This window comes from Myotis brandtii, unplaced genomic scaffold (assembly GCF_000412655.1).
Source record: "Myotis brandtii unplaced genomic scaffold, ASM41265v1 scaffold704, whole genome shotgun sequence".
NCBI classification, from domain to species: Eukaryota; Metazoa; Chordata; class Mammalia; order Chiroptera; family Vespertilionidae; genus Myotis; species Myotis brandtii.
This window is the reverse complement of record NW_005370762.1, coordinates 1,180,110-1,236,284: the sequence shown is the minus strand read 5'-3', so window position 1 is coordinate 1,236,284 and position 56,175 is coordinate 1,180,110. Positions and strand designations below refer to the sequence as shown.

The 56,175-nt window shown below is 50.2% G+C and overlaps 2 protein-coding genes across 4 annotated transcripts in view; one reads left to right on the top strand and one right to left on the bottom strand.

The window, feature by feature from the left end:
• Positions 1–7,711, top strand: part of USP35 (ubiquitin specific peptidase 35) — an 18,873-nt gene extending 11,162 nt beyond the window's left edge. For both annotated transcript variants that reach the window (XM_014529995.1, XM_014529996.1), the window contains 4 exons: positions 2,952–3,045; positions 3,884–3,990; positions 4,443–5,682; positions 6,598–7,711. In XM_014529995.1, coding sequence (XP_014385481.1) covers positions 2,952–3,045; positions 3,884–3,990; positions 4,443–5,682; positions 6,598–6,765 — 1,609 coding nt within the window. In that variant the 3' untranslated portion in view covers positions 6,766–7,711. The remainder of the gene's footprint in view (positions 1–2,951; positions 3,046–3,883; positions 3,991–4,442; positions 5,683–6,597) is intronic.
• A 1,038-nt stretch (positions 7,712–8,749) lies between these two features.
• GAB2 (GRB2-associated binding protein 2) lies at positions 8,750–53,685 on the bottom strand. 2 transcript variants are annotated; one of them, XM_014529997.1, is made up of 9 exons: positions 53,388–53,685; positions 31,513–31,777; positions 20,420–21,009; positions 17,952–18,046; positions 16,465–16,729; positions 14,891–14,981; positions 14,480–14,582; positions 13,134–13,259; positions 8,750–12,448 (listed from the first exon to the last, which is right to left on the bottom strand). In XM_014529997.1, exons 1-9 carry the CDS (start codon positions 53,647–53,649, stop codon positions 12,305–12,307), a joined length of 1,941 nt encoding a protein of 646 aa, XP_014385483.1. In that variant the 5' UTR covers positions 53,650–53,685; the 3' UTR covers positions 8,750–12,304. The 2 variants fall into 2 exon arrangements, with proteins under 2 accessions (XP_014385483.1, XP_005882379.1); XM_005882317.2 differs by having other exon boundaries at positions 31,513–31,756.
• Positions 53,686–56,175: the final 2,490 nt, after the last annotated feature.

Genomic DNA, 56,175 nt, shown 5'->3' with positions numbered 1-56,175 from the left:
TGCCTTCTGCACACCCCCCACCGAGGATGTGCCCACAACCAAGGTACATGCCCCTGACCGGAATTGAACCCCGGACCCCACAGTCCACAGGCCGACACTCCATCCACTAAGCCAAACCAGCCAGGGCTCTGCTGGCACTTCTGACCCCAGTGAGCTGCCCTGCCCCTGGCCTCTCCAGCCCTTGCCCTGAAGCTAGTCAGTTCAGCTCCTCCCATATGTGCCTGGTGCTTTTCTAGCTGTTGCCTGTCGAGTGTGTTTCCCTCCACGTCCCGCGTGGTTCAGGGTTCGGGGTCTGGAAGAGGAGCCGCACACAAATGAGAGAAGAGACAAGAGACAATTTGGAAATATTGGGGAGCCAGGCGGGCAAGTCCAACTCAAGGAGAGGGACTTCCACTGGTGCTCAGGCCTCACCAAGTTCGGGATCCACCCATATTATAGCCCTTAGGCAGGGAGGTCCCAGTGACACACAGACTTATTCTTATCAATAAGGATTTACATGATTAAAGGTGGGGAGGTTGCTTCAGCTACCATTATCTGGATTAACAGAGGTGGTGCACAGCTCTGACCTTTGCTAGGGCTTCAAGGGTACTCAGCTTTTGGGGGCCTCTGTCTATGCTCAGCTAGTGAAGACAATAAGCGGTTTCCCACAGTTGCCCCAGCACTGGAGCTCAGAGCGAGTGAATCTGTGAGTAAGTTTGTGAGCAAGCCCTTTAAAAAGTTGCCTGGGACTCCAGCCACCCTATCCCTGCTGGTTTTCACAGCCAGAAGTTCCGGGGACTTCTCTTCCTGGCACTGGAACCCGGGGCTGGAATCCTGGTGTGGTTCTAGAACCCCTTGCTCCTCAGGGGGCCCTCCACAGCTGAGAGAGCTCTCCTGTTTCTTAACCCCCACATGTGGGTGTGGGACCAGCCCGTTCTGCATCTCCACCCCTTCCATCAGTCTCGACGTGGCTGCTGCTTTCTGTCCTTAGTTGTAGGGGTTCCGTTTGGTTAGTCTTTGGGTGGTCCTCAATAGAATGTTTAATTTTTGAGAAACTGCTGAACTGACTTTCAAAGGGGCTGCACCATCTTGCATTCCCAGGAGCAGTAAATGGGTTCCTGTTGCCCCGCCTCCTTCCCAGCGTTTGTTGTCAGTGTTCTGGGTTTTGGGTGCTCTAATGCGTGTGTCCTGTTGTTTTCATTTGCATTTCCCTGATGACATATGATGGTGGAGTAACATGTACTTACTTGCCATCTGTATATCTACTTTGGTCAGATGTCTGTGAAGATGTTTAGCCCATTTTTTTAATCAGTTTTTTTTTTCTTACTGTTGAGTGTTAGGAGTTCTTTGTATATTTTGGATAACAGTCCTTTATCAGATGTGTCTTTTGCAAGTGTGTTCTCCCAGTCTCTGGCCTGACTTCTGATTCTCTTGATACTGCCTTTGACAGAGCAGAAGTTTTTAATTTGAAAGACATCCAGCTTAGCCATTATTTCTGTTATGTATCATGTCTATTGTATCTAAAAAGTCATTAGCATACCCAAGGTCATCTAGGTTTTCACCTAGGATTTTGGTAGTTTTGTTTTATATTTAGCTCTAACATCCACTTAGAGTTTATTTTTGTGATGGGTGTGAGGTTTCTGTGTCTAGATTCGTTCTTTTGCATGTGGATGTCCAGTTGTTCCAGTACCATTTGTTGACGAGACTGACTTTGCTCCATTCTATTGCCTTTGCTCCTTTGTCAGTGATCAGTGAGTCTATTTCTGGGCTCTCCATTATGTTCTGTTGATTTATTCAAATATTCTTTTGCCAACACCACACTTAGACATCGTTAATAAACTCACAGTGTAAGTCAGCTTTGCTTCAGGCTCTATGATATGACCTCACTTCGGTTTGTTCTGAATGTTGGGTCCAGTAGGAGGAGGTTGGATCTCTAGGACTTGCGATAAACTCACAGTGTAAGTCAGCTTTGCTTCAGGCTCTATGATATGACCTCACTTCGGTTTGTTCCGAATGTTGGGTCCAGCCAGGAGGAGGAGGTTGGATCTCTAGGACTTGCGAACGGGCTGCTGCTGTGCTCTCGAACTGCCTGCCGAACTGGTTTTAGTATTATTTTTTAAATTCCCAGCCTCTGCAGACCATTACTTTTGCAAAATATAATAAAATGACTTATCAGAAAAATGGTCCTTATGGTCACAGCAAAGTAAATCACATGTTTGAGTGCTCAGCTTCCGAACTGACCTTGTGGCAGGTGCTAAGTGGAGCCCACTTTGGTTGCTCTGCTCTGCACAGTGGGCTCAGATGGGAGAGATGCTGGTCTGTCTACCCAGAGCTGCTTGTGAGAACAGGAGCAAGGCTGGGCCAGGCCTCCCACTGGTCCAGGGAGTAGGGTTGTCAGGAGCGGCTCCTTCCCGTCCCCATAGGATCAGACCCCTGTCACCCGGAGCCAGTGTGCCCTTGCAGAGGCCTCTTCTCTCAGCACACTCCTCATGCTGACCCCGCCTCCCTCACTTAACGGCAGGAGTGGTCTGAGAGGCAGTGGCAGGGGCCCTGGGAAGGGGCTTTAAGAGCGGACTTGGAGGGCTGAGGCTGGAACAAGGTATGCTCCTCTCAGTGGGTGTGAACACCATTTCCCAGGCAGGCAGGACAAGGGTGTGAGTGGTGGTGAGGTTACTGGCATGGACCCTGGAGCAAGCCGCAGAGCCTGGGGACCACAGGATGGAGGACATTCAAATCTCTGAATCTTGGCATCATGGGCTTTCAGAAGTGGAAGGGACATCAGGGGTCACTTCATTGTCCAACCCAAGTTGTTCACCTGCTCCTCCTCCCCTGCCCCTGGCCCAGACTTGGGCTGCAAGTGTCTCTTCTGCCTTTAAGCCTGGGGTGGGGGGCTCTGGGTCACCTGCGGGATCGGCGAGGACAAGCCGCTCGGGTGCCCTCGGCTTACCCGGTGCTCCTGCTTTGTTTGGAAGCTTCAGACACTGTGTGCTCCGTTTGACTGAGAACAACTCACAGCCCTTGATGACCAAGCTGCAGTGGCTCTTCGCCTTCCTGGAGCACAGCCAGGTGAGGGCAGGGGAGCGGGGACGTGGCGGAGCGGAGGCTCTCTCTGACACTCCTCCCTTCCCCAAGACCTGCCTGCATCTTGGCTATGAGCCCCCACTTCCTGGTGTAAGAGGCCCAGTCGGGCTGGCCTGTGTTCAGGGCCAAAGCCCCTGGAGCTGTTCAGCACCCTCACCTGACAGGAGAGAGGTGCCTCCTTCAGGCCTGCTCTGTGCTGGGGGCCCAGCAGCGCATCCTCCCGTCCGCGGTTCCGTCAATGCTCAGGGTTGTCTGTCATCTGCTGCCCTGTTTGAGCACTCACATTGCCAGGGACCCTGAGGACCGTATTTATTTTGTCCGCTGTCTCTTGCCCTCACGGACCAGGCGTCATGCAAGGCTCCATGCAAGGCCCGTGTTGGGGCGGGGAGATGAGTGAGCAACAGTCCCTCCCTCAGGGAGCTCCTGGTGGGGGTGGGGGCGGGCGGGGGACAGGAACCTGCAGACAGCAGTGGCAGTACTCGGACAGAGGGCTCATGGAGCAGGTGCATCTGAGACTGGGACTCCAGCTAAGCTTTCCACAGGTGTGCTGGGCAGGGGAAATGGCAGTGGAAAGGGGCCTGGAGCGGAAGTCTGAGGAGTCCCAGGGAAGAGCAGATGCCTAGAGGATTGCTCATATCTGTGAAGCTCTCGCCCTGCTCCAGGCTGTGTGGACTTGGTGGGAGGGAACGGGTCGGAGATGGACGAGGAGGGGAGGCCTTCAGTGAGGAGGCCGGGAAGTGGGGGGAACAGAGTCCCCAGCTTCGGAGCAGGTTGGTGTGCAGCCTGCTGCTCCTGACCCTGCCTTTCCCTACCTCGGTCCCAGCGGCCTGCCATTTCCCCAGAGAACTTCCTCTCTGCGTCCTGGACACCCTGGTTCAGTCCCGGCGCCCAGCAGGACTGCTCGGAGTACCTGAAGTACCTGCTGGATCGGTAAGGGGGCTAGGCCTGAGGGAGCCCGCCCCTCCACGCTGCATTGCACTTTGGAAGGGTCTGAGAAGTGTGCTTGAGTGGGGACTGGGGCTGTGTGACGGGAGCTTGGGAGACGCTGACCTGAACCGTGACCTGGGAGTGGTGTGCGTGTATACCCCTGCACTGCGCTCGCCTGAGTGTGCACGTGTGTGTTCGTCACAGGTCTTGGGGGTGTGTGCACATACATACATAGGTAGCAGGTTTGTGCGCCTGTATGCAGTAAATGCACAGCGTGCGTGCCTGGCTTGTGAGTGCATGGATGCCATTTGGCACATGTAGGTATATTCCCTGTGCAGACTCCTGCATGTGCATATGTCTGACTGTGTGGCCAGCTGAGTAGGGTAGAGGCCTGAATCGGGCCAGTGCACTGGGAATGGACCGTGTGTGTATGGAGGCTCTGCTCCCTGCTCCAGGCTGCATGAAGAAGAGAAGACGGGGACCAGGATCTGCCAGAAGCTCAAGCAGTCCAGCTCGCCGTCCCCACCGGAGGAGCCCCCTGGGCCAAGCTCCACCTCGGTGGAGAAGATGTTCGGGGGCAAGATCGTGACTCGGATATGCTGTCTCCGCTGCCTCAACGTCTCCTCCAGGGAGGAGGCCTTCACGGACCTCTCTCTGGCCTTTCCCCCATCGGAGCGCTGTCGCCACCGCCGCCTGGGCTCGGTGGTGCTGCCTGCGGAGGACGTGGGAGCCCCCGAGTCTCCCCCACCGTCCCCAGCTCAGGTCCAAGGCAGGGCGGGTCCTCAGAGGCAGAGGAAACACTGCATCACAGGGGCTGTCCCCCCAACCATCCTGGACATGGGAGGCCTGGGCTCCCAGGGACCTGGGGAGCGGAGCCAGGAGAAGGTGGAGGAAGAGGAGGAGGAGAAAGGAATGGAGGAGGAGGTGCGAAAGGAGAAGGAGGAAGGAAGGACAAAAGAGGAGGAGGAAGAGGAGGGGGAGAAAGTGGTAGGAGAGGAGAAGAAGATGGAGAAGCGGGAGAATGACAGCGCCAGCCCGGGCCCAGGGACCCCCAGGGCCGCCCCCTCCGGGGAGGGCTCCCGCTCCGTCCTGGACCTGGTCAACTACTTCCTGTCCCCCGAGAGGCTGGAGGAGGAGAACCGCTACTACTGCGAGTCGTGCGCCTCCCTGCAGGAGGCTGAGAAGGTGGTGGAGCTGAGCCAGGGCCCGCGCTACCTCATCCTGACGCTGCTGCGCTTCTCCTTCGACCTGCGCACCATGCGGCGCCGCAAGATCCTGGAAGACGTGGCCGTGCCCCTGCTGCTCCGCCTGCCGCTGGCCGGGGGCCGGGCCCAGGCCTACGACCTGTGCAGCGTGGTGGTGCACTCCGGAGTGTCCTCCGAGAGCGGTCACTACTACTGCTACGCCCGCGAGGGCGCCGCCCGGCCGGCCCCTTCCCTGGGAGCCGCGGACAGGCCCGAGCCCGAGCACCAGTGGTACCTGTTCAACGACACTCGGGTGTCCTTCTCCTCCTTCGAGTCTGTCAGCAACGTCACCTCCTTCTTCCCTAAGGACACGGCCTATGTGCTCTTTTACCGGCAGCGGCCTGGGGAGGGCCCCGAGGCTGAACCAGGCTCCCCCAGAGTCCGGACAGAGCCCGCCCTGCACAAGGACCTGATGGAAGCCATTTCCAGGGACAACATCCTGTTCCTGCAGGTGAGCAGGGCCCCATCCGAGCTCGGAGCTCCTGGTGGAGGGCTTCCCAGCACCACCCGGCCCAGAGTTACTGCTCCTCTGAGTCTCTCCCTTCCTCCTTTTGTCCTTCATCCACCGCTTAGTGCTGGACAGATAGGGGACCAGACAGATACAGCCCTCACTTCAGGGGGACAGACACTGAGTATCACCAGGCATTTATTCAGGGTTGTAAGTGCCGATGGAGCAGTGTGGGCTCTGTTGGCAGACAGAGTGCCTCTGGGCACCCAGGGGCCTCCCTACCCAGTGAGCCGCCTCTGTCTACCCTTTGATGTCAAGGTTGGTGTCAAAATACTTGGCAACTGGAACACCAGGGCTCTGACAATGAGAGGGCTCTGACTAACAACTGCAGTGGCCACCTGGGACCTCCGGACAGCAGCGCCTGGAGTCCGAGTGTGTGGGTGAAGGTGGCACCCGGGGTGGGACACGGGGCCGCTTGTCCATTCCCACCAGCTGCCCAGCGAGGCCGGCCTCTGTTCAGCAGGAGGCAGAGCTCAGACACAGGAGAGTCCGTGCCCAGTGCCTGAGGCAGTGAGCTGGACAATGGTGCCAGGAAGCCCTCGGAGGGTCCCTGTGTGTGTGACGTGACCCCTGAAGTCCCTGGGCCTCCTGCCTCCTGGTGTCGCATCAGGCCCTTAGCGACTGTCAGTCTAGTTAGTCTGAATGAGTTCCTTTGCTCCAAGGGCTGGGTTTTGTTGGGAGCAGGAAGAATGAGTTAGAAGCCTCGGTGTAGATGGAAGGATGGGTCCCTCCTCCTGTCTGCCCACGGGGCTGACCGCCTCTACCTCTGGGCCTGGGGGGACATGGGCAGGGAGTGAAGGAGGACTTGCTTCTGAGCCTGAGTTTTCAGCTTCCTTCCCCCTTTCCCCTGTGTTCCAGGAGCAGGAGAAGGAGGCACGGAGCAGGGCGGCCTACATCTCCGCACTCCCCGGGTCCCCGTGCTGGGGGAGGGGCTTCGACGAAGACAAGGATGAGGATGAAGGCTCTCCTGGGGGCTGCAGCCCTGCTGGTGGCAGTGGTGGTGACTTCCACAGACTGGTCTTCTAATGGGAGCCTCCCCTGTTCCTGCCTGTGGGGGCGCCAGCCTCAGGGGAGGCCTTGACCCCTTTCTTCTGGGAGGCCCAGGGCAGAGGGGCTCTGGCAGGGGGGCCTGAGAGGGGCCGTGGAGGCAGGTCCAGTCCTAAAGGCAGGCCCTTCCGAGGGCTAGAAAGGTGGAGAGGGAGCTGCTGGGACACAGGGATTGAAGTGGAGAAGAGACGCAAGCCCCTTAAACTTGGGCTCGGGCCCCGACACTGGGCTCGACCCCATTAGGATTTTACCGAGTGTCCTGGCCAACTTAAGCACCTTAGATGGACACTCTGGCCTTGTCCCCTGCAGACCCCTGACAGGGCTGAACCTCACAGCACCAGTGTTTGCCATCAAGTAGCCTTGCCCTTCTAGCTCCTTGTAGATGGTCGTTTTGTTGGACAGTATAGAGAGCAGAGCAGGAGCCAGGCCCTGGCATGGAGCGGGGCTGCGTCCCACCTCAGACTGTCCGGCTCTCTGAGGGGTTCACGGGTAACATGTGGGTGCCTTTTCGGTCTGCGCTTTCCTGAGCGAGGGGAGGTGGGAAGCAGCCTGGCTCAGGATCAGAGACTGTCTGCCCTGACCATGCAGCCCTGTTGTGTGAGGACAGCGCCCCCAGTGGGAAGCCCTCCCCCTCCCTAGCCTGCCTCAGTGCCTGAGATGCCACTGTGGGCATCCCCTCTGGGTGAGACGGAGAATCCTTATTTACTGCCAACGTGTCTGTTTCTCAAGGAGCCACTGTCTGTCCGGGAAAGCCGGCTGGCTCAGCTCCTGCTCAGTGGTAGAGAGAGCCCGGCCTGGGGGCTGGCGGGAGGGCCTGGCGGGGAGGAGATACTGACCTCAGGTTCCCTGACACGGCTGTACCCCTTCTCCATGGAGAGCAGAGCCCCAGGGTCTCAAACAGGAATAAAATAGGTTCTCTGAAGCCTTTGAAGATGTCATCCTTCCCACCCAGTGGCTGTGATGTCTGCGTGTCTAGGCCCTAAGGAGGGTCCCCCTGCTCTCTGACTTGTCAGGCATCCCACGTGGGGTGGCAGCACCTGCAGGGAAGTGCTCTGTGAACAGGTGAGGATGGGAGGCAGAGGTGGGTGCTGCAGAGGGAAGGAAGAATGCCCGGTATCCTGAGGAGCGGGAGCCCTTTGCCTTTGGAGGGGTGGTGGGTGCACAGGCCAGGGTCTGCCTGATGCGGTGTTGACAGGGGCCTATCGGGTGGGGCTGTAGCCCAGTATCTGGGGATTTTCAGACCCCAGGAACTCTGGCCTGTCCATCAGAAGCTCGTGCTGATACCACATTCCTTCTTCCTTCCATCTGAGAACTGAGGGGCGGTGGCCTCCCCTGGCTGGATGTGGGCCCAGGCCAGGAAGAAAGCCGGGAGGCAGGCCTTCCCCAGGTGCCATCCCACCTGTGGGGCTGGGGAGGCACACAGAGCCCTGATGTGGAGGCCCCTTTCCCAGAACCCTGCCTGTCCCCTTTGGGAGAACAAACCAAGTGGGAAGGTGGCAGCCAGTGGTGTGGCCAGGGCTTGGTTTCAAGGCCTCCTGCTTGTGCTATAGGTGGAGGAGTTGTGTTTGGGCCCAAGTGTCCTAGACCCTCAAATGTCCGCTGCAGGGCCCAGCAAAAGTGGGCCGAGAGTCTGTTGGCGCCAAGTCACACATTCGTTTTTCAGTCCCGGGGCAGGGTGCCTTCTAAGAAAGATGAATTGGCGGAGGTTACTGCAGTTCGCATTTTACACACCAGGAGGACGGATTCTGAGGTAAGGAGGGTTCATTCTCGTTTCTCGCCAAGAAAAGTGCCCGTTTCTCGCCAAGGAGCAGTTACTTTCTGCTAAAATGAAAGCTGGCCCAGAGCCTTTCCAGGACCCCGAGAAAGCATGTTCTCATCGAGCATGTGTTCATGCTGACACACGGCACACAGGCTGGCCTGGTCCGCCCCAGCCCCTCCCACAGGCAGACATGGCAGCCCACGCTGGTTGCTTCCATTGGACTTTATTGTTGTCCTGCTCCAACACCACAGTAAAAAGCGACCTGCACACGTCAGGCCTGTACCACGTGTCACCACAGCAAAAATGACCCACATAAACCCGTGCCCGCCCCACCCCAGACCTACTCACAGGATAAATATGTTACAATTTTTTGTTTTTAAAAAAGAAAACAGAATAAATTAATAACTTAAGTGATTAGGCACCAACAGTGATTTGAAAAATTAAATGTCAATTTTAAATGGTAACAGGGCAAGAACCCAAGCCTGGGCTTCTCCTAGCCTATCTCTGTTCCTGACAAACAGCAACAATTCTGTGTGAAGGATTCTAAACTTCAAGACATGTAACCAACACACACACACACACACACACACACACCCCACCAAATAGCACATGACGGCCTGACTCTCCAGTGGGACCCCCCTCAAGGTGGCCGACCTGGCCCCAAAGAGCTTGGGGTCCCAGAATGACGGCCTGTAGGCGGGGCTTTAAGCTCCTGTGGTCAGCTCATCCCCCACACTCTGCAGAGGGAGGCCCAGAGAGAGGAAGGACACACTGCGCTCTGCTTCCAGAGCTCGTCAAAGGGTGCGGGAGGGTGGGGGTGAGGGGCCTGGCCTCGTGGGGGCTGAGGCCTTAACCCCATGGCAGGTAAGGGGGCAAAGGGCAGACTGAGGTTGAGCCTGTGCTCCAATCACTGCAGAATGGCTGTGCTTCTGTCCTACGAATGGGGCATGTTTGAGTGGTTTCAGATGGAGAGGTTATCAAACTCAATCAGGGGAAGAGACTGTGTTAACTGGCTAATGTTTGGGTGTTGCCCATCCCTAGTGATCCAGACCCTTGAGAGAGGTCACAGGAAAGGGAGTTCTCCCTTAAAACAGCTGAGCATCCGCCCTATCAGGGGCCTCAGAGACCTAATCTAACCACCCATTTCATAGACGGGCAAACCAAGGTCTGAGGGAGCGACATCTCCCTGTAGCAACCTCTCCCTCTTTTCTGTTCCTGTTCTGCCGTGTGTAACCTGGCAGAGGTGGAGTTGGAGGTGGGGGAGGGCGCCCAGGCAGGAATCCTGTGTTAAAGGTGCTGAGACAGCAACCCCAGTCCTGCCAGGCCATCAGGAGAGGGGAGCTTTGACCCAAGAGGCCAAAGGACCAGTTTCTTAAACTGAGCCGACAGGTATGTGCTAAACACCCGGTAGTGTGGGGCTTGTGAGCCAGTGTCCTCTTCTCTTGTACTTCCTTCCATCTCTACCCTAAGAGTTTGGGAGTTACAGGAACCAAGAACTGAAGGGAGGGCTCCTTGCAGATTAGATCTGAACACAGTCTCTGAAGACACCAGCCAGTCCACATCATGGCACATCCAGAAAATACTGACATTAGGGCACCCACACCTGGGCCTACCTGTAGCCTGCTGGGCACAGGGGTGGTGCCATTAAAAGCTCCCCTCCTAGGGACACAGTCAGGGCTGGATAGAGGGAACGGCACACCTGCTCATGGTAGGCCGTGGCCACCACTGCCCTTTCCCCTGCGGGAACACGGAGCCAGGGACCCGTACTCCCAAACGTCTTCTGTTCCCAAAGCACAAGGCTCGCCAAGCCTTTTCCTCCACTTAAAATCTGACCCATCTTCTGAGCCCCATCTTGGGCACCTCCTTTCCCTAGAAGCCACCTCGTCTGATCTCAGCCCCTTCCCACACCTGCCCTGGCACCCACCTCCCGGAGCAGCCTCACTTCCTCGCTCATGCTCCAGCCACTTCGGGATGGCTGTGCTTCGTCCTAGGAAGGGGGCAGCAGCATTTTCAGTCTCTCATGGCCATTACCAATACCTTGTGTCCTCAGTGCCTGTCCCAGAGCATGGTCCCAGCAGCCATTAATACATGTGCTGGGTGATAATACTGGGAGGAGGGGGCTACTGTGGAGAAAGTAATTTCTCCAGGATGTGACTTCTTAGGGAGTGGTCAGGTCCTGGGCTGGTGAGGGGTGTATACACACACTCACAGAAACGGAAAGGAGAGCGGTAGCCACCTCCATTCAGTATAGTGGGAAGTCATCTTTGTTGGGATGGTCTACTTCCCAGGGTAAGATCAAACATCTCATCTTCCCAGTTCCCTCTGAAACTAGAAAATTTGGCCAAGAACTTTTAACATAAGATTCAGGTCCCCCTGGCCCCGGCTCAGGAGAAAGTGGCTGAGGTGAAGCCCCCCTCCTGTCCCTGCAGCCAGGTTTGAGTCCCACGTGGCACCTGGGCTGTGAGGGTTCAACATAGTGTGAGAGGAGCTGAGAAACACTCAGCTGACACCAGGCCCTGGCCCGAATCCCGCGTCATCTTCCAGGCTCTGCCCTGCTCTCTCCTTTGCACTGCTTTCCCCATCATCCATCACTGCTGGGAACTGACACTACGCACACCACTCCCCTCACACGACATCTCTCCTTCACTTTCTGCTCCATCCCGATCCCCACAGCACTGCCTCGGCCATTCCACCGGGCCCTTTGGGTATATTTGCTATGCTGTCCCCACAAGGCCTTCACTCCTGCCTCTCATCCATCAGTCACCTGCACCCCCTGCACTGCTCATCTTGCAGAAACTTGCTGCCCGTCCCCCCTGTGTCCATGCACTGCCTTCTGCCCAGCCCACTGCTGTCCCAGGGTCGCCCCTCAGCCCCTGCATCACCTCCAGTGCCCCCCAGGCTCCCTCTCTCCCATACCCCATACCATCCAGCCCCGCCCAAGCCCTCTCTCACGTGGTACCCTCAGGTGGCAGGAACGTGAGGAGGTCCTGGGGAAGCTCCCAGGGCCAGCCCCTGAGGATCAACCTGTGTCCTTGTCTCTCCATCTCCTGGGCTATGGCCCTTTCCTTGTTCTTGTTGCCCTTCATCCTCAGTTTTTCCTTCCTTTTGTCCTCATTCTTTTGCCCCCCGACCTGCAACAGGTGCACTGCCACTTGGCTGAAAGTGGGGGGGGGGGCAGTGCAGCTGGGGATCTAAGTCCTTTGTGCCCAGAGACCACCTCTAATCTTCCCTCTCAACTCCTCCACCTTTTGGTGGCCTTGCCTCTCCCCTGCTGAGACAGAAAGGGATAAAGTCCATGTCCACTTTGGTCTGCTGGTCCTCGTCGTCCTGGTCAGTGAGACGATGGGCTTTTCCGGGACTGAAGGAGGCGGGCCAGAGGCGGCGGCAAGGGGGCTGGGAGTGAGCGTGAGGTGTGGAGTCCAGCTCTGAGCCCCGGCACTTCCCTCCACACATCTGGAAGGTACTCAGGTCTCAAGGGCAGGAAGAGGCTGAAGGATGCTTTTGGCAAGCGCCCTAACTAAGGTGAATGGAGGCATGGCCATCACTGGTAAAAACCAGAGGTGGGCCTGGGGGGCGGAGGCGGTGCCTCCGTCAGGCCCTACCTCCCAGGAAAGGCTCAGGGTCCCTGGCCTCGGTGCTTTGAAGCCAAGGGTGGCCAAGTAGAGGGGGAGGTTGGAAGGGGCAACAGGAGAGGAGAGAGGGGAGATGGGGAGGAGCCAGCTTCAGTGCCTGGGCCCCTCTCCAGGCTTGGCAGCCCCATCACAGCTTGGCACCCTTGGAAGGCTCCGAGGACTGCCGCACGTCTGTCCACTCCTGCATGGTGCTCTGCAGGGCCTGGGTCTTCTCCTTGTCCACTTGGACGTAGTCCACCTTCTCGTCGGAAGTGACAGACGATGTGGACGGCTGAGGGCAGAGCGGGGAGTAGAAGTGCTGTGAGTCCCCATGAGGGGGGCTGGCGGGGAGCCCCAGGACGCTGTCCCGGGAGAGGAGGTAGGCCTCGCTGGCCGCTCACACTAGCCATAGGAATCTTGTCCTTTTCTGAAAGTGGCCTTTAGAGCCTCCACTCCACACGGCATCATCCCTCCAGCCCCAAGGGGGATCCAGGCCCACAGCTCTGTCCCCACCCACCTCGTGACCACTCCTCCAGGGGAGGGTATGTGCTGGGTGTATCCCTGCGGGGGACCTGAGCTGAGACCAGTGCCCGCCCTGCCTCTAGACTGCGCAGATCTGTACGTCCTGTGGAGGTGGCCTAGGCCCAGAGTCCCCTCAGGCCACTGCGTCAAGAGCAGGGCTCTGGGACCCATCAGGCAGTGAGCTCTCCTCAGAGAGCTTGGGACCAGGACATAGGAGTCACGGGTCTGTCGCTCATTCACTCTGTGCTTTTGTTTGCCCCTCTGCACAGGGAATGGCCTGGCTGACCAGGTGCCTGGGCCCAGGTACCTGTGAGCTGAGTGGGGGACGGTGGGGGTGTGTGAGCCCTGTAAGACCCGGATGAAAGCACAGTTAAGCAGCAAGAGGGGAGTGCTGCTGTTTGGGGAGTAGGCACCCCACCAAAGCCCTGGCCCCTACCCCAGCCCACCCCAGGCACCTTGCGGTGGGGGCTTGGAGAGCTTGGCTGGAAGTCCAGGGCCAGGTAATCGACGCTGCCGGTGCTCTTCTTAGGGGCTGGACTGTTGGTGCCGCTGGGAATGGGCGAGGCAGACACTGGGTATTGCTGTCACAGGGAGGAAAGTCCTGTTAGTAAGTTTGGGAACTGGCCTAACCCCCCACCAGAAAGCTCGCCTCTGGGAGCTGGAGCTGCTGGCACCCCTGGAGGCGCACACCGGGCCAGGGCCTTGCGTGTGCTCACTTAAACCCTGATGGCAATCCTGATTTTTTTTTTCAAAGACAAAACTGGTTCAGAGCCGTGGCGGGGCCTGTGGTTGTACAGCTGCTGAGCAGGGGCAGGAACCAGGTCTGTGCTGGCTCCCAAACCTGTACTCCTCCCACTGAGCTGTCCTTCCCTCCAGGCCAGCTCCCCCCTGCAGGCTCCCCTACAGCCCAGCCCTTGCCTGCTGACCCCGTGATGTGAGCCCGGTCCCTTTGTGCACAGGACGCTGGGAAGTCTTTTGCAGCAAATCTGCTTCTCTGAAACCCCACCCATGGCCTACAGCAGTGTGCTCCCCCAGCTCCTCAGAGATCTCCACAAGTGGCCCCGCCCCCTCAGCAGCCCCTCAGGGACTGCTGGAGGGTCCTGTCTCTGTCCAGGCCCCAGGTGAACTGCCCAGGATTTTCTGAAGCCCCATGCTAGCGAGAAGGGCGATCGTCCTCTGCTCTGTCTGCCCTCTGGTTGGCTGGTTCATGTGCAGCAACCACCCTATTCTGTGCAGTCGTCCTCTCTTCCCGGCCATCTCGGAGGCCCTGTGCCACGCTGCCTGTGTCTATGCCTCCAGAGTCCTTCCATGTGCGCCTCCCCTCTGCACATATGCTCATGGCCCTGAGCACAACAACGTAAGGGAGTGAAGGGCAGATCTTTTACTTTGAAAGGTTTTTAACAAGATAGAAGAAGGAGTTAACTTTGAAGGTGCTCCTGCCATCAGTGCTTATTCTGAAAACCTGTCTAGTCACTTGGCCTGCTAACCCTTTTGGGGCTCCCTCCTTCCCACAGGAAAAGTCCAGTCCCCCCAGGATGGTATTCGGGGTCCTCCACCTCAGTGCCTTTCCCAGCCTGCCCTGCAGCTGCACTCTCCACACCACCTGTGTCGTCACAACAGAGGCAGGTGTCCTCTGCCCCTATGACTGCGGTCTCTTTGCGGGTAGGGACCCTGTCTTCATCGCCTCATGTGGCTCAAGAAAGATTTGCAGCAGCAAACAAAATATCAAGTAATGTGGGATCCCTGGGCGGAGTGAGTGGAGTGGGGAGTGGGGACTGAGCCTTGGGCCCAGGGGACTCACCATAGAGACGTAGTTCTCCTCACTGTCTCCTGAGTCCGTGCTGGTGATGCTCTGGGTGGAGGTGGGGCGGCAGTACTGGGAGGAGCTGGAGTTGAAGCTGTGGCTGTGGTGGGGGGAAGGCAAAGGGTAAACCGGGGAGTTTCCAGCCTCCACAGGGCCCCCAACCCTCACCCACCCCAACCTCTGCCCTCAGAGCTCCACACATCACTACCAGGTGAGGAGCTGATTCAGGGTGGATACAACTGTTCCCCCTTCACAGGAGGAACCGAGCTCCCAGAGACATAGGGAGTGCTGAGCTACTGACGGCATTATCATCGGGCTGCAGCCTTCCTGACTCCCAGCCTGGCCACCGGTCCCCTCACCAACCCGGACGGCTCTGGGCCACCCTCCCACTTCCAAAAAGACACTCACATGGCCCTCGACCAAGACTTGGTGACAGGGGACTTGAAGGGGAGCTCATCGATGACGGTGTTGCTCCGCAGGTCGAGTGGTGTTGGCTTCACTGGAGCAGGAAGGAAAGTTGTGTTATCGGCCGTGAATAATGATGTCACACTTACATGTGACACACAGGGTGAGTGTGAGTGCCCTCAGATTCATCCTGGTCTCCCAGAGGGACACAGGCTGAGCGGTGATGTGCTCTTTGCCCATGTTGATAGGCCTCGAAGTCTGTCTTCAGATGCCAAAGTACAGATTTTTTGCATTGTGTCTACAGGCATCATATTTTCTGAATCTAAAGTGAGGACAGAGGGTCTGACAACAGGTTGCTCTCCCCAGATCTGTGACCATGTAGGGAAATGAGGGAGGACGTTTATATGGGAGAATGCCGGCATGATCACCTCTGACCCTAAAGTGGAGGGAGATGGAAGGCCACAGCCTTGCAGGCTTCCATTCAAATGCTAAGACCTGAATTCCCAGGTGACCAGACCCACTGGGCTCATCTCCACCAGAGGTGACTCGACTTCTCCCTCTAGTCCCTGCCACGGATCCAAGGCTGGTGCCTGAGGTGGGAGCAGCGGGAACCCCAGCACGTCCTGGTCCAGAGGCCAGGAACACAGAGCCAACTTCACTGAGCACCTGCTGTGGACCAGAGTCAACCTCCGGGATGCTTCCTTTTGAACAACCCCAGAGGCAGGAATTACTGTTCCCATTTCACAGATAAGGAAACTGAGGCTCAGAGAACTTAAAGGATTTGCCCAAAGACACACCTAGGAAGTCTTGGATAAGGATTGCAACCCCCATTTACCTGGTTTGAATGCTCACACCTTTCTATTACGTCAGAGTGGACCTTTTAATAGACTGCTTTGCCCGTTCCACTCTACCCAGATCTAAACTGTTCCAAATTACCCTTGCACAACATTTTATGCACAAGGAGGAACTTTCAGATGTAGCTATGCCCCTCAATTCCTCTGGGAGGTACGTATTATATCAGTGATGGTGAACCTATGACATGCATGTCAGAGGTGACACACGAACTCATTTTTTTGGTTGATTTTTCTTTGTTAAGTGGCATTTAAATATATAAAATAAATATCAAAAATAGAAATCTTTGTTTTACTATGGTTGCAAATATCAAAAAATTTCTATATGTGACACGGCACCAGAGTTAAGTTAGGGTTTTTCAAAATGCTGACATGCCGAGCTCAAAAGGTTCGCCATCACTGTATTATATTCTCCTTTTCATAAATGAAGAAACAAGGCTCAGACACAGAATGATTTGTCTCTACTCACACGTCAGCAGGTGGCGGAGCTGAAACCTGAATGTGGCCTGTCCTGAGCGCCCCCCCGCCCCCCCCCCGGCTCTGGACACCAGGCTTCTCTCTCAACCAGTCCCTAAGGTGCCAGACCACTGGGATGCATTTGCAGGGTTAGAGCATGTGTGTGAGACTTTGGGGTGTTATAAAGTGCAGGACCCACTTGATCGCTAAATGAATGCAAACAGCCCCTGGCCGTTGTCCAGAGACGGAACCAGGAAAGATTGGACTTACCTTTGCGGTTAGGTTTGAGGTTGCGGTTGACGGGGGGTGGCTGGATCTCACTCCCCCGGCTGGAGCCTCGATGCATAGAAAGGGCTGTCGCAGGGTAGCCGAGGGGGTCAAAGAGATGGGGTCCTGGGCTCATGGGGATGTACACGCTCTGGGAGTTGTCACCTGCTCGCTCCAAGGCCAGCAGAGTGGAGGAGCCGGGATTCATGGGCACGTAGTTGTCTTCGGAATTGGTGCTGTCTGATCGGCCTATGAGTGTTTTCCCCGGCTAGGAAGGAGAGTGAAAGAAATATAGCATCACTGGCAAGAAGAAACCACAGGGGTGAGGACCTGTGCACCAGGGAGGAAAAGGCATGACCAGTGAGGTGCGCCGTGAAGCTATAAGGCAGACCCTGGGAAATCAAAGAAAGAGTGGGCAACAGGAAGTCCCCCTGTGGGAACCTTCTAGATCTCAGGCTCCCTTGGGGCGCCCTTGTAATTTTTGATAAATGTTTAGCATGAAATCTCCTTAGTGGCTGGGCCCATGAGGCTTTCCATCTGCCCCAGGCAGAGGGCAGCACAGGCCATGGCTGCATAGGTTAGTTCAGGACCTCCCTCCACGTCAGTGTGGACTCACCATTGGGAAGTCAGTGTGTCAGGCCCTCCGCTGGGCCAGGGGCATATTAGAGGCCTTGGCCCTGGCAGGTGAGGGCTGGGCCAGCTGCGCTACTCAGGCCAGCTCTCAGGGTGACTACGGGGCAGGCAGAGCTGCCAGAGTGTGCAATGCAGCAACCCTGACCACAGCCTTCCTTCAATTCTTGCCCTGTGCATCCAGAAGTAGAATTAAGCTGCTTCTGCATTGGTTACCTAATTTCCATTTTTTTCCAGGCACCTGAAGCCAGGCCCAGTCTGCTCAGCTGGGGCCTGACACCTTGCAGAACTGTGGTCAGCCACTGCAGAGGGCGGCCTGGGATCCTACATTCAAGCCATAATTATGCCTGTAGTCACACAGCCACTCCCCCAGGGGAGACCTGCTGGGTGAGGATGCTACCTGAGATCCGCCATCCCAGAGCCTGGGCCCTCTGCATTTAGACCTTCCTGCTTACCCACAGGGTTGGTGAGCCTGTGGTCTAGTGTACCTAAATACACACACTTCCTCTACAGCAGGATCCTCAATCCAGGGAGCCCTGGCTGGGTGGCTCAGTTGGTTCAAGCATCGTCCTGTATACCAGAAGGTTGTGGGTTCCATCCCTGATCAGGGCGCATACGGGAGGCAATGGATCGATCTTCCTCTCACATGGACGTTTCTCATCCTCTCCCTCTCCCTTCTTTGAAAATCAATAAACATATTTTCAGGTGAAGATAAAAAACCAAACAAAACTCAAAACTCAGCCCTGGGCTCTGAACTGAGACAAGAACTAGACAGGGCCCTAAGAGGGAGATGCTATCTCTCTTCGGGTGACCTTATCCCATCTGAGCCGGCCCGAGGACGCCTGGCTGGGGCCACTCACCAGGAAAGAACTGACTCCGTCACTCATGGACTCTGAAGAGCGGCCTGCACTCTCTCCTCCTCGCTGAGGGTGGTCATAGGACTCGCAGGAAGAAGCTGTGGCAGAGGAAGGAAGACCAGATGCGCACACGGTTTCCTGTGTGTGGACACTCCCCTAGACCCTCCCCCAGACCCTTCCCGTGTTGCTGAGACTCCAGAAGCCACTCCTCCCTGCCCTGGGATCAGGCATTACCCTGTCACATCTCCCTGCAGCTCAGAAGTTCCTCCCAGGCTCCCAGCTCCAGGGCTGGCATCTACGTGGAGCCCCAACCACTTCACCCTCATTTATGCACCTCTCCTCTAACCACAGCCCTTACCGCCCGGGCCGTTCACTGGCCACCACTGACACCAGACTGATGTACACACATGATTTTACTTCCCCACCTGTGTGTGAGCTCTCTGAAGGGCAGGGTCATGTTCTCTGTGTCCCTGCCATCTCTGTCCCAAAGGGCGGGGTGACTGATCAAACAGGTGATGCACTGCAAGACTGCAGAGTGCTGAGCCAGGAGTCAGGGCCAGGTCCAAGGCCCATCTCTGTCCCTGAACAAGTGTCTCAACTACCTCAGGCCTCACGTGGAATGGAGACGAGGCTCTGTCCCATCAAATTCTCAGGGTATTACTGGCTTCAACAACAGAGCAGATATAAAACAGGCTTTGCAAGTTACAAAGCAAATGCAAATGAAAGGCATGAATATGCTAGACTTTTTCACTGAACAGAGGAGATTATGTGCAGGGCTGGAGTACTCTATGTGGAAAATGAGTGACAGTCGAAGTTAGAAGTTCAGACTTTACACAGAGATTCAAGGGGGACTTAGGAAATGTTCTGAAGATCTAATTTTATTTTAATACTAGAGGCCCGGCACACAAAAATTTGTGCACTCGGGGGTGTCCCTCAGCCCGGCTTGTGCCCTCTCGCAGTCTGGGACCCCTCGGGGGATGTCCACCTGCTGGCTTAGGCCCACTCCCAGGGGGATCGGGCCTAAGCTGGTAGTCAGACATCCCTCTGGCAGCCCAGGAGCCCTTGGGGGATGTCCACTTGCCAGCGGGGACCAGACCTAAGCTGCAGTCAGACATCCTTAGCGCTGCTGAGGAGGTGGGAGAGGCTCCCGCCCTCACTGCTGTGCTGGCAGCCGTCAGCCTGTCTGTGGCTGAGCAGAGCTACCCCTGTGGGAGCGCACTGACCCCCAGAGGGCAGCTCCTGCATTGAGCATCTGCCCCCGGTGGTCAGTGTGTGTCATAGTGACCAGTGATTCCCAGTCGTTCTGCTGTTAGGGTCAATTTGCATATTACCCTTTTATTATATGCCTGGTGCATGGGTGGGGGCTGGCTGGTTTGCCCTGTAGGGTGTCCCGGATCAGGATGGGGTCCCGCTGGGGTGCCTGGGCAGCCTGGGTGAGGGGCTGAGGGCCGTTTTCAGACTGGCCACCCCCCCTTCAGGGTGGGGGTCCCTGCGGGGGTGCCTGGCCAGCCTGGGGCAGGGGCTGAGGGCTGTTTGCAGGGTGGTCATGCCCCCCAGCAGGGACCCTCACCCCTTGAGGGAGTAGCCAGCTTGGGTGAGGGGCTGATGGCTGTTTGCAGCCTGGCCACAGCCCCTTCAGGGTAGGGGTTCCCCCTGGGGTGCCTGGCCAGCCTGGGTCAGGGGCTGATGGCTGTTTGCAGGCTGGCCACTGCACCTTCAGTGTGGGGGTCCCCACTGGGGTGCCTGGTCAGCTTGGGTGAGGGACTGAGGGCCGTTTTCAGGCTGGCCACGGCCCCCAGCCACCCAAGCTCCCAGTGGAGGCTGGCTGGAAGCATGTATCTGGGATTTATTTATCTTCTACAATTGAAACTTTGTTGCCTTTAGCGGAGCCCACAGTGGGCCAGGGCAGGCGGGAAGCTTGGCTTCCTCCATCACCGGGGCAACTAAGCCTCCTGCTTGCTCCAGCTCCGTGGCTGCCAGCCGCCATCTAGGTTGGGCTGATTTGCATATAGTCGCTCTGATTGGCTGGTGGGCATCGCTTGGGGGCATAGCGAAGGTACAGTCAATTTGCATGTTTCTCTTTTATTAGATTAGATTTGCTCATCCACGTAGGTTTGGCTCCAGTTTGGACTGGACCTCTAAGTTGATTTTTGCAATCTTTGGCTTGATTGATAAATGAATAAAATACTATGATTTGGATTTCCAAAACCCATAATATGCTGTAATGTGGTTAAACAAGACTGTTCTATCTCCCTTGTAGAATACCAGTTTCTCTGGGGCAGGTCTGCTACACTCTCACCATGTGGGTGTCCACTAACAGCTTCCAGTGCTGGATGGATGATGTCTAAACCATGTCAGTGATCGGGCTGGTCCTCATGTCTCCTGGGCACGCATGGCTACAGACTAGCAAACTGCTGAGAAGCCCCATGCTACCTCCCCTCCCCCTGGGCCTCAGCTGGGCTTGCACTGACCTCGGTGAAGCCGGCTGTTGTCCATGGCCGGGAGGGTGTTGCGCCTGGGGATGGTGGCGGCAGAGACCGATCTGCTGTTCTCTCCGATGGGGGGTCTCTGCTGAGAGCTGCCCCAGCGAGGTGTTTCTGCCTGGCTTGGCTTGGGGGGTCTGGGTGGGGGAGCTATGGCCGAGTCCCCAGGAGCGCCCACTGCCATGGCATTGTGGTTCTTGTCCAGGGTGAAGGTCCTAGGGATCTGGTAGGCCGAGTTGGGGGTGGCCGGCACCTCCATATTGTCCACCAGGAGGTCCCCAAACTCCCGGCACAGGGCGTTGCTGGGTGTCTTGAAGGCGTACACGTCCTCGTTATCTGTCTCGGAGCCTGTGAGGCTGCCCTTGGTGTGGCCATGGGCGGCCAGGCTCCGGGGCAGGTCGTAGGCACTGTCTCTGAATTCTGTGTTGTGCCGGCTCGGCTTGGGGAGGCTATAGAAGCCATGGACTTGACCGCTGACCCCGTTGACACAGTGTCCGTTGCCCTGGGCAAGTTTCTGTACAGCTGTGTCACTCCTCATGAGGAAGGAGGCCCTGGTGCCCTGAGAGAAGCTGGCACTCCTAAGAGAGAAAGAAGGGAAGGGGCAGGTGGTTAGAGGAGGCCAGGACTGCCCACCCAGGGAGGTCAAACCCTGTGCAGCTCCTTGGTGCGGGAGAAACACAGGCTGTGGAGGCCAGCCGGCCTGAGCTTTGGCTCAGTTTACTAGCTGTGTGACCTTGGATAAGGCACGTTCTCTCCCAGAGCTTCAGTTTATGCATCTTCAACAATGGTGATTAAACACCTACTTTGAAGGTTATTCAGAAACTGGACTAGTATACAGATGTTCCATCAATGTCAGCCTTTATTCTTCCCGCTACCCCCAAATGGCTGTGAGTAGCGGGGGCTGGTCTTACCAACACCCCACATCAAGAAGCCGGTTATACTGCTAACTTGATCACTGTTTTAAGGCAAAATATACACATTTGAATACAAAGACGAAGAGACAGTAAAAAAGAACCCTAAAGTCGTCAGAAAATAGCAAACAACTCATTTTCTCCAAGTCCCTGTCTTCCCATTGTAAAATAAGTTATCCTACAGGTGCTGATGTAAGTCATAAGGAGTCATTCAGATGTTAGATATAGATTTATTTTCCGCTGTGTATTATGGCTTGTTGACAGGCATTTGTAAGGAAGCCAAAATATCTATTGGAAAATAGTTTCCTGTTTGGGAACTATATTCAGGATAGAAAGAGTTGTGTTTTGTGTGTGTGTGTGTGTGTGTGTGTGTGTGTGTGTGTGTGTTTTAATTTAGGTTTTTGGGCAATAAGGTAAAACCAAGCAGTTTAAAGACCTAGGAGTACAGGGATATGTGTTAGGTCCCAGATAGGCCACTGATATGTTCTGTGAGCTTCACTAAGTTCCTCCCCAAGGTTTGACTCCTCAAGGTGTGACTCCACAAGGTGTGACCTCCCCAAGGTGTGACTCCCCAAGGTGTGATCTCCACAAGGTGTGACCTCTATAAGGTTTGACCTCCACAAGGCATGACCTAGTGGGTCTCAAAGGGTCCATTTGGCCCTGAAGCAGCATAAGCCTCTGGTCTATAAGCGTGGTTTCTGAGCTGGACTTTGTGTTCTGTGTAGGTGCCTCGGGAAACTGGAGGATGAGGTTCTAAGAACGTAGGGATCCAGGTCTGGTCTTCTCTCTCTTACATTATGATTTTTCAATGGATTTCAGTTGGGGGTAAAAAAGCAGTCACTATTCTAGAACAATCCTTTGTAGTAGTGAATCTGTCTGTTGGAGTTGACCCCTGTTGGGGGCTATAAGCTGCTAAGAATCAGATGAAAAGCTCTTGGAATTTCTCACTGGAATAAGGCAGATGTTGTATATATACAATTTGCAGGCTAAATCTGGGGGGCGAGGGTGTCATAACCCCTGAGGACAGTCCACGCAGCTCCTGCCTTATACAAGCTCTTCCAGCTCATGAGGAGCTTGTTACTTACAAACGTGGCCACCAGATGGCGGCAGAGAAAAGGGCCCGGAGGCCTAGAATGAGGAAGGGAAACAGGTGTCTCGGCCAGGCTCTCATGTAAACTTGCATCCATTTCAGTCACCCAAGCTTCAGCAGCCCTCCTCTGCTGGCCTCTGTGTTCTTTCTCCCTTTCTACGCCAACCACACACCTAACCAAGCCGCCAGCCCTGGCCTAGTTCACTGGCCACTTAGCCTTGAGGTGATGCGTGCTTGGGGCAGAGGAGGGGCGGCCCAATGGCAGGCAGAAGGGGTCACCTGGTTCGCATTTGTCTGTGGTGCCTTTCCTTTTGATGTTTGGAATGTCCAACTCCCTGTTGGATGCTCCCATCTGCATTACTTCATGTAACAAACATGCACTGATGTCCTACTTTCCGTCTGGGCTGGCCAGGCATACTGGATACAGGGATGCCTCCTGCCCTGGGTGAGGGGGGCAGGGGTGGAGGAGGGGACACACGCAGGCGAGTAAACGCTGTGGACGGATGTATACTAACTCTCCCTGGGGCGGCGGGTGGTACACAATGCCAAGGGACGCTGCTCCAAAGATGTTACCTTTGAGCGAGTCTGGCAATTGGCCAGGCAAAAGGCAAGAGAAGGGAAAAGGTGTTTCAGTTAGAGGCACAGGAAGTAGAACACAACCTGGCAAGTTCAAGGGACTGCAGGCTGCTCCGCCTGGAGCCAGTGTGCCAGGAGGCCTGATGGGAATTGGCCCCCACCACCTCTGGGAGGATTTTAAGGTGGAGGTGGGGCTGTGGTGGGTCAGCATGACAGGTGTCCTGCAGTAGCCTTACACATACTCAAGAACAAATTCATCATTTTCCTCCTGACCCTCCTGTTTTGGAAATAGAACCAGTCATACAAGCCTGTTACCCACATTATGCGTTTTCACTCAATAACTCCACAGGTCCGACTGAATCCACCCAATTCAGGCCTCCTGATTTTTCTAGCAGAAGGTTAGAAAAAGCCTCCCCTTACCATCTGCCCAGGGCTTCTCATTCCACTGACATTTACTTTCCTCACCGCCCAGTGTAATCTTTTTCAAAACTGTCTCACTGCCTTCAGGACTAAGCCACATTCCGACTCCAAAGCATCTCTCCAATCTCTTCCCGCAGGTCCACCCCCAACCCCCACTTCAGGCTTCCACTCGAGCCAGACTGTCCAGCGTTCCCAGCCTGCCCCATGCAGCCGTGCCTCTGGGCTTTGTTGTGCTGCTGGCTGTCTGAAGAGTTCTTACTTCCAGCTGACCAGCTCCTACTCCTTCCTTCCTCAAACTCAGCCCGAAAGGCTCCTCACCAGCCTCTACCTTGGAGCATCATCAGTCACCTGCTTAGCTCTGTTCTTGAGCAGGTAGCCATTGTTATCTGTGTTACCCACCACAGTCACTTGTCTCCTCCACCAGACTATGATTTCCTCGAGGAAAGAAACTCTCATTCATTTTTTCCTCTCAGCAACTGATGAGTGCTTGTCACATGGTAAATAAGGAATGAATGTTTGTTGAATGAACAGCAATGAATGGAGAAGAGTTGAATGGAGAAAACCAATGAATAAAGAAGTGCTGGTGCAGCCATCCCCTTCCCTGAGCTTAGCCTAAGGCCTCTGCAACCGCAGATCCAACCCCACCTCCCCTTTCAGCACCACTGGAGGGGGTCCCAGTGCCCACGCCCAGCACCCTCCTCTCTAACTCTGAACTACGACTCCTCCGTAAACATGTCCCGGTGCCTAAGCTCCAACCCTGGGCTTGCGTTGTTCACCGTTTGCTGGAATGCTTCCCATATGCACAAGAAGCCCTTCCAGTCCCCAGAGGTTGCAGGCCCTCCATTCCTCCTGTGCACGCCACCACCCTTCCACGGCTCCCACGGCACTCCACGCTTCCGTCAGCCCACGCATGCTGCCTTGTACTAGAGCTGCTGGGACTGCGTCCCTCCACTTCCTCAGACCCTGTGCCCTGGAAGGCAGACGACCTGCCCTGTGCTCAGGCGCAGTGCCTGGCATGTGGTCGATAATACTGGTTCATGCTGAGGGGGACCCAGTGTTCCTTCAGGAATCAGATGGAGGAGCTGGACAAGGGAACAAACTTGCCCAAAGTTCCATACCCAGGTTGGAGTAGAACTGGTCCTACTCAAAGCCCCTCTGATTTGTCAAGAATCGAGAGGGGAATTCTGAGCACTCAGCAATCCGGGGGCCTTCACTACGTCCTTGTAAACCTTTACGGAGGCCCATGTCGCCGTGACGTGCTGCGTTGCTTTCCTGGGAAGGACACCTGGAAGCAGGGGATGTGGAGACAGACTTCTCTCCCAGGGCTGTGGCTGAAATCCCTCGGAAGCTGAGCATGGTGCTGGGCCAGACACATCACACGGGATGTAGGTTTTAAACCTAACAGTTCTGAGAGACAGGTACCACCCTCACATACCAGATGGGGAAATGTAATTGGCGGAGTTGGTGCGGGAAGATATTGGGACACAAGTGTACCGGGGAGCTCCCAGGGGGCAGAGAGGAGTTTGAGGGAAGACACTCCTGAAAGCCAGCTGCTCAGTGCCTGCCTCCCAGTCCTGCTGGCCAGGGCTCCTGAGGCTGTGGGTGGGCGGGGCGAGTGCACCACTTCTTGCATGTGCTTTGGTCTTAGTATCAACCCCGAACCTCTTCCTTGGCTTTTAGGGACAGTTTCCCAGCCGCTTCATTTTGCACTTTCACTATAAGTGTATGTACCACACTACACCACGATTTCACTCTTTTCCACCTTATTAGACTACATGTACTTTAGCGATGAAGGTCCTGGTTTGATTTTTAATGGGTATGTTCCCATTTAAGGAAATCTAATATATGAATGCTTGTAGGTAGATTAACCACAATCTAGAGCTCTGTAGTTGTCACTGACAATATATTTTTTTAAATTAAAAAAATTTTTCAGTTACAGTTGACATTCAATATAATATTAGTTTCAGGTGTATAGCATAGTAGACATTTATGTAACTTATGAAATGATCCCCCGATAAATCTAGTACCCATCTGACACCACACATAGTTATTATTGTATTCCTGACTATATTCTCTATGCTGTACTTTACACCGCCGTGACTATTTTGAAACTACCAACTTGTACCTCTTAATCCCTTCACCTTTTCACTCAGCCATCCAACCCCCTCCCTCCTGGCAATCATCAGTTTTTTCTCTGTGTCTATGAGTCTGTTTACTGTGTGTGTTTGTTTTGTAGGTTGCACATATAAGTGAAATCATATAGTATTTGTCTTTATCTGTCTGACTTATTTCACTTAGCATAATACCCTCTAGGTTCATCCATGTGTCACAAATGGTAAGATTTCATTCCTTTTTTATGGCTGAGTAATATTCCATTGTATATATGTACCACCACATCTTGTTTATTCAGCTATCAACGGACACTTAATTTACTTCCATATGTTGGCTATTGTAAGTAATGCTGCAGTGAACATAAGAGTGCATATATCTTTTTGAATTAGTGCTTTAGATCAGCGGTCGCCAAATGGTGGTCCTTGAGGTCTGAAAGGTTGGTGACCTCTGGTTTAAGGAAACCTTCGGAGCAGTGGTTGCCAACCAGTGGTCCGTGGACCACTGGTGGTCCGTGAAGTCCAAAAGGTTGGTGACCACTGCTTTAGATTTCTTTGGATAAAAACCCAGAAGTGGGGTTGCTGAGTCATATGGAGTTCTATTTGTAATTTTGTGAGGAACCTCCATACTGTTTTCCACAGTGGCTACACCAGTCTGCATTGCCACCAACAGTGCACAAGGGTTTCCTTTTCTCCACATCCTGGCCTACACTTGTTGTTTGTTGATTTTTCAATGGTAGCCATTCTGACAGGTGTGAGATGAGATCTCACTGTGGTTTTAACTTGCATTTCTCTGATGACTGGTGTCACTAGCAACCTTAAGAAGTCATTTGGACCATCCTCTTGTATCTGACCCACCCCAAATGGATCCCTCCTGTGAGGTTTAACAGCCTCCTTAAAATAAGAAGACAGAGACTGGCTCGAATCTGGAATGAGGCCCAAAGGCTGACAAACAAAAATAAATCCAATGGAACTCATGTGTCTTCACAGACAAAAAGGGATCTACTGGTCTTGATGGTTCAGTTCAAAGTTCCTTCCATTGGCAATGGTTACTATGCTGAGGAGTTACTTATCTTAGTTTAGTGGAAGAGCTGGGTTTTGAAAACTAAATCATTTTAACCTTAATACATATTACTCAGTACTTGAAGGAAGAATCGGGGCTGGTAGTGTAGTAAAAGTAATGATGACTAAGTCGTGGCTTTATCTCTAATGCGCTTCATCTATTGTAACTGGATAGCAGATTCCCCCATAAATGTAAAAAGGAATAGACAGAAGACTGGTGTTATTAGCCTCGTAAGTACAGATTGACTGTAGCAATCCAACCAGGCATATTTATGTCTATGCTTGACAGCAATGAATGAGCTGGTTCTCTCGTCCAATCCCTACTCAAAAGGAACCCTGTCAGGTTATTTTGGAGATCAAATGAGGTAACAAATGTGAAAGTGCTTTGTCAACTGTAAAGCATTATTCCTCTTTTGCAGACCACCTAGTGTGCAGTGTGAATGTCAGAGGCAGTGCAGGATGAAAGCCCACCCACATTCTTGCCAGCACTTGGCATTGCTAGTCTTTTTTATTTTAGCCATTCCAGTGGAGATGCAGCAAATCTCATTGAGGTTTTAATTTGCATTTTCTTGGTGATTCAGCATTTTCCCATGTATTTATTGCCCATTCCTGTATCTTTTTGTGTGAAATGTCTGTTCGAATCTTTTGCCCACTTAAAAAAATTGGGTTGTCTTCTATTGAGTTGTAATCATTTTTAAAATATATTCTAGAAATAAATTCTTTGTCAGACATATGTGCTTTGAATATTTTCTCACGTTTTATTAGTTGCCATTTCGTTTTCTTATGGGGCTCTTTTGAAGAGCAAACATTTGGATTTTGATAAAAACTACTTTATCATACAAGGAACAGAGTGACAGATATCTGTCAGAGGGGATGGGGCAGAAGGGACTGGATGAAAGAAGGGGAAGGGATTAGCCAGAGAACATATATGCATAAGCCATATACATAGACAACAGTGAGGTGATAGCCAGAAGGAAGGGGGAACAAGGGCTGGGTGGAGGTGGGCAAAGAGGGGAAAATGGGGACATGTAATAGTGTCAACAATAAAAATAAAGTAAAAAACTTTATCTCCCTGACCGATGTGGCTCAGTGGTAGAGCACTGGCCGGCACACCAAGGGGTCTCGGGTTTGATTCCTCGTCAAGGGTACATACCTGGGTTGCAGGTTTGTTTCTGGCCCTGGTTCCCTGGCCCAGGTCAGGGTGTGTGCAGGAGGCGACCAATACATGTCTGTCTCTCACACACACATCCTCCCTCCCTTCCACTCTCTAAAAATCAATGGAGGAAAACTATCCTTGGGTGAGGATTAAAAACAATAACAACATCCCCCAAAAACGATTTTATCAAATTTCTCTTTTATGATTCCTGCTTTTTGTATCCTATATAAAATTCTTTGCTTACCCCAGCAAAGATCACAGAGATGTTTCTTCTAGAAGTTTCATAGTATTAGACTTCACTTTTAGGTCTCTGATACATTTGAGTTAACTTTTGAGTAGTGTGATATGAAGTAAGGGTTCTTTTAATTTTTTTAGTAAAAATATATTTTTATTGATTTCAGAGAGGATGGGAAAGGGAGAGAGAGATAGACACATCAATGATGAAAGAGAATCATCGATTGGTTGCCCCTACATGCTTCCTAATGGGGATCGAGCCCGCAACCCCCGGCATGTGCCTTGACGGGGAATTGAACTGTGATCTCCCGGGTCATAGGTCGACACAACCACTGAGCCACTCTGGCTGGGCAAGACATGTTACATTTTGATGATTCTCTGTATGCTGAGAAATTTTGGACTAAATCCTGAATGTTGTGATCTTATGTTGCCTAGTCTCTTATGTTGCCTAGGGTTCTGGTATAATTCTCTGGAGAATGTTGATGATTTTGTTTTTGCAGGCAATCAACTTGGTTAGGTTCAGACTATAAATTTTGACTCTTCTGTGTGGTAGTGCAAATCTCAGATTTGTGTACAAAGTCTCTGCTATGCTGGTTTGGGAATGTCCCACACTTAGAACTAGAACTCCTAAGTTCTTTTTCAGAGTTTCTCTCTCTCTCCTAAATTTAACAATCTCTTCACTCATTATCAGCCCCCCTCCATATATTAAAGCAATAAATATCATCACTGAAAGTCTTTGTATTCTAACTCCAAAATTTGGGTTTACTTTGGTTTGTTTCTATGAACTGAGTTCTCTCAACTATGGGTCAACTTTTACAGTTTCTTCATGTGTCTAACAATTTCTCATTGTATACTACATATTTCGGGTGATAGGAATTGCCTTCATAGGAAAAGCCATGGAAGTTGGACCCACTCAGTGTGAGTCCCTTCTTTCAAGAGTCAAATCTTTTCCAGTCTTTGCCTGCTTTTTGATTGCTCTTAAGGGCCTTCAAACAGTTTTTGTGTGTTTTGTCCAGAGTTTATAACTGTTGCAGTATGTTTAGTATCATGCAAGCTACTCCACTACTACCAGAAACTATATAGTCTTTCTAGACTGAAGAACGCTTCCTTTCCACCCCCCATTGGAATTCTGCAAAAAAAAAGTCTGAACTCATTTTTTCCAAAAATCTCCCTGAGGTTCTGCTCATCACCCTCTTGCTCCAACACCCACACAAGTGAAAACAAAGACACAGAGAACAGCACAGTGGTCAGGGCCCCACAGCAAAGGCGCTTCCCCAGCTGCAGATATGTTCTATCACCTTTACTGTGTTTGCTCTACAACACGGGTCTGTCCAAATACTAACTATGTACCTACTGGTGCCCTGGATCTTCAAAGAACAGTAACATATTAGTATCCATAATATGAGGCAGAGAGTTCCAAGTGCTGTGAGGGAGATCATCAAAACTTGCTACGGTAATTCAGAGGAGAGATGAATTTCCAGAGGTTTTGCAGGGAGTGGGCCCCAAGTGCTAATTCAAGCAGAGACATATATGTATTTGTTCTCTTGCTGTAGCAATATCATGGGACTGGAGGTCGTTGTAGCTTCTAATATTGTATAAGGTCAAAGCAGGGGTGGAGAACCATTTTTTCTGCCAAGGACCATTTGGATAATTTATAACATCATTCCCGGGCCATACAAAATTATCAACTCAAAAATTAGCCCGTTATATCTGGTCAAACATTTAATTAACTTACCCCTAATGCCTTGGCAAGACCAGACCAAATGATTTCTTAGGCCTCTTACGGCCCACAGGCCAGATGTTCGCTACCCATGACTTAAAGTGTGAACTGCAGACAATCTAAATGGCATCATATGAAGTTTAACAGAAAGGCAGGATTTCAGGACCCACCACAGGCCTCCTCAGTCAGAACCAGCATTTCTACAAGATCCCTGAGTATTTCATATGCGCATTAAAGTCCGAGAGGCATTAAAATAAAGCACTTTGTCCTTCACTGGAACTATGGCTGTAAGAACTTTTGCACATCCTCTACTCTCAGGAAATCAGCCATGTAGTAGGAGGGGATGAGGCACAGGAGAACAACAGGTGACATGGACTGAGCATCCACTACTTGTCATTTTACGCTCATTAGGGAGCCTTTGCATTGGTTATTTCCATTCAGCAGACAAGGAAATTGAAGGTCAAGAAGGTTAACCAAGTGGCTCAAGATCACAAGGACAGTGGCAGAGCCTAAATTTGAAGCCATATCTGTAATCTGCTTTTCATCGCAGCCACTGCCTGCACCTGAGCTGTGGTTCAGGAGCAATCAACAGCTGTCATGGTTCTGCCATGAACGAATTCAGTGACCCTGGTTAATTCATTCTACCTTTGTAGAACACAGCTCTTCAGGTCTAAGTTGATGGAGGCTCAACTCATGAAAGTTCACAAATGGGTATTTGAGGCATCGCTACGTCTGAGTTTTGGGAGCTTCTGCTGGGTGATGGCAAATGACTCAGAAAACCAGAACCAAGGTAGCACAGAATGGAGAAAATATTACAGGGCCAGACATGAGAAGACCTGGGTTCTAGTCCCACTTCTGTCATTTACTAGTCGTAAGCATCCTCCATGTCTTCATCTATGAAAGGGAGATAAATGATCATACTGGCTCTCTCTCAGTGTGTTCGACTGGATCGAGTGAGGTTATGCATGAAAACCTTCTGTGAAGTGAAATACTAAAACACCCAGTCCTTTAATTGCCTTAATTTTCATAACACAAATTAGATAGCTATAAATAAATTAATTAAGGAACATGATTTATAATCTTCCAGCCATGGTAGTGATTGGCAAATAGCTCTGACTAAGCTCTGTGCTTTTGTTTATCCTAACAGTAGAAATAAAAGGCAATAAACATATGTAAGCACAGGCTCTGCACCTGTGAGAGAGCTGGTGGTGGCAGAAAAACAAAACCATTATTCTAGATCAGGGAGTCCTTGCTGTAGAGTTGGCTGTGATGATGAAGTTTCATATCTGTATTACCCAGTATGGCAGCCACTAGCCACATGGGGCTACTGAGCACTTGAAATGTTGCTAGTGCAACTGAGGAACTGAATTTAAAATTTTATTGTTTAAATTAAAATTAAAATTTAATTAGCCACAGGTGGACAGTGGGACCATATAGAACAGTGAGATGTGCATTTGTTCAATAATGTGAAGGCGTTGTGGCTATCTTCTTAAGGACAACAAGTAAACTAACTTGTCTTTTTCAATTCTGGAACACTAGCCCTAAAAGACTTTTTCCCCCCAAATTAAATAAAAAGTTTTTATAGCATGATTTTTAACAATGGGAGGTGTCCCTGGAATCCAATTATCACTGTATAGCAACAGAGACGATACCAATAAAATGTGACTGTTGCCTAAGTGAAAAAATGTTTTGTCCTATAAGTACATATTTTATCACCTGAAAAGATAAAATACTGTACCCCCTTGTGTTTAAAATGAAAGCACAGAGACGAAAAAGTGCTGGGCCCAGTGGCCGCATCTCCTACCTGGTGTTCTCCACTCTCCGGCTTAGGCACTGGTGCAGGTAGAGATACTCTTGGGGTGCACTGGTGGACAAGGTGGGCTGCATGTGGTTGGACATGGGGGGCTCGAAGGTGAACAAGGTCGGCTGGCTGGAGTGGGATGGGGCTGAGGATTTTCGTTCTCGGAGAAGGTGCTGATTGGAGCTGCTGAGCTCGGCTGGAGAGGAGCGGGCGCCGTGACTGGCTGAGGAAATGTTTCTCAGTGAATCTGTGAAAAGGAGAAAGGATTCTGTGAATGAAAAAGGAAAGAAAGTTGTCCTTATCCCAGAGTGGGTTGTCTGAGCAAGAATATCCAGTGCAGAGGGATGATCCAGCTGCAGTGCTGCCTCCCTCCCAGAGAGGAAGCTGGGGCTGGCCACATGGTGGAGAAGGAGATGCCCTGATCTGCCTCACTTTCAGGAGGTGTGGCTTCCGTGGCCCAGGGGCGGGACTCTGGAGCAAGGCCAGCCCCTGGGCAGGAGGTACCACTGCCTTCCTTCTCTTTGGTGGTTCTGCTGTCACCACCCCCTCAGAGCTAAGGCTGCTTTGTGAAATGAGGCTTTGCTTCTTGAGGACTCATCCACTGAGACCCTGGGCTGAGCCTTACTGTATTAATGGTAAAGGCACACATGTATTTGGAGCTGTCCCTCCACATGGGCCCCGGTGCCTCCTGCCTGCCTTCCAAGTCCTCTGAGGAGGGCAGTGTCTTCCATTGCTCACCTCTTGCACCTACCACTCTGTCCATTGGTCTTTTCTCTTAACTCTTGAACTCTCACCTGTGGTACTAGGAAGGAAGCGAGGTATTAAAGGCAGTTACGAGCTTAGAGCTACACCCCAAGCCAAGGGCATGATTTATTTGGCTGGCTCTGTAAGCTTGGTTCAGATTCTTAGCATATAAGGCTGTTCACAGTCTGACCTATTTCCTGCTTTTCTCCTCGCCTATGCAAGGCAGGTGGAAGCTTCATCGGCCCCTGAACACCCCAGCCCCTTTCATGCTTCTCTGTTTCCGCTGATGCGTCCCTTCCACCTGGATCTCAGTCCCACTCTCTGGCACTCACAAGCCGACAGCAGACCCGGCATGGATATCACATTCTCTCTGAAACCTTCCTGGACTTGGCCGTTGTTCTGGGAGCCAAGAGCACTTGGCCCTCGCCTCTTATGTCCACTGTCACCGTGCTTCCGTGCCTAGCCCACGGGTTTCTAAGAACAGTGATTGATGTCTTTACAGCCTCTGCATTTACCTAATAAAGGCAGGCACATAGAAAGTTCCGTCTGTGTTTGCAGAAGAGGCAAACATATTCACTCAGCATATAATAGTTCCCTAACAGTGGAACGCCTTGTGCAAAAGAAATAAAGGTTTAAAGGTTTAAAGATGTAATTTCTGGCAATGTGAAGGCTAGTAGGGGACAGTAGTTTAGTGGTGGTGATAGTGGCTTTCTAGGGTCCATTCAAATCACTTCAGAGGGGACATAGTTCTGCTTCCACTCCCTGTTATCTGACCTACCTCAGTTGGCGCCCTCTGCAAGGCCCTAGGCAGGCTCACCAGCTCATACAGCTCTGCAGCTAAAACCCTCCAATGGTCCCTGACACTGGGCAGGACAGCCTCTGCCCGTGCACAGCAGAAAAAGCCATGGGCCCTGGGGAGAAACAGTTCCAGCGACAGCTGAACTGACCTTCAAAGTGAAATCCCACTACAGGCCTTGTAGTGAACTGGACATGTGTTCACAGACTCACTGGCTTCAGTACTCCATTCCATTTGCAGGATGAACTCTCTAATGGCAGAGGAGAGAGGGCTCAGGCAAGAGGACCAGAAGCCATGGCACCAGGATGAACACAAGCAGCTGCTTGACAGGACACAGGGAAGGTAAAGAGACCTCTGTTGCAATCCTACAGTCGCCGTGGTCTTTTTGGGCTCCTCCTCCCACTGTCCCCCTCTTCAATGAACCTCCTCTCCTTCAGGATTCTTCCAGACCCTGCCATAGCTTCACTCTCATTTAGGAGAACCCTTGGGGTATCCTGTCCCCTCTTGCAGCTTCAGTTACCACCTGTGTGATGAAAATCCTGCAGTCCTGATCCCTAGCCCAGATCTCTCTCCTGTCACATGTCGCTCTCTCTCTTATGCACCTCCACTCAGATGTCCCACAAGCGGTCAAGCTCAACAACCTAAACTGAACTCCCAACCTCGCCCGTGTTCTCCCTCTCAGTGAAGTACACCAACGTCGCCACCCAATCAGTTCTCCCAGCCAGAAACCTAGCCCTGACCTGTGAGTCCTCCCTGTTCCTCAACACGGTGTCATCTCAGTTTCTGCCCTTAAAACCCTTCAGGGGACCCCTGTTATCCTCAAGATGACTTCCAAAGCTCGCTCTCTTTTCTTTTTGGAGTGATGACTATTTTCTAAAATTCGATGTGGTGATTTTGTTTATCTCTTCAATCGAACTGGTTTCCTGTTTACCTCTTCAACCTTGTTTCTCACCAGTGCTTCCTTGTATTTTAAAGACAATTTCAGGAAAACAGCAACCCTCTGTCATCACTCTGTAGATTAGGCTGTAAGCCCAGGAAGGGCCGAGAGTCTATGCTTTTACCACACCTCATTTCCAGCACCCACTTCTCCATAATGTGTGTGGATGAACGAAACAAAGTACATGGGATAGGAAGTCATACTCCCTCAGTCACACCCATTGGCTCCTCACTGTCCAGGTTCCCCAGCAGGACAAGCAAGGCCATTTGGTCACAACCTACTTATCCTGCCTTGTTACCCCCCACACATCCTTCATTGAATGCATGGCTGTGGGTCTGTGTAAGGGAGGAGTGACTTGTCCTCCCCTCCGGGGCCCTCTGCCTCCAGCTCAGGCTGCAGAAGCAAATCTGTGACCCAGTCTGTTTACCTGCAGACCCAGAGAAGTCCCTTCAGCTCTCTGACTCTTGGTTTCCTTATTCACATGGACATAGGGTGTTTATAAGGATGAAATGCATTCAGGGTCTAGACTATTCTGCATGTTGTAAGTACTCAGAACATGTTCTAGTCACTTCTGTATCCCTGGTGCCTAGGAGGTGTGTGTGTGTGTGTGTGTGTGTGTGTAACCCAGCACATAGTGAGTCTTCAAAATATATATATCTGTTGATTAAATAAAAGGATTTTCTCTGGCACAAAAATCCAAATATGCTTGTTTCTTGTGGTCAAGATTAGAGAAGAATTTTAAGTCTGTTAATAAGTTGAAGCGGAGCTGGGCCCACAGGCACCTGGAATTCTATCCTACCAGCGTGAAGCCGTGTCTCTGAAACCATGGGTTCCGTAAGGGTTTGAAGCCCCATCAAAGTTCCTTCTAAGCTGTTTTGGGACTCTCTTTGCCAAAATTCCACTTCTGGTTGCAACTTTAGAAGATCTCTACCTGAATTCATGTGATTATTCCTTGGTGCCTGTACTGGGATGACCAGTGTCCCCCCCCCCCCCCCCAAACTCCTGTCTACCTGGAATCTTAGAACGTGACCTCATTTGAAAATAGGGTCTTCAAGATGTAATTAGTTAAGATGAGGTCATACTGGATTAGGGTGATCCCTGACCCAATGTCTGGTGTCCTTGCAGGAAGAGAAAACAAAGATACAGGTACACGCAGAGTGGATGCCATGTAATGACGGAGGCAGAGACTGGACAAAAAAAAAAAATGCAACATGTCCACACAACGGAATATGGTTCAGCCACAGAAATGAATGGAAAACTGCTACCTGCTGCAACATGGACGGATCTTGATGTAATGACGGAGGCAGAGACTGGACAAAAAAAAAATGCAACATGTCCACACAATGGAATATGGTTCAGCCACAGAAATGAATGGAATACGGCCACCTGCTGCAACATGGATGGATCTTGGAAACACGATGCTAAGTCAAAGAAACCAGTGATGACACTACAGTTGTGGGGTTTCATTTACGTGAAATGTCTTAAATTGGCAAATCTATAAAGATAGAAAGTAGGCTATTGGTTGCCTGGGGGTGGGAATGGATAGTGATTGCTATGAGTACAGTAGGTCCTTAGGTTAAGTAGGAGATCTGTTCCTACAGCGCAACATAACATGATTTTCGCTCTAAGTCAGAACCCACCTACATAAGCACCTATGTCACTCACATGGAGCACATACACAGCAGTAATGAAGTGAAACAGTAAAAAAAATTTAAAAGAAAGATAACAATTCCTGACCTTTTTTTGTGGTAAATAAATAATAAAAAACATAAAGCACATATGTATATATGTCGAAATGACGGAACTTTTTTTTTTTTAATAAATAAATGGGAGATGGCAATGTAACCACAAAACGACGTAAGTCGAGTCCGATGTGACCCGAGGACTGTCTGTATATGTTTCTTCTTAGGGTGATGAGCATTTTCTAAAATTTGATTATGTTGGTTGCACAAACATGTGAATATACTAAACCACCGAACAGGGTACTTTAAGTGGGTGAATTTCATGGGAAACAAATCTCAGTAAATTTATAAACACAGACCCACAGTTTGACAGCTCCTCAAAAAGTTAAACATAGAGCTACCATATGACCTAGCAATTCCACTCATGGGTATATACCCAGGAGAATGAACACATATGTCCTCACAAGAACTTGTACATGAATGTTCCCAACAGCATTATTCATAATAACATCCAGAAGTAGAAACAATCCAAATGCCTACAGACTGATCAATAAATAAACAAAATGTGGCGTATTTATACAATGGAATATTATATACCAGTAAAAGGAACAAAGTCTGAATACATGTTATAACATGTATGAACCTTGCAAACATTATGCTAAGTAAAAAGAAGCTAGATTTCATTTATATAAAATGTCCAGAATTGGTAAATATAGTCAGAAAACCAGATGAATGATTGCCTAGGGCTGGGGTAAGGATGGGAGTGGGAAGTGATTGCTAATGAGTGTGAGATCTCTTTTTGGGGTGATAATAATGTTCCCAAATTAGATGGTAGTAGTGGCTGCACAACCCTGTGAATATACTAAAACACATTGACTTGTATACTTTAAGTGGGTGACACATGGTATGTGAATTTAGAAAACACACACATACTTTGCCAAGTATGAAGTGTTAAGTATAGGCAAGAGCTTAACAATAGTCTAATTAAAGACATCCAACCCTCACTGCTTATTTCCTTTTTGAAGAGGAAACTGAACACTCAATAAACACCAAGTCCTTACTGAAGTATACCGAGTAAGAGCCTTCTTCCTTTCCTACCTTCAGTTCCCTATACCTGCTCAGGGCTTCCCCCACAGATATAGCAAGGCATTGGGAATTTCAGCAAAACAGAATAGCAAGAATGCAAGGTTTGGGATGAAAAGACCCATGTGGTTTGAAATCCGACCTCTCAGTGATTGGACCTCCTGCAAGTGGCAGGAGTCAGGAGACCCAGGATCCAGTCCAGCTCTGCCACCCACAGCTGGGAGACTGGATGGCCCGTCCCAGCGTTGGTTCCACACTACCAAGTGGGGAGGATACGTCCTGGCCTGCCTGCCAGTCTCCCTAGGCTGTAAAAGATGAATGAGATAAGGGTGTGCAAACAAATCCGTCCATTTGCATAAACCGCTCAGAGGATTTGTGGGTACCTCCTTCCAGAGGGAAGGAAAGAATGGTAAAGACAGAGGAAAAGATTAAACGGAGCAGTGAGTGGCTGGTTTTGTTACGTGGCTGGAATGACTGAGGTCATTAGGAAGGTCAGTTATAGAGCAAGAAGCAAATGGACGTTTCCAGACTTCTGGCCTGGGCTTCTATCTCCAAGTCTAGACTGAAGATAATGCCAGAAAATGCCTGAGTCAATTTGTTTTCTTTTTAACGGGGTTTTGTTTTTCCTCTTCTTCCTGGCTTCTCTTTAGGGCCCTACCAAATCACTCCCCTTCCTTTCCACAATCACCCCCTGGGAAGCTGCCCAGCACACAAACACTCCTCCCACCTTCTTGCATAACTCTAGAACAGGAAAGCTTGAAGGATTTCAGTAGAGGAGCCCAGCCCAGCCAGCCGGCCATGGGCTAGTGATAACAGGAGCAGGAAAGGGGCGGGTGGCGGGACTTTCTGGAAAAGGTGACTGGCCAAGTAATGACTGGTCCCCTTATCTCAATGCCCTTTTTATCTTTCTCCTCTCCCTCAGAATCCCCACCCCAAGCCTCAGTGGGTCTCAGAACCCATAACGTGGTGGATGAAAACACAGGCTGGAGCCAGGATGGATTGAAAGCCTGGCTCTGCTGACTGCTGGCTCTGTGGCCTTGGACACGTTACAGAAACCTCCACGACTCTCACGTGTTCGATGGAGAGAATACATATTTTGCAGGGCTGCTGCAAGGACTGGAGACCATTTGTGGAAAGCATCAAGCACAGGACCCCACCCTTCTTGCTGCGCCTGTTTCTGGAGTATCCATGGAACTGGTTGAGACCTTGAAATTGGCCAAGAGGAATGGAGTTTCTTTCTAAGCTAGAGCGGACGCTTGGGAAGCAACTGGTGTCACTGTTTTAGTCACAGATATACTCTATGAAGGTGTTATATGCAGAACGAGGAAGACCAAAAAGGACAACACTGACCATATCAATCACAGCTGCCATTTACTAAGCACCCACTATGTACCTGTAGTCTACCCCATGAGCTAGATATTACTTCTTTTTTTTTTAAAAAAAAAATATTTTATTGAGTTTTTTTTACAGAGAGAAAGGGAGAGGGATGGAGAGTTAGAAACATCGATGAGAGAGAAACATCCATCAGCTGCCTCCTGCACGCCCCCTCCTGGGGATGTGCCCCCAACCAAGGTACATGCCCTTGACCGGAATCGAACCTGGGACCCTTCAGTCCTCAGGCCAATGCTCTATCCACTGAACCAAACCGGTCAGGGCTAGATATTACTTCTATTTATTTGTGTGTGTTTGGGGGGCGGGGCAGGGAGGGGAAAGGGAAACTGAAGCTCAGAAAAGTTATAATGAGCTCTGGGGTCACACTGCTAGGAAATGGCAGAGCCTGGATCTGACACAGATCTCACTATCTTCATAGCCAGTCCTCTTCACCCGTGTAGAGGAAAGAGCTCCCACAAGATCCCTGTGAGGGATGGTACGGGCCTTCTGGGAGGCAGAGTCAGTGAAGAGAATGAGGGTCTAGGCACCGCTCTGTTGCCAGGGACCCTGGGTATGCCACGTCACCTTCGTGGGCCTTTCCTTTCTCTGTTTATACAAGGAAGAACTCGCATTAGATCATGGATACACCTCAAAGTCATCTTTGGGAAACTTAAGAGAGGTGTTCCACATAAGGCCTAATGAGTCATGTTTACACAGAGATTTAGATTAAGATCCACTGGCTTGGAGTTTAACAATCTCTGGTTAAGTTCAAAGCAGAGTTAGAAAGGTTAGGGTCAACTGAAATATCAAGGGCAAAGCGAGCTCTGAAAGCCAAACGAAAGAACAAATTCTTCCAAAAATCTTTCTCTGTATCATCAAAAATTTAAATTGGAAACCATCCAAGTTCTCCCTGGCCCTTCATATCCTCCGACCACGGCCAACTGCAAAGGAATGAAGTGTAACAGAAAGAGCCCTGATGTGGATTCAGAAACCTAGAGGCCCAGGATCTGAAACTCTTACCACGGGGCCTTGGGAAAACCTTGCCATCTCTGCGCACCTCCTTTCCATACTGTCACATGACAAAGCGAAGGCCCACCTCACAGGGGTCTTTCGAGGAGCCGATGAGATGAAATAAAGGTGAACAGTCACTACTGGATGCTTAATAAATGGTTGTTGGCTTGACACTTGTTCATTCCCTGGTTTATTTCAAGAAGTGGAATCGTTTAAAATTCTAAGGGTTCTAATGGGGAAATGATGGATGAAATGATATTTGAAACAGTAGAGGTAGAGGATTCTGTGGGGTGAGTGGTCCCTGTAGAAAGCTTCATTGAAAAACAAGGATCAGATGGGTGCTGAGGGGAAGATTGGATCAACAGCTCCAGGACAATTTTAACTCACAGTCCCAAGCCTAAAATTATGTAAGAGGGAAAAATGGCCCTGAATCCTCTGGCACACATCAGCATTACAGGAGTTGTTCATACATTTAAGGCCAAACACAAAATGGCTTCACTTTACACATTAAGTTACATAACATGGCAACTGGAAGAGACCCCAGGGTTCCAATTGCTCATTCATCACTGCTGCCCTCCCCAGTCCCCAAACTTCTCATTTACAGTTGGAGAAACTGGTCCCAAAATGTGAGGCTACTTGTCCAAGGCCACACAGTGCAGTGGGTCAGACATGAACCCTGGAACTCGAATGCAGATCTCCTCATCTGGGGGTCCTACTTTACCGAGAGAAACATGCATCGATGTGAATGCAGATGTATTCTCCATAACGCATGGGGGGTGGGGGGCGGGGGTGGTGTGCAATCCAGTCAAGAGATCTGAACACCAGGACACTGGCTGGAAGGACTGTTATTTCGTGTTTATATTGTTTATAACGTTACTCACATTTGCATGGTAAATAAACGTTTGCTGGATCAAACTAGTAAAGACTAGTATAAATAATTCCCCAAGTTCAAAAATATTAAGTCTCTTAGTGTTTATAAAAACTATAAAGCAGAAGAAGAAGAAAAGGGAGGCGGAGACAGGCAGTAACATGAGACCCCAGGAGATCTTGCGGAGACTGGGCTCCCCGACCCCCTCCCGAGGAAGGATCTGAGAAAGAACACCATCTCAGAGCTCCGAGCCAGGTCAGAGCATTCTGACCTTGACGCAGACCATCTCTCAGTATACTTGAGCAGAAATCGATTCTGTGGAGGGCACAGGGGAAAGAGAGTGAGCAGCTGTAGCTTAGAGGCACGCCACAGTCCCTGGCCACACATCCTTACATAACCTCTTTTGCGCTGGGGCATCTCATTTTAGAGCCGGGAAACTAAGGCCCCCGAGCCAATGCCACGAATTCCAGAGGGTCTCCAGGAAGAACAGAGTGTGGCTTCCTCTAAACCTTTCCTAGTACTTAGTTTTGCTGTTTATTTTATGCTGGGAATTCACATGTAAAACTAGACTGTGAGCTGTTAGAAGCCAGGATCTAGACCATCTCTGTTCTCTGATGGGGTTTACTCAAGGCTCTGTGTCCAAGTAAACTTCCAGATGCAAATAAGAAGGTGTTCAATGAACATACCCTGGCAGTGACGTGTGTCAGAATCTTTCCTCTTCAGGATGGAAGAGTGAATGAATAGCTCCAGGATCCAAATGTAAGGGAACTGTTGTCACTTGTGAGGTTTCCTGGGCCATGTGTGTTTCTGGGGTTGGACAGCCAGTTATATTTGGCCACGCAGGGTCCTGCTCATTTTAGAGAGACCAGGTTACAAGCTTTGTTCCCACCTTCCCTGCCACACCTACAGCACATCTCACCTGCTCACTCTTGTCGTTTCCTTAGGGTCATGAGCACTGATTGTGGGACCTATGAACCAGGAGGTCATGGTTCAATTACCAGTCAAGACACATGCCCAGGTTGTGGGCTCAATCCCCAGTGTGGGGCAGGCAGGAGGCAGCCGATCAATGATTCTCTCTCATTACTGATATTTCTCTCTCTCTCTTCCAATCCCTTCCTCTCTGAAATTAATAAAAAAGTATATTTTTTTAAATAAAGGGTGGGTCTTGTCCTTGCTCGATGAGCTTATGTTGCAGTTGGAAAGAGCACATTTACATTCAGGGCAGCACTGCTCCCTTCCCCCAACGAATCCAGGGACCCATTAGTCTTCCCCTAGGAATCAGTCCATCCAGTCAGCACCATGAGCTCACATGTAAATGATGCATTTGACCCTTGTGACCTTCCCACAAAAATACCACTGTATCTTTAAGCTAGCCACTTCAATAAGAGGTGAGCGTCTCCCTCCTTTCACAGTGACTTTCACTAAGAGGACAATCACTAACTGGCCATTGGTGTGAACCACTAGCGTCAGAGATGACAGGGGCAGGAGCTAATCAGGAATCATTGGCAGGAATCAGTGATCACGATAACTGATGCTGCGTCTCCCTCCTTTCACAGTGACTTTCACTAAGAGGACAGTCACTAACTGGCCATCGGTGGGAACCACTAGCGTCAGATATGACAGGGGCAGGAGCTAATCAGGAATCATTGGCAGCGGCAGTGATCACGATCTGGGGGGCCAGCGAGGCTGGGATTCGGAGCTCCAGCCGCATTACCTGAAGCAGAGCCTTGGCTGCCGGAGAGGCAGTGTGGTGCGGAAAGGAACATCAATTTGGAAATCTGAAACTCTGCTTATTGGCTGTGGAACCTAGGGGTGGCATCTGAATCTAAGAGTCCTGATTTGTAAAAATCTGTAGAACAGCGACCTGTAGGGTTATGCTAGGCAGCGGTTCTCAACCTGTGGGTCGCGACCCCTTTGGGGGTGGAACGACCCTTTCACAGGGGTCGCCTAAGACCATCCTGCACATCAGATATTTACATTACGATTCATAACAGTAGCAACATTACAGTTATGAAGTAGCAACGAAAATAATTTTATGGTTGGATCACAACATGAGGAACTGTATTTAAAGGGCCAGAAGGTTGAGAACCACTGTGCTAGGGAGTAAAGTGCGTGGGCTCTGCAGGCCAGTGCTCCACCCGTGCATGGTCTTCCTCAGCACCCACCGGGGGAGGTTGCTGGTGCAAGAGAACCTCTTAAAGTCTGTGTTCACAACCCTCCCAGGTTTGACCAGGGCCAGGACAGGTCCCAGAAGGTGCACATGGACTCAACAGGCCTTTGTGTCGTGAAAGGGGACTGGAGGGGCCGAGAGCCTGGCAGGACCCAACTTTCTAATTTTCTTTGGTGTCAATTAATACGACAATGTCTGCTGGATTATGACAGAGAGTGGACTACATCTGCAGATCAACCTGGGGAGAACTGACACGTTGACAATATTGAATGTTCCACTTACGACAGGATATCTCTTTCCACTTACTGGGTCTTCTTTAATTTCTCCCAGCAATGTTTGTTATTTTCTGTAGAGCGATTTTGCATGCTTTTTTGTTGTTGTTGTTGTTAAATTGATTCCTAAGTACTTTATTTTTTGATGCTATTGTAAAAGAAATTTTAAAAAATTGTTCTCCAATTATAGGTTGCTCTCAACAACTTTGACATTTACAATAGGCTGGAAGTTGTCAAGGCAGTGATCTTTGCAAATTCAAAATAAATCGACTTACTCAGTGCTGTAGAGCTCTTAGGAAATGTCCAAACCAGGATTCAAACTCAAGCTTTTTACGCACAAAGTCGAGGGCTCATTCTATTATGCAGCTCTATGTGAGGTAGATGAGAAGCATATACCTCTAAGTTACAAGAGCTAAACACATATCCAGTGGGATTAGAAAAGAAAACCACTTAAATATGACTAATACAGAAACCAAGACCCAGAGTGGTCTTTCCTGATCACCCCACCTAAATGGTTTTCTAGTCACTCCTTATCCCATTACCTTCTCTTATTTTCACCAAAGCACTATTGCTAGCATGTAAACATTTTGTTTTTGATCCATCCCTTCCCACTAAATTATAAGCTCCTTTAAGAGTTTGGATCTTACATATCCCATTCATCACTGATATCTCAGTGTAGTGGCCATAAAAATATGCCTGTCAGGTTTCCTGATGTGGACAGCATGATGGACCGACAGCCCCGGCTGCTGGCCCTCTGCATCCCCTTAACTCCCCACGGCTGTTCTCATGCAGTGACAATGATGGAAGACTAATACAGGCCTGTTCCCGCAGGACACGGGACTCCCTTACTGGGGGCCCTGGGGCTTGAGAACTTCCCCTGACCTGGCTGAAACGGTCTTACCAGGCACTGCAGTCTAACCCTGCTCCCTTCCGTCTCCCCTTCACAGGTGTCAGTCCTGTGTCCCATGAAGGCTTTCCCCCTCCCATTGTCTCTCCAGCACGTTTCAACTCATCTTGACAGCTGCTTCTCAGACAGCCCAACTAATATAGTCCTAAAACAGTACTTGATGAACCAATGGTGGCCCAGGTTCATATTGCAGGCAAACCACAGACCCAGAATCAGAACCCAGGTCCCTGCTCCCTCACTCCAAAGCCTTTTCATCACCAATCACGTGAGAAATACGTTTTTGGCACCTTTGGCCAGAGGGCCACTGCTCTGATGAATCTGAGGGGAAAATGCATCCCCCAATGGCCAAGTCCCACAGCTGCCCTCCCACCTCTGTGTATAAGTATGCGGACCGTAGTGGGCGTGAAAACATCTGTCCTAGGTTCAGAGAGAACTAAAGCTATGGCTTAGGTCAACAGAGAAAGCTGGCTTAGGCTGAAATGAAAGGCAGCAAGACCTCGGTGTGTTGCCTCTTAAAGGGACGTAGGGAGAGCAGCCATACTGGCAAAGCCAGAGAAGGTCATCAGAACAGAGCAGAGACGGCCGTGAGTCTTTCCCAGGTCTTGGCGCACGAACTGAAGCTCCTGTGCAGGTACTGTGACAGCTTGAGGTGAGGAATCATGTCTAGAATTTCAGGGTGAGGCTTCATAGTTAAAAGCATGGATTCTGGAGCCAGACTGTCTGGGTTTGAATCCCAGCTCCTTGACTTACTAGTTGTATGAACTAAGGAAAGCTACTGAACCTCTTTGCGCTTTAGTTTTCTCATCTGTAAAATGGGAATAATAATAGGTATCTACCTTGCCCTGGCTGGCTAGCTCAGTTGGTTAGAACATCCTCCCAATACCCCAAGGTTGCGGGTTCAATCCCTGGTGAGGGCACATACAAGAATTAACCAATGAATGCATCAATAAATGGAACAATAAATCTAGGTTTCTCTCTCTCTCTCCCCCTTCCTCTCTCTCTCTAAAATCAATCAATAATTTTTTTAAAAAAATTATTACAACCAATGAATGCTTAAGTAAGTGGAACAAATCAATTTCTCTCTCTAAAAATCAATTAATAAAAAAAATTGGTATCTACCTCACAGTATTATTTGAGTTAAGATCTGAGAAATACTTAGAACACTACCTCATAGATAGTTAGCTCTATGTATACTCTATGTATATATTAGCTTTTATGATCAGTAACACATTTAAAAAGACATCTTTGTCTTTGAGCACCTCAACAACTTACGAGTAATGCATCTCAAATCAGGAAAGTCAGTCATGTTTATTTGATAAAATATTAATCACACACAGTAAAAACGTTTTTGAGTTTGGGCAAAATGATAGAGTTATTTCAGATGTCTCAGTTTTGGGGAGATAAGATTAGCATGGTACACATTTCACAAGACTGCTGTAAAGGTCACAGAGGAGGCAGTGATAACTTATCAGCCACACATTCCAAGATACTTAATGAGTTCTTATCACATGCCACACATTACATTATATGCTTTAAGTGAACTCTCATGTAATCTTCACAATAATGTTGTTTAGAATGTCTTGTTTCTATTTTACTGATGCAGAAATTGAGGCTCAGAAAAGTAAACTAACTTACCCAAGACCATGTTTAGATTGAACTCATCAGTGTTGTGCATTCATGGATTTCCAAGACCCATGCTCTTTGCACTAAATTAACTTTTTAAACCAGTACATATATAAAAGCACTTCATAAATCGTAAGGCCTTTTTATGCAAGTGCAAGATGATATCATCAGCAATATCACCTGGAACATTAGCCAAAAGTAAAAAAACCCAGGTTTCAATTCTACCCTTGCCAGTTAGCTGTACAATCTTGAGCAAATTAGCTCTCCTCTCTCGCCTTCCGAGGAGCTTGGAACTAAACCCTCTCTAAAGGCCCTTCAAGATCTAACATTCTAGAATTTTCTCATGCGATGAAAGCTTCTCCCTTCTCTGTCTTGACTATTTGGCTAATACGTTTTGTCAGCCACGAAGAGCTTTGTTCACTGATTCATCCACAAAGGGGTGAGAAGGTGGGGAACAGTGAACATTAGATGACAGATTTGTAAAATAAAGCTTAGGCTATTGATATACCCTGTCTTTCCTGCCTAGTTAGTACATCATCCATTTTGAGTGGTTTTTTTTTTTTTCCTTTTTTGGGTTTGTTTTTCATTGTACTTTATACCATTATTTCAATATACCGAATTTTAGACCTTATGTTCTGTGAATTATGTTAGAGTACTTTTGAAGTTTTTTTTTCCCACCGCCTCAACAGTGACTATCTGAAACCAAGAATATTGGGGGGAAAGTTGGAAATTTTTTAAACTGTAATTTTGTGTAACTATTTCCAAAGTTATAACCAAATACTGTAGCTACATCATTCATTTGAATATTCACTGGGCAGCTACTATGTGTCTGCACGAATGTGGGGGTGACAGAATGGCGAGAGAGTCCTGCTCTTGCCCTGTCTCTCTCACACATGCCCCCTCCCCAATCACATGCTGTATCCAGTTCCCCAAGCCTCTGGGAACTTGAATAGCAGCCCATGGAGAAAGCAACAGAAACCTGAATTTTGAGATGTTGAATGTATTAGTAATCTGCTTGTGGTAATCATTTCACAATGTATAAATCTATCAAACCAGCATGAAGTGCACTTTAAATATATACAGTTTTGTCAATTATACCTTGATAAAGCTGGCGGAAAAATAAATATCTGATATATATATATATATCCCGGTGCACAAAATTCATGTATGGGGGAGGTGGGTGTTCTTCAGCCCGGCCTGCACCCTCTCCAATCTGGGACACGTCAGGGGTTGCCCAACCTGTGCCCTCTCACAGTCTGGGACCCCTCGGGAGATAACCACCTGCTGGCTTAGGCCTGCTCCCCTGGTGGCAGATGGCACGCTCAATCCCGCGGTGTCTGCCCCGTCTCCCCCGATTGCAGATGACAGGCCTGGATCCCGCGCTGGGTCAGGCGGCCACTCAGATTGTGCTTGCCCCGCCCTATGCAAATTAGCCACCATCTTTGTTGGCGGTTAATTTGCATATCATGCTGATTAGCCAATGGGAGGCGTAGCGAAGGTACAGTCAATTACCATGTTTGTCTATTATTAGATAGGATATATTCCCATTTATGTAAAAAAAAAAAAGAGAGAGAGAGAAACCTGAATTAACTGAGAGAATCCTATATTGACCAGTTTTATCCTAAGTTGATCAAAACTTCAATGTCCATTACTAGCCAGATGGGGCTTGATATTGAAGTTAAATTCAGAAATTTAAAAAATATATATATTTTTCTTTGTTATATGACAGATATATCTTGGCCCAGACCAGGCGTGGTCAGTTAAAGGCAGGTAAACCTCAGTGAGAGCGGAGGGCCTGGGCTGAGACACAGGCGCCTGGCGGCAGCACTGAGAAGAGCGCCAGGGCAGCCTGGCAGTGGGGCAGGGGTTGGCGGGGGGAGCATGACCTGAGAACATGGTGAGACTGGAGTTCGTGGACAGTGGTCCATGTCTCACGCTCTCCTTGGGTGACTGTCCCTAGAACAGGATCTGGCAGACACAGCCACTGGTGTGCTGAAGGAGGGAGCCCAGAAACAAGCTGGGCATCACCAGACCTGTGGGCAGGAGAGTCTGTGAGGAGGGGGCATGCTGAGGGGAAGCAATGCAGAAGTTCTCCAGAAATTCAGGCCGACTGGAGTCTGTCCCTGGGCAGTGGGCTCCAGCCACTCGCTCGAGGGGTTGCGTAAGACTGTGGTCTCTGAGAAACAGGACCAGGCCCAGTCTGATGTGGGATCTGAGACCACAGGTAGGTTAACAGGGACATGACTCAAGAACAGGCAAAATCCCGGGGCTGACGCTAGCTCACAATCAAGATTAGGGCCAGACTGAGTAAAAGGGACACAGTCTCTAAGAGCCCCGACTTTACTTGGGGTGCAGGGTGGGCCTTGACCTGAAGGGGGAGGTCAAGGGCCTCTGGCTGTGAGCACAGAAGCTCCTGACGCCAACATAACCAGCAGGTCATGGTTCCCCAGACTTCCCAATTGTAGGGATGCGTTAGAACACTGCCTCTTTGTTTATTTGTTTGTGCACCTTAAAAAGATGACACGGGGCTAACAATTTTCATTATGTCCAATATGGAGAGCCTGTTATTTACTGTGGCCCATTTCACACCCAGGAACACTTTGCCATGTGCAGTTATACAAAGGAAAACTGAATAAAGGGAAGTCTTACCATCTGACTACATTTAGCTTTATGGAAACTGACTAGTTCTTCCTAGTGTTTTTCCTTTTTGTGGTGGACTGAGGGAGATGTTTGTAGCTCAGCACTGGTCTGTGGGGCCCTGTTTTGAAATAGCTGCCGCAGAATAATATTTTCACACCGTGTTCCAGCCTTCCCAGGCTACCCTGGGAGAGGTGGTGGTGGTGGTGGGTGGCAGGCCCTGGGGGTCCAGCTCTCTCCCCTGCAATGCTCACAGCAGCGCCCTCTCACCTGCTGCACACATTGTGTTCCATGCGAGATTGGGTTAATGAGCAATGCCAAAAAAAAAAAAAAAAAGGCTGAAAATCACTGTTTTGGTCCCAAAGCCCCTCGTTTACTATTGAAGAAATGGGATCTGCAACAAAGCTGAAATTGAAAATCAGAACTTTGACTCAAGATTCAAATCCTAGAGAGAGAGAGAGAGAGGACCATGCCTACTGATTTTTGTAGTGTTCAGAGCCTTATGCAGGGCCCTACGTGACTGGGTGTGTAATGACAGTCAAGATAGTCAGAGGTTGCCCAGCCAGCATGATTCTGTGATTGAACGTCAACCTATGAACCAGGAGGTCATAGTTCAATTCCCAGTCAGGGCATATGCCCGGGTTGTAGGCTCGATCCCCAGTGAGGATTGTGAAGGAGGCAGCCGATCAATGATTCTCTCTCATCACTGATGTTTCCCTTTCTCTCTCCCTCTCCCTCTCCCTTCCTCTCTGAAATCAGTAAAAACATATTAAAAAAAAAGATTGTCAGAGGTCCAATGTGACCTTACCACTGAATTCAAAGTCCTCATTTTATTTCTAGCCAAAAATAAGCATCTGGGCTTTGGAATCTGGTCTGGGACCAATGTGACAGTGATTTTTACCGGCGTTCACTAGAGCTCATCTGAATCAGTCAGAAAAGGAAAGGGTTGGGGGATCTCAGAGACGCTGGGAGCTCTCCAAGCTGTTGGTGTTGAGGAGCTGGGAGGAGATGCTTGCCTCGCCAGCAGTCTGTGGGTTTGGCAGGTGACACCAGACTCATCTATGCTGGCCGGCTGGGTGGTGAGGGGGAGTGGTTGGTAGCAAAGGGAGAGCAGAAAGAAGGATGCAGGCTTAGGACAGAGAGAAGAGGGCCAGGTTTCTCCCTGCTCCTTGTCCTCCTCCCGAGGGCCTGGGCCTCCTGCAGGTCAGGGCTGTGGCTGGCCCAGGACAAGGCAGGAGTGTCCGTGGGGACTGTATAGAGTTCATGTCCCATGAGGAAGGCCTGATATTTCAGGGTTATTTAGAATAACATTTATTTTTTCTCTAAAAAGCCATGAGGAGTTCAGATCTGGCTGGAAACGGGTCTGCATGTTTGTTTTCCTCATTGTCTCAGTGGAAAAAAGGGTGGGTGACTCAGACAGCAGCCTCCGCCTCTGGGCTGGGGCCCGGGTCTGTCTCCACTCTGTTCTTTGCTCCTCCAGGGACCTGTGTCAGCCTGGGGAGAAGCTGCATATTACCTCCCACATTCGCTCTGAGCTTCCAACAAGGGTCCCCCCAGGAGGTGAGAGATCTAAGATCAGTTTTAAAGAAGCAAACGGTAGGGGAAGAAACAAGAAAGGGGAAGGTCCCCCCCGCCAGGGATGAGAAGAGAGAAAGGGCAAGGTCTCTAAGGAAGGCCTCCTTCCTCCCCGCCCTCCTCACGCCCAGTCTCTCCCCTGGCTCTCCCACTCGCTGAACCGGGGGCTGGGCCAAGGTCACCAGAAGGCATCTGCGGGCACCGCCTGGCTCCATCCCAGCCCTCCCTGCGGTCAGAAGTCCAGCTGGAATAGGGGTCCTGACCTCTGAGCACCAAGCATTCTCTCTGGAGGGGAAGGAGCTGTGTGAAGACCTCCAATAACATTCTTCCACGGGAGGTTCAAGATTTCCCCCAAAGCATTCCTATGGATATCGCCTGATCCCAGATGGGGCCCAGGAGCTAAAAGAACTCTGCTGTTGAGTTACTCAGGAGACTCAGGGAATTCTAGAAGTTTAAATATTTACAAAATATTTAAGGGAGGGGAGGAAGGACAGCCTCACCAAGAATTTTAGCAGAGAAAAGGTGGGGAAGACATAAAAACAGTCTGTTGAACTCTGCAAAGTCTTTGTGCCATAGAATTTGACACATGACTACTGTGAAATCCCTGCCAGGGAGCTGGAGAAGAAGGGAAAAAAGGCAAATAGGAGACTGGACATGGAGGGGCTCTGGCCTTCTTTCAAAACCTTCAAGAGCTCCAACCGGGGCTCTGGTGCCTCACGTCCCCGCACTCTGGTTCGAGGTTTGGGCCTGCTCTAAGCTGGGTCCTGCTCTCCTGCTCATGTGGCCTTCAGAGGTTAATGCTAATGTACAGAGAGCACTCTACTGCCCTCATGGTCAGTTCTCAGTGATTTAGAAACGTCCTGCTTCTCCTCGCTGGCTATTCTGTGACGGACAAGCAGCCATGGTAAACAGGTGTGAGTAAAGGGGGTTAGGACACATGGGCAAGAGTCAGAACATAGCCCCAGGATGGAGCGAAAGGGCCTGGGTTCTAGGCCTGGTGACACTGTCGCTTCATGCCTTTAAACCTCGGCTTCCTCACTTGTGCAACAGGAATAATGCTAGCAGCTCCGCCTATCTTAATTTGTCTTTATCCTCTCAAAGGAGACTGCCTAACTGTTCTGCAGAGTGTCATATTCTCTATAAACACCAGATACTTCAATCACGTCCTATTCCTCTTGACCTCCCGAAGTAAAAAATCATCATTATCAACACAACCGCTACATGGGGAGCAGCGCCACAAACTGCCACGCTCCCCTGTGCACCTGTACACCTCCCCATCTTCCTCCAACAACGCTGGGAGGGAGCATCATCCCCACTGCACAGGCGACAAAGAGGTATTTATTCAACATCGTGAGCAAATAAATGGCGGGGCTGGGACTCCGGGGCAGCCGGCCTGCCTTTCAGGGTCCACGTGAGAGCGGCTGTGCAGGCCCTGGAAGAGGGAGGGGCTGAGAGGATTCAAAGGGATGCCGGCTTTCCCAACAGTGGATGACTCCTGAGCCCATGAATAATTCACCAGAGCACTGTGCTGAGAGCTGGTTCTTTTGTGTGTGGTACATCTGGTCAGGGACAGCTGCCCACGTCTGGGCCACAAATGTGCGGACTGGACCCGCCTGCTCAGAAGCACAGCTCAGAGCAGCTTTCTGCTCCATTCGCAGGGGGCTGAGGGCTATTCTGATTCCCAGAGGAAGGCAGGGTTCTTATATGTGCTTTTATGCATGTGTGCGCACGCACATGACAAAGAAACAAACAAACCAAAAAATCTCCACACGTGCGATATGAAATCGAGACATTCATCCTTGGACTTGCTTTCCCTCCGTGAGCCTCATCCCTGGTTTCCTTTTGGGAAGGGCTCTCTCTTATCAGGAGGTTGTGTTCTCCACCCTATGTCGACAGTCAGACTTGGTGTTACTCCTGGTCTGGTCTTGTTCCTAGACAGGTTTCATTCCAGGCATTTCTGGCTGGAATATGTGAGGACTGGAGGGTGGCAGCAGACAGCAGAAGCTGAGAGTGGCAAGAAAGATTATAAAAAAGACTCCATCTGCCACAGAACCTCTTCCAGCTGAAAGTGAAAAACAGAAGTTGTTTTTCTTTCTTTCTTTTTTTTTTCTATAGGTCCTATTGCAACTCTTAAAAAAAAGAAAAAGAAAAGGGAATATTAGCTTGAAGGAGGGTCCGTATAGGAAGAAGTCTGTACAGGCCCAAGCAGCAGGCAGGGCTGTTGCATGGCACAGCTGCTGGGGGGGTATCTCTGCAGAGAACCCCATGGGGTATCTCTGTGGATAGCCCTGTGGGAGATGTGAAACTTGAGGTGCACAGGCAGTGGGGCTATGGTCTGTCCTGTACCCACGGAGAAGCAGAAGCACTGGATAGATGATGACTTATCTCTGTTCTGCAAGAGGAAACCGAGGCTTCAAGTGACTCACATAATCACAGAGCTGTGATTTAAACTCAGACACCCTCACCCCAGCCCACACACTCACCAATAGAGCCTGATGACTGCATGGAAGCCTAGAATGACAGAATTCTTGGAATACCCCAGCCCTGCAATGTGAGCAATACGGGCTGGTGAGTCGGGAACCTAAGCCAGCTACACCCCTGGTGGAAGGGGTCAGGGAGTGCTTCCGTCAGTGTCCTAAGAGGCAAAAATACCCGGGCTTGGTTTTGCCAGATGGTCATATTTCAGGAGGTTAGAAAGAAAGAGACAACATCCTGAAGGGGTCAGGGAGTGCTTCCGTCAGTGTCCAAAGAGGCAAAAATACCCAGGCTTGGTTTTGCCAGATGGTCATATTTCAGGAGGTTAGGGAGAAAGAAACAACATCTATAATAATAAAAGCATAATGTGCTAATTAGACCAGACGACCTTCCGGATGAAGCCGGGGGCGGCGAGGGAAGCCCGGGTCCTGGGTGGCAGAGGGAAGCCGGTGCCGGCAGCTGGCAGCCAGGGGAAGGAAGGCCTACTCTTGCACTAATTTTGTGCATTGGGCCTCTAGTATTATAATGGAAAGTCAGACCTGGGTTAGGTTAGAATCTTGGCTCAGTCATTTCTAGCTGTGCGGCCTTAGGTCAAAATCATTGCTACTTGGAATGAAGTTTTTAAAAGACAGGAATGCCTCAGAGATTCTTAGTTAGCTGATTTGCCATGGGTTCTCAGTATCAATGACTTTTATATGCTTCTCTATAAATATATTTTTTATTGATTTCAGAGAAGAAGGGAGAGGGAGAGAGAGAAATAGAAACATTAATGATGAGAGAGAATCATTGATTGGTTGCTTCTTGCATGGCCGACTCCCCCACCCCCCTGGGATCGAGCCCTCAACCGAGGAATGTGCCCTGACTGGGAATGGAACTATGACCTCCTGGTTCATAGGTCAATGCTCAACCACTGAACCACACCAGTTGGGCAACATGCTTCTCTTTAATTGATGTGCAACCAGGTTTAAGAACTACTGATTTAGGCTCTCCACCTGCCTCAGAAAAAAACACACACCCTGTTCAATCATCCTACAGTTGGGGATGAGTCCAAACAAATGTCAAAGAGAATTTCTGCAATTTAAAACTCATTTCAAAAAGCTGAGCTATTCCTTCTGAAGGTTAACAAAATCCAAATGTAAGTCAGCATTCCCCTTCTCACCTGTCCCCTCCCAAATGCATAGAAAGGAACATTGGATTATACATCGACAATAATGCCCCCATCCTCCCGTCTCCCCGCCTCCCCCCAAAAAATTGGCAAATGTAACTGTGTAGGATGGTGTGAAATAGACAGAGGTGGAACAGAAAAAGGATCAAGATGAGAGTTGCCATATGGGATGGTGGATAGGTAACAGGGCACAGAGTGCTAGAGAGTGAGGGAAGGGCAGAAAGGCACAGGGCTGAGAAATGGGGTGGCACTGAGGTACCTGAACACATTACCTTTAGCACAAAGTACCTTTAGCTTCATCACAACCCTGACAGATCTCAGTTTCCCATTTGAGTGTCCTCAGGGCCAGGGGGCCCTCTAATATTTGGTAACCCTTCACACTCTTACCCTTTGCCTATTACTCCTCTGTTGAAGAGGAGCTTTTAGCTACAGCCTGCTCTCCTTATTCAAGGAACCTGAAAGCCCTGTCACAGCCCCAACCGCCAAGCCCCCAGCTGCCCTAACCGCCAAGCCCCCAACCACCAAGCACCTTGCCTTTGGAGCAAAGTCTGTGCTTTCTTACCTGCGCTCTCCTCAGCCTGACTGAAGCCGCAGATCTGACAGATGCTCTGGACCCATTTGTTCATGTCCTCCTCGGTCTCAGCCACCAGGTAAAAGGTGCGCTCGCTGGTCTTGATGTCAAACACAAAGCTATCCTGCAGCTCCTTCTTGTTGAAGGTCAGGCCTGCATCCACCTGCTCACAGAAGTTGAGGTTGATGATCCGCAGGGGCTTCTTGGAGTGGTCATTCTTGTAGTATTCCAGGACGTCGGGGTCACCGCTCATCCGGCCACTCCGCAGGATAAACCAACGTTTCTTCCAGGCCTGAAGGGGAAGCAGTAAGAGGAGGGGGGAAAGGTCATTAGTTGTTTCAAAGCTTTTCACGGGTCCCCATATTATTGCGAGGTTAAGAGTGGGCACTGGTGCACCTGCAGGCTGAACATGGGCTCTCTCTCCCATTTTGCCCCAGAATTTCAGAAAGGAGGGATAATTTTGGAAGGCATTTCACTATGGAAACAGTTTTATCACCATGAAGTGAATCGTGGCATTCCCACTTTTTAGATCAGGAAGTTAGATGTGGACTAAAACACTTTAGAGCAATTATTCCATTAGGCTAGATCAGTGATGGCGAACCTTTTGAGCTCGGCGTGTCAGCATTTTGAAAAACCCTAACTTAACTCTGGTGCCGTGTCACATATAGAAATTTTTTGATATTTGCAACCATAGTAAAACAAAGACTTATATTTTTGATATTTATTGTATATATTTAAATGCCATTTAACAAAGAAAAATCAACCAAAAAAATGAGTTCGCGTGTCACCTCTGACACGTGTGTCATAGGTTCACCATCACTGGGCTAGAATACAGACTCAAACTCATAGTACTTTCACCCACAGGGTGGAGCTTGGAAACCACAACATCTCAGTTTATGGATGGGGACCCCCACTAAGATATGGTGAGCTGAAGCGACAATGCCACACCCAGCAAAGAGAAGAAAGCAAGTTTCCTAACTTTCCATACATTGTACATTGTGTTTTTCAACAAAGAATCACAGAGAAACCCTTCTAAAACTTCTCTGAAGCACATAATTTTAGGATTTTTCTGCTTGTCTCCTTCACTGCTATATCCCCAGCACTTATAAATCAGAACATCTCATTTCTGTGTGTAGAACCTCCAATGCCTTTTCATCTCACTCAGAGTAAGAGCCACCTCACCGTGGCCAAGGGGGGTCCCTCATCCCACATCTCTCACCTCATCTCCTGCCATTCTCTGCCCATTCTGCTCTGGCCACTCTGGCCTTAAACAGGGGCCACACACTCCAACCTCAGGTCTTTGCTGTGCTTGCTCCCGCTGCCTGTAATAATCCTCCCTCAGATATTCCCATTGCTTATTCTTTCCTTCAAGTCTCTATTCAAATGTCACGTTATTGAAGAGGCCATTTCTGACCACCCAAGCCTCACACTCTCTTTCTCCGCTGTACTGGTCTCCTAGCACTTACACCACCTCAAATACCGTATTTATGTTGAGTGTCCACACCCACCTCCCAGAATGTAAACTCCATGAGGGCAAGGGTTTGTTCTTTTATCCCATGCCATAGCCTCAGTGTTTAGAATAGTGCCTGGCACATAACTGGTTATCGATAACTATGTATTTAATGAATGAATGAATCATTTTCTTACATGAATTCCTCACTGCACTAGTAGGTCATGGGGACAGAACTGATGCCTAACAAGCCTTGGACATAAATAAGGGTTAGGGTATAGACATACAGGGCAGAGATAAGAAAATAAACGTAAATACTATTTATTTACAATCATCTGAAGTCTTGCCAGGCCACTGCTTACAGAACTCCGTGTGTGCTGTGTGTACGCATGCCGCAGGGAACACATACACATGTACATGTGTGGGTCAGGTGCATTTAAAAAGATATTGTCAATAGTTTAGCTTGTGTTTGGTTGATGTGTGCCCTTCAGGGCTAGTCTCTGCAGAAAGAGCTGTCTCCGAATCTCTGGAGTGCAGGTGTCAGCATAACCACACACAGACGCCCTCGACAACAAGAAAAAGGTGTTTGCTGCAGATAGCATCGAGGCCTGTCAGGTTCAGCTTCCAAGGAAGCAGTGTAGGCTGACAAATGGCTGCCTATGACATGCTGATAAATGTATGACAGAGCAGGCAAGGCTGTCTGGTCCAGTCCCAAATCCCCATCCCTCTTCTGCCACAACACCTCTTCAAGTCAATGCTGTTTTTTTTGGAAACCAAACAATTCAGAACAAAGCAACTTCAAAGAGTCTAGCTCAACTTCTCTGATCCCCTCAGGCAAAATGAAGCTTTACTTCCTCTGAACCTTAATAAAACTTTAAAAAATAATCCTCACCCGAGGATATATTTTCATTGATTTTTTAGAGAGAGGAAGGGGGATGGGAGGGGGAGAGAGAGAAACACTGATGTGAGAAACATCAATCAGCTGCCTCCTGTACGCGCCCAACCAGCAAATCTAACCCACAACCTAGGTATGTTCCCTGACCGGGAATTGAACCCACAACCTTTTGGTGTATGGGATGATGCTCCAACCAACTGAGCCATCCAGCCAGGGCAATAACACTTTCCATGTACTTCTCATGGCATGTCAGTTTTTACAACCTATTACAGGTATTTTTGTATTTGTTGTTTCTTCACAAGTAGACCATGAACAACATCTCCTATTCCTGAACCTTTCTGATCTCTCTGGCCTCATTTATGTATGTTTCCTCCCTCCCTCCCCCCCCCCCCCCCCCCCCCCCCCCCCCCCCCCCCCCCCCCCCCCCCCCCTCC

Excerpts from the sequence above, each read along its gene's own strand:
- GAB2 (XM_014529997.1), bottom strand. The coding sequence starts at position 53,649 with ATGAGCGGTGACCCCGACGTCCTGGAATACTACAAGAATGACCACTCC. Across the intron at positions 21,010-31,512 it reads CGGAGAGTGGAGAACACCAG|GAGTGCCAGCTTCTCTCAGG; the intron begins GTAGGAGATGCG and ends TTTCTCTCTTAG. Across the intron at positions 13,260-14,479 it reads AGGAGAACTACGTCTCTATG|CAATACCCAGTGTCTGCCTC; the intron begins GTGAGTCCCCTG and ends TCCCTGTGACAG.